General features: G+C 39.5%; 2 protein-coding genes and 3 pseudogenes across 2 annotated transcripts; 3 read left to right on the top strand and 2 right to left on the bottom strand.

Annotated features, from left to right (window-relative positions):
- Positions 1-35,682: 35,682 nt before the first annotated feature.
- LOC130838759 (small glutamine-rich tetratricopeptide repeat-containing protein alpha-like) lies at positions 35,683-36,456 on the top strand (annotated as a pseudogene).
- A 6,375-nt stretch (positions 36,457-42,831) lies between these two features.
- LOC130846148 (proline-rich protein 18-like) lies at positions 42,832-43,532 on the top strand (annotated as a pseudogene).
- Positions 43,533-45,965: 2,433 nt separating this feature from the next.
- Positions 45,966-49,505, bottom strand: LOC130839403 (olfactory receptor 4F4-like). Its single transcript, XM_057713693.1, has 2 exons — positions 49,473-49,505; positions 45,966-46,937 (listed from the first exon to the last, which is right to left on the bottom strand). Exons 1-2 carry the CDS (start codon positions 49,503-49,505, stop codon positions 45,966-45,968), a joined length of 1,005 nt encoding a protein of 334 aa, XP_057569676.1.
- A 1,207-nt stretch (positions 49,506-50,712) lies between these two features.
- Positions 50,713-51,893, top strand: LOC130839344 (centromere protein L-like). Its single transcript, XM_057713592.1, has 3 exons — positions 50,713-51,051; positions 51,101-51,275; positions 51,820-51,893. Exons 1-3 carry the CDS (start codon positions 50,713-50,715, stop codon positions 51,891-51,893), a joined length of 588 nt encoding a protein of 195 aa, XP_057569575.1.
- Positions 51,894-54,469: 2,576 nt separating this feature from the next.
- LOC130839293 (olfactory receptor 4F6-like) lies at positions 54,470-63,948 on the bottom strand (annotated as a pseudogene).
- Positions 63,949-72,089: the final 8,141 nt, after the last annotated feature.

The following is a 72,089-nucleotide window of genomic DNA, read 5'->3' as shown; positions in this document are numbered from 1 at the left end:
GCCTTTTTAGAAGATATATCCTACATTTCCTACTCCTGCAAGAATTTTGTAGAATTGATATCATTTTTTTCTTAAATGTTGCATAACATTTACCAGTGAAGTCACCTGGGTCAAGAGTTTTCTATGTGGGTAGGTTCTCAACTATAAATTCAATTTTTTGGTAGTTTGTGTCTTCTGAGAAATTTATACATTCATTTGTGTTGTCAGATTTGGGGGGATAAGTTGTTCCTAATATTCCCTTATTTTCTAATTACAATATCCATAAGACCTGAAATATTTTTATCCCTCACTCTGGATATTGTTAGTTTGTGTCCTTCCTCTTTTTTATGTCTTCTAAATTGTCTTTCCTCTTTTTATGTTAGCATGGCTAGAGGTTTTTCAACTTTCTTGGTTTTCTCACGTATTCCTTTCATTGATTTTCTCTATTGCTTTGTTTTCTATTTTATTAATTTCTACTTTTATTTTTCATATTTATATTCTCCTTTATTTTTAATTTGCTTTATTTTTCTAGTTTATTTAGGTGGAAGCCATAGTCGTTCATTTGAGACCTTTCATTTTTTCTAATACAGGAATTTAATTGTATTAATTTCCCTCTAAGCACTGCTTTAACTGTTTCACATAAATTTTTATATATCTTGTTTCCTGTCATTCAGTTCAAAATACTTTCTAATTTTCTAAACACGAGTTATAATTTCCTAGGAAAATTTCCAGATATCATTCAGTTATTACTTTTAATTTATTTTTCTTTCAGTCAATAACCTAGTTTGCATGATTTGAATGCTTTTAAATTTATGGAGACTTGTCTTACACAGGTTCCTATCTTTCCTCATATTGAATGCGGAACAACCTGCAGAGCGTGGTCTTTTGGGACAGCTCAGAGCATAGGGAAGGGGGGGACATTCACTTATAGCTGGTGTTTCTCTGTGAGATTGGCAATAAATCCAGAACTGAGATTGTTTACTACAGGAAGGAGGATAGGAAGCAAAGGGAGCCTAATTCTTAGAAATTCAGAGTGCCTTTTGTGGACCCGATTTCTAGCTCACTCATACCAAGTACTAAAATAATGGAACAACTCAGTCTTCTGGCCCAGCTAGTAATAAAGAAAAGGGGTGGCTTTCCTCCATCAGATGGCACTGTTCTGTGATATTGGGAAAAAACACAAGACTGAGACTTTTCCTTCAGGAGAGCAGGCAGGAAATAATGGGAATGTTGTTCCCAACCGTAAAGCACACGCTTCAAGGGACTGGTCTCTATTGGCCTCATACTGAGTACTGCTGGCTTTATGTGCCAGTTGAAACAAATGAATAAATAGCAAAGCAAACCTACAAGGAACATAAAGCATCATGAAACATGATACAATCCAAGGAAGGAAACAAACCTCCAGCAACTCATTTAAAAGAAATGGATATCTGTGAATTACCTGACAAATAATTCAGAATAGTCATCCTAAATAAACTCAGTGAATTGCAAGAGAACAGGATAGACAACTACATGAAATTGGGAAAGCAACATATAAACAAAATGAGAATATCGACACAGAGATAGATATGATAGAAAAAGAACCAAACAGAAACACTGGAGCTGAAGAATACAGTAACTAAACTGAAAAATTCCTTGAGGGGTTTAAGCACAGATTTGATCAAGCAGAAGAAAGAATCAGTAAATTTGGAAATAGGTCATTGGAACTTATTCTGACAGAGAAGCAAAAACTAAAAAAGAATAAAAAGAGTGAAGAAAGCCTAATGGAATAGGAGACTACACCAGAAGAAGCATCATGGGATACCCAGAAGGAGTAGAAAGAAAAAGGGGCAGAGAGAGTATTTCAAGAAATAATGGCTGAAAACTTCCCAAATCTGCAGAAGAAAACGGACATCCAGAATTATGGGACTGAAAGAAATATAAATATGTTAAAAGCAAAAAGATTTACACTAAGGTTTACATTACAAGCATATTGTTAAATCTCAAAGATAAAGAGAGAATTTTGAAGGCAGAATTAGAAACATGACTTATCTCATACAAGGAAGCCCCCATAAGACTGTCAGTGGATATTTCAGCAGAAAACCCCAGGGCTGGATGGCTTCACCAGTCAATTATACTGAACATTTAAAGAAGGATTAATATAAAAAAGAAACAAGAAAAGAAAGAAGGGCATCATAAGCAGAGGATTAAAAAAATGTGGGAGAAATAAAGGTACTAGTAGCTAGAAACATAAACAAGAGAAGGATTAATATCAATCCTTCTCAGACTCTTCCAAAAAATTGAAGAGGGGTAAACACTCCCAGAATTATGAGGGGAGCATTACCCGGGTAATAGAAGGATGGTTCAACACACACAAGTTAATAAATGTGATAGAGCATATTAAGAGAATGAGGATAAAAATCATACGATAACCTTAACCTTACAAAAAAGCATTTGACATAATATCCTTTCATGATAAAAACTCTCAACAAGTTAAGTATAGAAGGAATAAATCTGAACATAATACAGGCCATATATGACATACCCCCAGCTAACATACTCAAAAGTGAGGAGTTGAAAGCTTTTTCTCTGAGATCAGAAACAAAACAAGGATGCCCACCCTCAACTATTCAGCATAGTATTGGATGTACTAGCCAGAGCAATTAGGCAAGAAAAATAAATAAAGTGCATCCAAATCAGAAAGGAAGAAATAAAATTACCTCTATTTGCAGGTGACATATTATATGAGAAAACCCTGAAAACTTCACCAAAAAGCTTTTACAAATAATAAACGAGTTCAGTAAAGTTGTGGGATGGAAAATCAACATACAAAAATCAGTTGCATTTTTTATACAATGAGCCATTCAAAAAATAAATTAAGAAAACAATCCATTTACGATAGCGTCAAAAATATAAAATATTTAGGGACAAATTTAACCAAGGAGATGAAAGATCTGTACACTGAAAGCTATAAGACAATGGTAAAAGAAATTGAAAAAGACACAAATAAATGGGAAGATATCCTATGGTAATGGATCAGAAAACTTAGTATTGCTTAAAATTTCCATATAATGCAAAGTGATCTACAGATTCACTACCACCCATATCAAAATTCCAATAGCATTTTCCACCAAAATAGAACAAACCCAAAAGTTCCTGAATAGAGAAAAACTCTTGAGCATAAAGAACAAAACTGGAGACATTATACTGCCTGATATCAAACTATATTACAAAGCTGTAATAATCAAAACAGTATGGTACTGCCATAAAGAAAAAAGAAAAATAGTCCAACTGAATAGAATAGAGAGTCCAGAAATAAATCCATGCACATATGGTCAACTAATCTTTGATGAAGACACCAAGAATATACAATGGGGAAAGGATGGCCTCTTCAATAAATAGTGCTAGGAAAATTGGATATCACATGCAGAAGAATGAAATTGGATTCTTGTCACACACCACATACAAAAATAAACTCAAAATGAATTAAAGGCTTAGACATAAACTCTGAAACTACTAGAAACTAGTAACTACTAACTTATAGTAGTTAGTAGAAGAAAACATTAGAAAAAAAATTCTTGACATTGGTTTGGGAAATAATTTTTTAAATATGATATCAAAACCACAAGCAGTAAAAGCAAAAAATAGACAAATGAGATTGTATCAGACTAAAAAGTTTCTGCACAGTGAAGGAAACAATCAAGAGATTGGAGATATAACTCATGGAATGGGAAAAAAATATTTGCAAATCACAAGTCTGATAAAGGGTTAGATCCACCCAAATATATAAGGAACACCTACAACTGAACAGAAAGAAAATAAATAACCTATTTTAAAAAGGGCAAAGGAGTTGAATAAACATTTCTCAGAAGAAGACTTAGAAATGGTCAATAGGTATATGAAAATGTGCTCCACATCACTTTTCATTAGCAGAATGCAAATCAAAACTACAGTGAGATATCATTCCATCCTTATTAGAATAGCTACCACAAAGACAAAGGACAACAAATGTTTATGAAAATGTGAAGAAAAGGGAGCCCCTGTACACTATTGGCAGAATGTAAATTGGTCTGCCATCATGGAAAGCAGTACAAAGATTCCCCTAGAAATTACAAATAGAACTACCATATCAGAATCGTGAAGAGATTTCAGCTCTCCCTGTTCATTGCAGCATTATGCATGGTAACCAAGATATAGAAACAACTTCTGTGTTTATTGATGGGTGAATGGATAACAGCAATGTGCTACACATACACACACACACACACACACACACACACACACACACACACAGAGGAATGTTATTCAGCTCTAACAAAGAAGGAAATCATGTTATTTGTGCCAACGTTGATTAACAAGGAGGATATTATGCTAAGTGAAATAAGCCAGGCACAGAAAGACAAATACTGTAGTATTTCACTTATACATGGGATCTAAAATTTTGAACGCATGGAAGCTGAGAGCAAAGCGGTGGTTGCCAGCATCTGGTGGGTAGGGTAAATGGGCAGATGTTGGTCAAAGGGTGCAAAGTTCAAGTTATGTAGGATGAGTAAGTTCTGGAGATGTTATGTGCAGCAGGATGTCTATAGTTAATGACTAAGTTACATTCTGTATAGTACAAGTGAAATTTGCTAAGAGAGTAAGGAGAACTGAAGTGTTCTCACCACACCACAGTGGCAATTCAAGCATGACCGAAACTGGGTCTTGTGTTGTTCTTATTCTACAAGTAACCAAGGCAAAGAACTTTCTGGTGTAGTTTTCAAAATAAGATGGCCCCAAATTTACCCATACATCACTAGAAATAATATTTATTTGGAGGAGTACTTAAATATATAAAAATATATATATAATGTAAATATAAGTACATATATATACATATTTTTAATTTTTTTAATTTTTAAAATTTTCTTTTGCTTGTTACCCTTAAGCAAATTATAGGTGACTGGGAAACTTTGAGATGTGTAGGCTGCCCCCTGGTGGTGATTTATGGATGCTTGATTATTTTAACACTAGAGCTAGAATCTGGTGCCAGCATCATTCAGTGCTATGTAGAGAATGCTTTGTGAAAGAGAGAATGCAACCTCTGTGCGGCTTTTCCTGGTGGGGAAAAAAGTTGGTGGGATGCTAACAATTACAGTTAGTGAAAGAGCTATTATTATTTGATTAGCATATAATCTTTCTTGAATTTGAAGGAAGATGTTTTCAGCTGTGATGATGACAAGTGACAAATACTACTGGTATTTGTGCTGAGACCCCGAGACATTAGGTGTTTTGATGTAAGATGGTAGATGTAAGGGGCAGTTCAACAAAACAAAGAATTCATCCTGCAGTAAATGCCAAAGTACTAGCAAGTCGTGAAGAACCATCTACAAAAAGAAAAAAAGCACCATTTTTTTTCCTTCTCAATCAACTGTTTCAGATGAAACTCCCTAATGGTTTTAGGTGGTTACAGAGAGAAAGTAATGTGGCAGGAGTATGGGTCACGGGCATTCCGATAACTTGCTCGTGAAAGTTGTGTCTTCACAATCTGTTCATTCCTAATTTTGTTTGGATGCTGCTGAGCACATTCAGCTCTCTAGCTTGGTGGGTTGCAATGCCAGGTTCATGATGGGAAGCTCAGGTTGCATAGCACCTTGGTAACACCTGTTCAAGTGTTTAATCTCTATTGAGCCGCAGAAGCAAGCCAAAAATTCTTACTTGAAAATAGACTTAGTATCTATAGAACATGGAATATGTATGCTCCCAAAGTCTTAACAGTCTGGGATTGTGATTTCACCTATAGGGACCTTCCAAATGTAGCATTCAGTGTCCCTATATGCCGCAGATGCTTTACAATATTGCTGGATCAAATGGACCAAGTGTCAGAGCAGCTTTCAAGGCAAGCTGGAACAGTTGTAGAGCCATCTCTGGTTCTAGGCCTTATTCAAAGGTGGAAATCTTTTGGGTTACTTGCTTCTTAGAATGGAATATCATGCCAAAATGAGGTATGTTACCCACAAAATATTAAGTAACACAGAAAAGTGTGCCTATTTCTTAGTGGTATATGCAATGGTACAAAAGTGGCAAATTGTCCACTTTGTATAAAGTATCTTGATCTGCCCCAGACTACCATACATTTAGAAATTTTACTGAAGTATCAGCTCCTCGAATATTTTTGAGATTTCTTTTCCACCCTATGACTTACATGTATATCTTATCAAAGTATCTAGAGTAGTTACTCATTCCTGCTTAGCAAGTCCAATTGGCATCTTAACAATATAATGAACTGTCCTGATGTTCACTGAAATAGAGAAGCAATGAAGTTCCGTGTGGGTTAGATCATGACATAGGACTTGGAATGCTGGTGTACCTTGAACTAGGACAGGGAAGGGTTATTTTGGCTCTGCCTGTTAAAAGCAAACAGCTTATGATGATCTTTGCTAACAGGTACAGAGAAAAAAAAGACCAGATTAATGGCTGCATACTCGGCATCAAGGCAATGAAATGCATCTGGAAAAGAAGCTGCAGTTAAGTCGTCACTTGACTAACAGTCTTTCTCCAAGACACATTTGTCTTCTTCATAGGCAAATAGGTGACTTGAATCAGGATATGGCAGAAATAACCAACTCTGCATCTTTCAAGTCTGTAATGGTGTCATCTCTCAATTTGCTGCAGGAATTTGGTAATGTTTCTAGTTGACTCTTTTGGTGTATAGAGATGATTCTAGTGGCTTATGTTAGGCCACTGGTACAATAATAGCTCCTATCCCCTGGGCTATCAGAGAGCACAGAGATTCTTCCATTTGTTGAGCATGTCTCTCTCAGCTATGAATTCTAGAGCTCCTGAAGTAACCACAGAGTGGGGTGGGAACCACTGGGCCAACTGAGACAGATCCAGCAAAATTTTGTTCACCACTTGATCAGCATCAGGCCCTTCTCTGACTGGTGGACCATAGTAGCATTTCAAGTCTTCAGGAACTAGTGTAAATCCAGATCTACAGTCTAGTAATTCTCTAAAAGTCTGGTTTTCCTTACCCAATGTACAATCATTTTTGTAAATGATCACAAATGTAAAGAAAGCTATGAGAAATATTTACAGTATAGTTTTTCCCCCCATACCAAGATTCTTCTTCAAGGAGACCCAGTCTCCTTTTTATTCAGTGGGCGTTGTTTTTTGTAACTGGCTCGAGTCTGGAAATTTTTGGAGATGCTGTGAATCCCTATTGTACTCATTTAAGTCACATTTATGTTCATCAGACATAGAGATTGTTTGCTCATACAAATCAAGTAAGACTTGAATAGGCTGCTTACCTATTTCAGCTCTAGAGACACCACAGCTAATTATCCAATGCCAAAGGTGGTGTCAGGTCACACGATTTTACTTGCTGCTTTGGTTCTGTTGCCCTTTACAGCCCCCACACTCACTTTATGCCTGGCATTTATAAGTGGTGCCACTTGGCCACGGCCGCCACAGGATCTCATCATCCCCACTGAATTCAGGGACTGAAGTTCAAAGGCTGCACTACCTGTCCTAGCCTACAGCAGATAGCAATCATAGAGCTTTTCCAGAATGCTAGGACTCTTTTCACAAATTTATGTCTTACAACCTTGATAAAGGGAGTGTCCTCTGGATTTGTACAAGAAACAGGGTTGGAGATGAGTGAGCAGCATTGTGATCTCTGTCAGCCTTTGAATACCTTCTTCTACTGTAAACTAAGAAGGTTCTGGCAGATAAGCCTCATCATATATATGCTAGCCTTGGGTCAACTAAACAAAGCAAACTGTTACAGTTTCTTTAATAAATGGTACTGGAAAAACTGGAGAACTACATGTAGAAATATGATATTGTACTCCTATCTTATACCACTTACCAAAATTGACTCAAAATTCATTACAGACTTAAACTATACAATTTCCAGAAGAGAACGTAGAAAAGAAGATTCTTGACATTGGTCTTAGCAGTAGCTTCCTGGATGTGACACCAAAAGTACAAGCAACAAAAGCAAAATTAAATAAATGGGACTGCATCAAACTAAAAACTTCTTTACAGCAAAAGAAAGAAAAACAAGACTAAAAGGTAAGCTATGGAATGGGAGAAAGTATTTGTGATTTATATATCCTAAGAGGTTAATCTCTGAAATATATAAGGAATGCACAGAACTCAGTAGCAAAAACAATCTGATTAAAAATGGGCAAGGATCTAAACAGAAATTTTCCAAAGAAGACACACAGATGGCCAATAAATACATAAAAATGTGTTCAACATCACAAACCAGGGGAAAGCAAATCAAAACCACAATGAGATATTACCTCACATCTATTAGAATAGCTATCATCAAAAAGAGAAGAAATAACAAGTGTTGGTGCGAACGTGGAGGAGAGGGAACATGTGTGTATAGCTGGTGGGAATGTAAATTGGTCCAGCCACTGTGGAAAGCAGAGTGGAGGTTCCTCAAAAACTTAAAACTAGAACTATCACATGATCCAGCAATTCTACTCCTGGGTATTTATCCAAAAGAAATAAAAAAAACTTTAATCTGAAAAGATACATGCACCCCTATGTTTATTGCAGCACTATTTATGATACCCAGGATATTAAAGTAACCTAAGTATCCATTGAGAGATGAATGGATAAAGAAAACATGGCATATACATACACACAGAATGGAATATTATCCAGCCATAACAAGGAAGTCTTGCCATTTGTGACAACTTGGATGGACCTTATAGTTGAAAAAAAGAATGTGTTCTCTAAATTGGATTTGTGTTATCTGGGATTAGTTTTCTGATTAGATTAGATTTAAGAGTATTAGTGATCCTGCTCTCAGCAATAAAGGGGATACTGCTTGTCCTTAGCATACGGTGGCAAAACAGTTACATCAGTTATCACCTGTAGACGCTTGCAGTCAGGTGTGCATAGAACACAAGGCTTTGGTTAACCAAGTCATTGCCCTCACAGAATAGTTTAGTAAAAATCAGGTGTGTAATGAATTTATAGGTGCAGAGTGTCTTGGGGACAGAAAATGCTGAGTTTAAGGCTTTAAATTCCCATCTCAAGACCAAGTAAAGAACCAGAAAGCCTCCGTGACTGCACTAAAATAAACTTATTTTTTGTAACTGCATAGTCGTGTCATCTTAGGGAAGAAAACTCTAATATGTGGGTTGCTAAATTACAAGGAAAATTGGATTCACAACCTCATCCTGCCTCTTATTAAAGTTATGGGGTTGACTGGGAAGCGGTAAAACCTTGAAAATCAAGATGGGGAATATTGGTAGAACCCAATACAACTAGAAAAACGGAATCCCTAAGTTCTCCCAACCTTTCTCTACCAGTAGAAGTGTTTTTATTTACTCAATCTGCAGGGATTTCTTGCTGTTTACCTGAAGAAATTGTAATGACCTCTTCTGAGCTGGTTGCCATAAAGGGAACTACATACATACCTGCCCCAACCTCTTTTACTCCTAGTCCTCATATTCTAGAAAGCTCCAGTGAGCCACAGATGAAGTGGGATTCACGAAAAGATGCAATATACACTAAAAGAATTGCAAGATTTTACATATTTATATCAAGAGAAACCTGGATCGCACGCCCAGGAATGAATCCTAAGGGTGTTGGAACAGGATGAAAGGAATATAATTTTGAATCAGACTATATTTAATGATATTATTGCCCTATGTAATAATTATGTATTCAAAGTGTTAACTCAGATGGCTGGGAGTCACTGTAACAGTTTGCTTTATTTGGTTGACTACAAACTCAGACTCGAAGCTAGCAAAATGAGACCGATCTGCCAAAACCTCCTTAGCTTACTGTAGACGGAGGTACCCAAGGCTTAGGGAGATTACAATGCTGTAATTGTTGATGTGATTTTCCTTCCCTGTTATTTTTATTCAATTATTATTTGCTTTCCTTGTTCTGCAAGGGCTGTCTTTTGGCTTCATGACCAGAAGCAAAAGAATCTTAGGGAAGGAAATGTTAATTTACAGAAAGAGATGTGAACCCCAAGTGACCCATTAGCCACTTCTCTTTAGTTACCCTGGGAAAACCATGATTCTAGGAGGCAATTCCCATGATGGACTGATTTCCGGTTGGGAATACCAGGTCTCTGAAGTTCTACTTGGTCACTACCCAGGCACAGTTAGTGCTGTTGATTAACTGCCTTTACAATAGCAGCAATTTATGTCACTCTTTGCACAGGGGAGAATTATGCAGCAATTGGAAGCTTTCTGAGTAGTTCTGACTCCCTGAAGATGCACCTGCCTTCTGCCCTGCAGCAGGGGAACAAAATTGCCTCTGCTGATCGTGTTTCAGTGTTAAAAATATGCACGCACTCACTGGAGTAGCCTCTGTCGGTGGTAGTTGAACATAGGTCTCCAGACAAAGGTGGCTATAGATTTGGAGGTTTTGTGCTGTCATTCATTCACCATGTTTTGACTTTGATTTTATTTACTATTTTTAAACTGCAGAACAAAACACACTGCAGAAAAATGTAGAAAATGGCACAAGACAAATTTATTGCTTAATCAATTTTTATAAAGTAATTATCACCCAAGTCAGAATATGGAACTCAGCTGTCCCATCTCAGAAATCTTCTCTATGACTCATCCAAATTACAACCACCTTTCCCCTCAAAAGTAATCATAGTTCTCTTCAAGATTCCCTCACATTTTCTGTAGCTTTATCTTTCCAATGTGCATCGCACATTCTATTGTTTGTCCGAACCATTTTTTTTCACTTGATGTGTCTTTCAAATATCTTCTAATACAGAGATTTCCCTCTAATCTTTTTCTCTTCCTTATACTTTATTTATTGAAATACTTGGACTTTCTGGCACTTCACTTCACACGTTCTGAATTTTGCTGATTACAGGCTCTCAGTGCAGTTCAACATCTCCACTGATCTTTGAATTTTATCAAAGTGGCAGCTGGATCCAGAGGTTTGCCCAAACACATTCTTGGTGAAATTATAGGTGATGTTGTTATGACTTTACACTATGTTGTTAGCAGCTGTAATGCTCCATATATATATATATATATATATATATATATATATGTATATATGTGTGAATATATATTTATGTTTGTATATGTGTGTGTGATACACACACACACACACACACACACACGTATATACACACTGTATATGTTGACAGATTGAGAGAGAGAGAGAGAGAGAGAGAGAGGGAGATTATGTTGATAATACTAATTCTTTGTAACCCAGTGGGCTTCTTTTTCCTTTTCCTATTCTGTGTCTCCTTTCATTCTCCCTGTGAGAACCCTGGTTCCTAACAAAATAAATTTATTCATTTGCTTAATCCTACAATGTACACGAAATTGTTTCAGAATTACTATATTCAACTACAATACAAAAGAAAAATAATTGTTAAGGAGACAAATTTTCTTGCAGTTATTTTGTTAATGAATGCTATGTAATCAAATTATTATCTTCAAAAGTTAACTGGAAACAAAAGAAAGGAGCAGTTTAAAAATAAGTTAATTAGATTTGTTCTCATTTTTCTCCTTCAGTTTGGCTGTGCCATTTATTTGAAATATATCTGGGTTCATTTGTTTCTCTTTGCACTCAGTTTTATAGTCTTAACAATTTATCTTTGTCTGATTAATTTTAATTTTTAAATATGTAAAAGACAAACAAGACAAATTCAAAGTCATGGTTTCTTAGAGAAATGTCTCATTCTCTTACATGCCTTCCACCATGTGTCCTCCCACCATTCATAAATAACATCAGTTATCAGATTCTGGTACGTGTTTGCCGCATTTCTTTTTTGAACAAATTAACATATTTTCTTATTTTTCACTGTTTCTTACACAAACTGAGAACTATGCATACTCTTTGGCAGTTTGTATTTTCACATCTGAAATCTTTCCCTTTTGGTTCATAGAGCTCTTCTCAATTTTTTCTAGTTGCGTAATACTCCATTGTGTATATATTTCACAGATCGTAAACCTGCATCTCCAATACTTGCACATTTGTGTATTTCCAATATTTTGCAATCACATTAATACTGTATGTGTATTCCTGTATCTTTGGTGTTGTGTCTCCAGGGTAAATCCTAACAGTGGGATTATTGTGTTAAACACATACATAGTTTTATTAGATTTTGCCAAATTCTCCCCCACAGGGGTGGAACTATTTTGCATTTCCATATGAACCTTACTGTTTCTTGACGAGAGCCTTGGCATTTTTGCCAACCTGATGTGTGAGAAATGATATCTCACTGTGATTTTACTTTGCTATTATCTTATTCTGGGTGAAGTTGAACATTTTTTATATGTTTAAGGGATATATTTTGAGTTTATATCTTTTGCTTTTCTTTTTCAATTGAGGTTAATTTACATAGTGTAAAATCCTTCATTTTAAAGTGAACAATTCAGTGGCATTTCATACATTCATAATGTTTTACAAGCATCCACTCTCTAGTTTCAAAATACTTTCATCTTTCCCCAAAAAAACACATACCATTTAGCAGTTACTCCCCATTCTCTCTTTCTCCCCAGGCCCTGGTAACTACCAATATGCTTTCTGTGTCTATGGATTTACCTATTCTGGATCTTTTATATAAATGGAATCATACAATATACAATCTTTTTCTTCCAGTTTTATTGAGATACAACTGACATACAGCACTGTATAATTTAAGGTGTACAGCATAGTGATTTGACTTACATGCACCATAAAGTGATTATCACAATACGTTTAGTGAACATCCGTCATCTCACGTAGGTGAAAAAGAAAAGAAAAATTAAAAAATATTTTTTCTGTATACTTAAAACTTTGAAGATTTACTCTCTTAACAACTTTTGTATATAACATATAGCTGTGTGACCCATACTAATCATGCTGTATGTTACAACCCTAGTACTTATTTATCTCATAAGTGCAAATTTGTACCTTTTGACTACCTTCATCCAATTATCCTTCCCCCACCCTTGCCCCTGGTACCTACAAATCTAATCTTTTTTGCTATGAGTTTGTTTGTTTTTTGAAGTATAATTGACCTACAACATTGTGTTAGCTTCCATACCATTTTTCTATATTACACATGTATATGTTAGTATGTGATATTTGTTTCTCTCTTTCTGACTCACTTCACTCTGTATGACAGTCTCTAGGTCCATCCACGTCGCTACAAATATCCCAATTTCGAATCTTTTTACAGCTAATATTCCATTGTATATATGTACCACATCTTCTTTATCCATTCATCTGTCAATGGACATTTAGGTTGCTTCCATGACCTAGTTATTGTAAATAGTGTGGCAATGAACATTGGAGTGCATGTGTCTTTTTCAATCATGATGTTCTCTGGGTGTATGCCCAGCAGTGGGATTGCTGGGTCATATGGAAACTATATTTTTAGTTTTGCAAGGAACCTCCATACTGTTCTCCATAGTGGCTGTATCAGTGTACATTCCCACCAGCAATGCAAGAGCATTCCCTTTTCTCCACACCCTCTCCAGCATTTACTGTTTGTAGATTTTCTGATGATGCCCATTCTAACCGGTGTTTGGTCATACCTCATTGTAGTTTTGATTTGCACTTCTCTAATAATTAGTGATGTTGAGCAGCTTTTCATGTGCCTCTTGGCCATCCATATGTCTGCTTTGGAGAAATGACTATTTAGGTCTCCTGCCCATTTTTTGATTGGATTGTTGTTTGTTTGTTTGTATTGAGGTGCTCCTATATTGGGTGCATATATATTTATAATTGTTATTTCCTCTTCTTGGATTGATCCCTTGATCTTTATATAGTGTCCTTTCTTGTCTCTTGTAACATTTGTTATTTTAAAGTCTATTTCACCTGATATGAGTATCACTGCTCCAGCTTTCTTTTGACTTCCATTTGCATGGAATATCTTTGTCCATCCCCTCACTTTCAGTCTGTATGTGTCCCTATGTCTGAAGTGGGTCTCTTGTAGACAGCATATATATGGGTCTTGTTTTTGTATCCATTCAGCCAGTCTGTGTCTTTTGGTTGGAGCATTTAGTCCATTTACGTTCAAGGTAATTATTGAAATGTATGTTCCTATTACCATTTTCTTAATTGTTTTGTTTGCATTTTTGTAGCTCCTTTTCTTCTTTTATGTTTCCTGCTTAGAGAAGTTCCTTTAGCATTTGTTGTAAGCCTGGTTTGGTGGTGCTGAATTCTCTTAGCTATTTCTTGTCTGCAAATCTTTTGATTTCTCCATTGAATCTGAATGAGATCCTTGCTGGCTAGAGTATTCTTGATTTGTAGGTTCTTGCCTTTCATCGCTTTAAATGTATCATGCCACTCCCTTCTGGCTTGCAGAGTTTCTGCTGAGAAATCAGCTGTTAACCTTATGGGAGTTCCCTTGTATGTTATTTGCTGTTTTTCCCTTGTTGTTTCTATTTTTTTTGTTGTTGTTTTGTTTCATTTTGTTCCCTTATTTGCTTTTTAATTTTTTGCTGTCTTTAATTTTTTTCAATTTGACTACTATGTGTCTTGGCATGTTTCTCCTTGGGTTTATCCTGCCTGGGACTCTCTGTGCTTCATGGATGTGGGTGGCTATTTCCTTTCCTATGTTAGGGAAGTTTTCAACTATAATCTCTTCCAATATTTTCTCAGGTCCTTTCTCTCTCTCTTCTCCTTCTGGGACCCCTATAATGCGAATGTTGGTGCATTTAATATTGTCCAAGAGGTCTCTTAGGCTGTCTTCAGTTCTTTTCATTCTTTTTTCTTTATTCTTTTCCACATCAATGATTTTCACCATTCTGTCTTCCAGGTCCCTTATTCGCCCTTCTGCCTCAGTTAATCTGCTATTGGTTCCTTCTAGTGTATTTTTCATTTCAGTTATCGTGTTGCATATCTCTGTTTGTTTGTTCTTTTATTCTTCTAGGTCTTTGGTAAACTTTTCTTGCATCTTTTTGATTTTTGCATCCAGTCTTTTTTCAAAGTCCTGGGTCATCTTCATCATCATTATTCTGAATTATTCTTTTGAAAGGATGCCTATCTCCACTTCATTTATTTGTTTTTCTGGTGTTTTATCTTGTCCCTTCATCTGGTACAAAGTCCTCTGCCTTTTCATTTTCTCTTTCTGTGCCTGTGGTTTTCAGTTCCACAGAATGAAATACTGCTGATACTGCTTGGTACTGGTCTCTGTCCTCTTGTGGAGGAAGCTATCTAACAGGTTCCTGCATTCTTCCTGATGGGAGGGAACGATGGTCGGTAGGGCTGGGTGGGTGGAGCTCAGTAAAACTTTAATCTGCTTGTCTGCCAGTGGGTGGGGCTGTGCTCCCACCCTGTTGGTTGTTTGACCTGAGGCTACCCAGCACTGGAGCTTAGAGGCTCTTTGCTGGGGCTAATGGGGACAGACTCTGGGAGGGCTCATGCCAATGAGCACTTCCCAGAACCCCTGCTGCCAGTGGCCCTGTTCCCATGGTGAGCCACATCTGCCCCCCACCTCTGCAGACAACCCTCCAACACTAGCAGGCATGTCTGGTTCAGTCTTCTATGGGGTCACTGCTCCTTCCCCCTAGGTCCTGGTGTGCACACTACTTTTTTTGTGCCATCCAAAAGCAGAGTCTTTGTTTCCCTCAGTCCTATGGAGGTCCTACAATCAAATCCCACTGGCTTTCAAAGTATGATCATCTGGGGGTTCCTCCTCCTGTTGCCAGACCCCCAGGTTGGGAAGCCTGATGTGGGGCTCAGAACCCTCACTTCAGTGGGTGGTCTTCTGTGGTATAATTTTTCTCCAGTTTGTGAGTCGCCAACCCAGCAGTTATGGGCTTTAATTTTATCATGATTGGACCCCTCTTACTGTCTCATCGCAGCTTACCTTCATCTCTGGATGTGGGGTGTATGTTTTGGTGAGTTCCAGTGTCTTTCTGTTGATGATTGTTCAGCAGTTAGTTGTAATTCTGGTACTCTTGCAAGAGAGAGTGAGTGCACTTCCTCCTACTCTGCCTTCTTGAACCCTATTTATTTCAAAATATTTTTTAATTATTTTAATATATTTCTGGCTGCATTGGGTCTTCACTGCTGTGTCTGGGCTGTCTCTAGTTGTGGCTAGCAAGGGCTACTTTTGTTGCAGTGCGCAGGCTTCTCATTGCTGTGGCTTCTCTTGTTGTACACCATGGGCTGTAGGTGCATGGGCTTCAGTAGTTGTGGCACACAATCTCAGTAGTTGTGGTTTGTGGGCTCTAGAGTGCAGACTCAGTAGTTGTTGCACACAGGCTTAGTTGCTCCACAGTATGTTGGATCTTCCTGGACCAGGGATCAAAACTGTGTCCCCTGCATTGGCAGGCAAATTCTTAACCACTGTACCACCAGGGAAGTCCAGTGCAATTTTAAATGAGATGCTTTTTGCTTCCTCTTTCTGATAGTTCATTATTAGTGTATAGGAAAGCAGAAGATTTCTGTATATTAATCCTGTATCCTGCAAATTTACTGAATTTACTTATTAGATCTAACAACTTTTCAGTGGAGACTTTGAGTTTTCTATATATATATAGTATCATGTTATCTGCGAAGAACGACAGTTTGACTTCTTCCCTTCCAATTAGGATACCTCTTATTTCTTTTACTTTCTGATTGCTGTGGCTAGGACTTCCAATATTGTATTGAATAAAAGTGGTGAAAATGGGTATACTTGCCTTGCTCCTGATCTTAGAGGAAATACTTTCAGTTTTTCATCTTTAAGTATGATGTTGGCTGTAGGCTTGTCATATATGGCCTTTATTATGTTGAGGTGTGTTCCCTCTCTGGACATTTTGTTGAGAGATTGTTATTATAAATGGATGTTGAATTTTATCAAAAGATTTTTCTGCTTCTGTTGGGATAATGATGATTTTTGTTCTTCAGTTTCTTAATGCAGTGCATCACACTAATTTGCAAATGATTCGTTCTTGCATCCATGGAATAAAACCACGTGGTTATGGTATATGATTCTTTTAATTTTTGTAGAATTTAGTTTGGTAATATTTTGCTGAGGATTTTTGCATCTATTTTCATAAGAGATATTGGCTTGTATTTTCTTTTTTATGTTGTCTTCTGTTTTAATATCAGAATGATGCTGGCCTCACAGAATGAGTTCTGAAGCACTCCTTCATATTCAATATTTTGGAATAACTAGAGAAGGATAAGCATTATTTCTTCTTTAAATGTTTCATAGAATTTACCTGTGAAGCCTTCTGGTCCTGGTCTTTTGTTAGCTGAGAGTTTTTTATTATTGAATCAATTTCATTACTGGTAATTGATCTAGTCATGTTTTGTATTTCTTCCTAATTCAGTATTGGAAAGTTGTACATTTCTAGGAATTTTTCAATTTCTTCTAGGTTGTCCATTTTATTGGTATATAATTGTTCATAGTAACCTCTTCTGACCCTTTGTATTTTGTGGTATCAGTTGTAAATTCTCCTCTTTTTTTTTTCTCTTTTTTTCCTTGATTAGTCTAGCTAAAGTTTTGTTTTGCTGAAAGACCTGCTTTCAGCTTCAGGTTCAGAGGATTCATTAGCAAAATAACCAGTCCACACTTTAATAAGCAAGAAATAAGGAAATTTATTATATTAGAAGTAAGTTACAGTATGAGGACAAGCTACACACACACACACACACACACACACACACACACACATCGTCACCATCAATTTGGGAGCAGTTACATCACCATGTAGGTTACTAGTTCAAAAGAACATTTATCACCAAATTGAGAGAACAAGCAACATATAAAGAGATAGAAATGCGTACATCATCAATTTGGGAGAACTTCATTCAGATCCAAGCAATACTGAGAAGTCCCTGGAACAGCAGTCTGGAGTCCCAAGTGGGAAGGTTTTGGGCAGTGTGTCCACCCCTTGGATGAGATTTCAGATTACTGCTCAAAAAGTCCAGCTTTTAGCACCCACCAAACCCCAAGGTGATGATCATCAGTGTACCTGCAAATGTGCAGCTCTGGCTCTTATGTTAAATGCTTGTATTTCCAATTGTAAGTCTCAGAATGTTCGCTGATTCCTGGGAACCAGCCAGGTTCCCAGGGCCCAGGAAGCTTCATGACTTACTCCTGTTATTGGTTCTCAAGACCTGCTGGATTTATTCTCTTCCTTATCTGTTGGTTCTCAAGACTTACTGGACTTACTTCCTTTACGGGTTCTCCAGACCTACTTTTGTGGCTTCTGCTGATCAGCAGTTTGACATGTAACTCTTTTCAGGGTCTCTCTTCAGTCAAAGCCCTATTATTGCCTCTGAAGCCTGAACAAAACTACTTTGATTAACTTTCCCAGTAAGGTTTCCAGTTTTATTTTTTCAAAAAAACTTACTCTTAGCCTCACTGATCTTTTCTATTTTTTTTAGTCTCTTTTTCATTTATTTCCACTCTGATCTTTATCATTTCCTTCCTTCTGCAAACTTTGCATTTTGTTTTGTTTGTTTTGGCTTGGTTTGGTTTTTAGGTTTTAGGTCTTTTAGGTTTAATCTTGGTTTGATTATTTGATGTATTTCTTGTCTCCTGAAGTAGGCTTGTGTTGCTATAAATTTCCCTTGCAGAATGGCTTTTGCTCTGTCCCATACAATTGGGATTGTTGTTTTTCCATTTTTAATTTTCTAGATGTGTTTTCTGATTTTGTCTTTGGTATTTTCACTGACCCATTGGTCATTTAGTAGCATATTGTTTAGCATCCATGTGTTTGTGTTTTTTGCAGTTTTTCACTTGCTCATGATGTCTAGTCTCATAGCACTGTGATCAGAAAGATGCTTGATATGATTTTAATCTTAAATTTACTGAAACTTGTTTTGTGGCCTAGCATGTGGTCTATTCTGGAGAGTGTTCCATATGCCATTGAGAAGAATATGTATTCAGCTGATTTTATATGTACACACACACACACACACATTCCTATAAACATATATAGGAATATTCTCTATATATCTATTAAGTTCACCTGATCAAACTTGTCTTTTAAGGTTAGTGTTTCCTTATTGATTTTCTGTCTGGATAACCTGTCCATTGATGTAAAGGGGGCACTAAAGGCTCTCATAATTATTTTGTTAGTGTCAATTTCTACCTTCATGTTTTTTAATATTTGCTTTATGGGATTTCCTAGGTGGCGCAGTGGTTAAGAATCCACCTGCCAATGCAGGGGATATGGGTTTGAGCCCTGCTCTGGGAAGATTCCACATACCATGGAGCAACTAAGCCCATGCACCACAACTATTGAACCTGAGCTCTAGAGCCTGTGAGCCACAACAATTGAGCCTGTGTGCCACGAATATTGAAGCCCACGTGTCTAGGGCCCATGCTCCGCAACAAGAGAAGCCACTATAATGAGGAGCCCAGGCACCACAATGAAGAGTATTCTCCACTCACAGCAACTAAAGAAAGTCTGTGTGCAGCAGCGAAGACCCAGCACAGCCAATAAATAAATAAAATAAATAAATTTATTTTAAAAAGTTGCTTTATGCAATTAGGTGCCCCTTTATAGGGTGCATATATATACTTATCATTGTTTTTTAACTGGTTAGATTGATCCCCATTTTTATGTAATGTCCTTCTTAGTTTCTTGTTTTAAAGTATTTTGTCTGATTAAGTGTTGCTATCCCATATTTCTTCTCATTTCCATTTGCATGGAATACCTTTTCCATTCCCCCACGTTCAGTTGGTGTGTGCCTTGAGATTTGAAGTGAATCCTTTATAGGCAATATATATGTGTCTTGATTTTTTTATCCATTCAGCCACTATCTTTTGGTTGGAGCATTTAGTATATAAACATTTATTGTAATTATTGATAGGTATATACTTATTGCCATGTTGTTAATTGTTTTCAGATTATTTTTGCAGTTCTTTTATGTTCCTGTCCTTTGCTCTCTTCCCTTGTGCTTTGATGACTATCTTTAATCTCATATTTGGATTCCCTTCTTTTTTTTTTTTTTTTTTTTTAACATGTATATCTATTACAGATTTTTGGCTTGTTTACAAAAAGTTTATATGTAACTTTAATGTAAATGTATATTAGAGTTCCTGACCTCTTAAGTTCAAATGCATTGTAACAACTTGGCAATTTTACTCCCTCTTCTGACATTTAATGTTTTTGATATCATATTTTACATCTTTTTGTTTGATGTGTTCTTTAACTTCTTGTTATGGATAAAAATGATTTTACCAAATTTTTTAACCTTCATACTGCCTGTATAAGGGGTCAATCTACTACCTTTTTTGTATATTTGATTTTACCAATAACATTTTTTCTTTTGTAATTTGCATATTTTTAATCGTGTTCTTTTCCACTTAGAGAAGTCCCTTTAACCTTGTAAAGCTGGTTTAGTGGTGCTGAGCTCTTTTGGCTTTTGCCTGTCTGTAAAACTGTCTTTCCTTCAAATATGAATGATAGCCTTGCTGTGTAGAATGTAAGTTGCAGGTTTTTTCCTTTCATCACTTTAAATATATTCTGCCACTCCCTCCCAAACTGCAAAGTTTCTGCTGAAAAGTAAGCTGACAATCTTATGGAAGTTCTCTTATATTGAATATATAAATAGTTGCTCTTTGTTTTTAATATTCTCCCTTTTACTTTAATGTTTATCATTTTAATTATAATGTGTCTTGGTGTGGTTCTCTTTGGGTTGTTCTTGCTTGGGACTCTCTGGATTTGGATGTCTGTTTGCTTTCCCAGGTTAGGGAAGTTTTCAGCTAATATCAAATAAGTTCCCTGCCCCTTTCTCTCTCTCTCTTCTCCTTCTGGGACCTTTTTAATGCAAATGTTAGTATGCCTGATGTTGTCCCAGAGGTCTTTTAAACTGTCCTCAGTTTTTTAAATTTTTTTTCCTGTTTAGATTGAGTTTTTTTCACTTGTCTGTTATCCAGTTCCATGATCCATTCCTGTTTTATCTAATCTACTGTTGATGCCTTCTAGTGTATTTTTTATTTCAGTTACTCTATTCTTCAGCTCTTTTTGGTTCTTCATATATTCTAATTCTTTGCTTACCTTTTCACTGTGTTTATCCATTCTTCTTCCATTTTCTTTGAGCATCTTATGATCATTACCTTGTAATCTTTATTGGGAGATTGCTTATCTCTACTTCACTTAGTTTTCCTCTGTGGTTTTATCATATTCCTTCATTTGGAACATATTCTTTGTCATCTCATTTTGCCTCAATATGTGTTTATTTGTATATGTTAGGTGGCATCTTGGAGAAGTGCCCATGTGTAGGAGATGTCCTATGGTGCCCATAACACACTCCCCTGTGGTCACCAGAGCCATATGATCTCAGCTATATGTGCTGAGTAGGCCCTACTGCTGTGGTGGGGCTGACTACTGTGGGTGCACTTGTAGGTAGGGCTGGGCCCTGGCCTGGTTGGTGACCAGACCCTGCCTTGTGAAGGGACTGTTGGCTGCTGATGGACAAGGTTGTGTCCTGGCACAATTTGTTGCCTGTCCTAGGGTGTCCTGGGGCTGGTGCTGACATGCTATTGGGCTGGCCCTGGTCCTGATGCTATCAGTCTAGATGGAGGACTCCAAAATGGTGCTTCTTAGCACCAGTGTCCTTGTGATAAAACAAGTGCCCCTAAATGACTGTCACCAGCATCTGTGTTTCTAGGAGGCGTCCCACTGGTTTCCTCCCTCTCTGGGAGGTTTCTCTAAGATCAGCAACTGGGTCTGACTCAGGCTTCTTTTCACTTATTGCTTCTGCTCAGAGCATGTGAGATTTTGCATGTACCCTTTAAGAATGCAGTCCCGGTTTCCCACAGCCCTGTGGCTTTTCCATATGTAAACCCTAATAGCCTTCAAAGCTGGGTGTTCTGGAGTTTCATGTTTGTGGTGTAGGACCCTCCACCCCCAACTGGGAAGTTTGATGTGTGGCCCAGATCTATCATTCCTTGGTAGAACCTCTGCAATTCTGATTATCCTTCCATTGTGGGTTACCTACCTGGGGGTATAGGTCTTAATTCTACTGCCTCTCTGCCCCTCCTACCTTTCTTGCTGTGGTTTAATCTTTATTTAGATGTGGAAAAAACCTTTTCTGCTAGTCTTCAGATCATTCTCATCAATAGCTCTTCTGGAAATTGTTGTAATGCTGGTATGCCTGTGGGAAGAGGTGAACTCAGGGCCTTCCTACTCTGCCATCTTGGCCATCTTCCATCAGTATGTAATCTGTCCTATCTGGCTTCTTTCACTCAGCGTATTTTTGAGGTTCACCCACATGTAGCACTTATTACTACTTTATTCCTTTTTTTATGGTTTAGTAATATTTATTATATAGGTATATCACAATTTGTTTATCTGTTCATCTGCTAACGGATATTTGGATAATTTCTATCTTCTGGCTATTGCTAAGAGTGCTGTTATGGCTGTTATGAACGTGTGTGTGTGTGTGTGTGTGTGTGTGTGTGTGTGTGTGTGAATTTTTGTTTGAGTATCTGTTTTCAATTCTTGTGGGCATATACCTTAGAGTGGAATTGCTAGGTCATATGCTAACTCTATTTTTAACATTTGAGAAACTGTAAAAATGTTTTCCAGAGTAGTTTCACCACTTTATCCTCATGTAGTGTATGAGGGTTCCAGTTTCTCCACATCCTTCATATTTTCCGGCTCTTCATACCTCCCCCCTTTTTTTGCATTATGGCCTCATGGTGGGTACAAAGTGATATCTTGTGGTTTTGATGTGCATTTTCCTAATAAATAATGATGTGAAGCTTCTTTTCATGTGTTTCTTGGCCATTGTATATCTTCTTTGGAGAAATGCCTATTCAAGTTCTTTGTCGATTTTCTAGTTATTTATTTGTCTTTTTTGTTGCTGCATTGTAAGAGTTCTTTATATATTTTGGATACCAGAGCCTTATCAGTGATATAATTTTAAGTATTTCTCCTCCTCTCTATAATTTTGATGAAGTCAAATTTCTTTGCTTTCTTTTTTTTTTTTTTTTTTTTTTTTTGCTTTTGGTGTCATATCTAAGAAATCATAGCCTGAACAAGACTATGACTTATTCCTATATTTTATTCTAAGAGTTTTATGGTTTTATCTCTTATGTTTAAGTCATTGATACAATTTCAATTAAATTTTGTATAGGGTATGAGGTCGGGGTTCAACTTAATTTTTTTTTTTTTTTTGCAGTGGAATATCCAGTTTTCCCAGGATTTTTTGTTTCAGTTATTGTGTGTTTTAGCTCCTTTGTATAATTTTTATATCTTTATTGATATTTTTTTTCTCCCCTTTCATCTTATTTTATTTTATTTTTATTTTTTTTTATTATTTTTTTGGGGGGGGTACACCAGGTTCAATCAACTGTTTTTATACACATATCCCCATATTCCCTCCCTTCCTTGACGCCCCCCCCTCGAGTCCCCCCCACCCACCCTGCCCCAGTCCTCTAAGGCATCTTCCATCCTCGAGTTGGACTCCCTTTGTTATACAACAACTTCCCACTGACTATCTATTTTACAGTTGGTAGTATATATATGTCTGTGCTACTCTCTCGCTTCTTCTCAGTTTCCCCTTCACCCCCCGCACCCTCCCATACCTCGAGTTCTCCAGTCCATTCTCTGTATCTGCATCCTTGTTCTTGTCACTGAGTTCATCAGTACCATTTTTAGATTCCGTATATGTGAGTTAGCATACAATATTTGTCCTTCTCTTTCTGACTTACTTCACTATGTATGACAGATTGTAGTTCTATCCACCTCATTACATATAGCTCCATCTCATCCCTTTTTATAGCTGAGTAATATTCCATTGTATATATATGCCACATCTTCTGTATCCATTCATTTGTTGATGGGCATTTAGGTTGCTTCCATGTCCTGGCTATTGTAAAGAGTGCTGCAATAAACATTACGGTACAAGTTTCTTTTGGGATTATGGTTTTCTTTGGGTATATGCCCAGGAGTGGGATTACTGGATCATATGGTAGTTCTATGTGTAGTTTTTTAAGGAACCTCCAAGTTGTTTTCCATAGTGGCTGTACCAACTTACAGTCCCACCAACAGTGCAGGAGAGTTCCCTTTTCTCCACACCCTCTCCAACATCTGTGGTTTCCAGACTTTGTGATGATGGCCATTCTGATTGGTGTGAGGTGATACCTCATTGTGGCTTTGACTTGCATTTCTCTGATGATGAGTGATGTTGAGCATCTTTTCATGTGTTTGTTGGCCATCTGTATGTCTTCTTTGGAGAAATGTCTATTTAGGTCTTCTGCCCATTTGTGGATTGGGTTATTTGCTTTTTTGGTATGAAGCTGCATGAGCTGCTTGTCTATTTTGGAGGTTAATCCTTTGTCCGTTGTTTCATAGGCAATTATTTTTTCCCATTCTGAGGGTTGCCTTTTAGTCTTGTTTATGGTTTCTTTTGCTGTGCAAAAGCTTTTAAGTTTCATGAGGTCCCATTCATTTATTCTTGATTTTATTTCCATGATTCTAGGAGGTGGGTCAAAAAGGATCTTGCTTTGATGTATGTCAAAAAGTGTTCTGCCTATGTTTTCCTCTAGGAGTTTGATAGTGTCTGGCCTTACATGTAGGTCTTTAATCCATTTGGAGTTTATTTTTGTGTCTGGTGTTAGGAAGTGTTCTAATTTCATTCTTTTACATGTTGCTGTCCAATTTTCCCAGCACCACTTATTGAAGAGGCTGTCTTTTTTCCATTGTATACTCGTGCCTCCTTTGTCAAAGATAAGGTGCCCATATGTGTTTGGGCTTACTTCTGAGTTCTCTATTCTATTCCATTGATCTTCCTTTCTATTTTTGTGCCAGTACCATACTGTCTTGATCACTATGGCCTTGTAGTATAGTTTGAAGTCAGGAAGCCTGATTCCACCAACTCCATTTTTCCTTCTCAAGATTGCTTTGGCTATTCGGGGTCTTTTGCGTTTCCATACAAATCATAAGATTTCTTGCTCTAATTCTGTGGAAAATGCCATTGGTCATTTGATCGGGATTGCATTGAATCTGTAAATTGCTTTGGGTAGTACAGTCATTTTCACGATGTTGATTCTTCCAATCCAGGAACATGGTATGTCCCTCCATCTGTTTGTGTCGTCTTTGATTTCTTTCATCAATGTCTTAAAGTTTTCTGCATACAGATCTTTTGCCTCCTTAGGCAGGTTTATTCCTAGGTATTTTATTCTTTGTGTTGCAATGGTGAATGGGAGAGTTTCCTTAATTTCTCTTTCTGCTCTTCCGTTGTTAGTGTATAGGAATGCAAGAGATTTCTGTGCATTAATTTTGTATCCTGCTACTTTACTAAACTCATCAATGAGTGCTAGCAGTTTTCTGGTAGAGTCTTTAGGGTTTTCTATATATAATATCATGTCATCTGCAAAGAGTGACAATTTTACTTCTTCTTTTCCAATTTGGATTCCTTTTATTTCTTTTTCTTCTCTGATTGCTGTGGCTAACACTTCCAAAACTATGTTGAATAACAGTGGTGAGAGTGGACACCCTTGTCTTGTTCCTGTTCTTAGAGGGAATTCTTCCAGTTTTTCTCCATTGAGAACAATGTTGGCTTTTGGTTTGTCATATATGGCTTTTATTATGTTGAGGTAATTTCCTTCTATGCCCATTTTCTGGAGAGTTTTTATCATAAATGGATGTTGAACTTTGTCAAAAGCTTATTCTGCATCTATTGAAATGATCATATGGTTTTTATCCTTCAATTTGTTGATATGATGTATCACGTTGATTGATTTGCGTATTTTGAAGAATCCTTGCAACCCAGGGATAAACCCCACTTGATCGTGGTGGATGATTTTTTTTAATTTGCTGTTGGAGTCTGTTAGCTAGTATTTTGTTGAGGATTTTTGCATCTATATTCATCAGTGATATTGGTCTGTAGTTTTCTTTTTTTGTGACATCTTTGCCTGGTTTTGGTATCAGGGTGATGGTAGCCTCGTAGAATGAGTTTGGGAGTGCTCCGCCTTCTGCAATATTTTGGAAGAGTTTGAGAAGGATAGGTGTTAACTCTTCTCAAAATGTTTGATAGAATTCGCCTGTGAATCCATCTGGTCCTGGGCTTTTGTGTGTTGGGAGATTTTTAATCACTGCCTCAATTTCCGTACTTGTGATTGGTCTGTTCATGGTTTCTATTTCTTCCTGGTTCAGTCTTGGAAGATTGTATTTTTCTAAGAATGTATCCATTTCTTCCAGGTTATCCAATTGATTGGCATATAGTTGCTTGTAGTAGTCTCTCATGATGTTTTGTATTTCTGAGGTGTCCGTTGTGACTTCTCCTTTTTCATTTCTAATTCTGTTGATTTGCATCTTCTCCCTGTTTTTCTTGATGAGTCTGGCTAATGGTTTATCAATTTTGTTAATCTTCTCAAAGAACCAGCTTTTAGTTTCATTTATTTTTCTTATGGTTTCTTTCCTTTTTTTTTTCATTTATTTCTGCTCTGATCTTTATGATTTCTTTCCTTCTGCTCCCTTTGGGGTTTCTTTGTTCTTCTTTCTCTAGTTGTTTGAGGTGTAAGGTTAGGTTGTTTATTCGATCATTTTCTTGTTTCTTAAGGTAGGACTGTATTGCTATAAACTTCCCTCTTAGAACTGCTTTTGCTGCATCCCATAGGTTTTGGGTTGTTGTGTTTTCGTTGTCATTTGTTTCTAGATATTTTTTGATTTCCTCTTTGATTTCTTTAGTGATTTCTTGGTTGTTTAAGAGTGAATTGTTTAGCCTCCATGTGTTTGTATTTTTTGCGGTTTTTTTCCTGTAATTGATATCTAGTCTCATGGCGTTGTGGTCTGAGAAGATGCTTGATATGATTTCAATTTTCTTGAATTTGCTGAGGTTTGATTTGTGACCCAAGATGTGATCTATCCTGGAAAATGTTCCGTGTGCACTTGAGAAGAAAGTGTAGTCTGTCGTTTTTGGATGGAATGTCCTATAAATATCAATGAAGTCGAGATGGTCTAATGTGTCATTTAAAGCTTGTGTGTCTTTATTTATTTTCTGTTTGGATGATCTGTCCATTGATGTAAGTGGGGTGTTCAAGTCTCCCACTATTATTGTGTTACTGTCGATGTCCCCTTTTATAGCTGTTAGCATTTGCCTTATGTATTGAGGTGCTCCTATATTGGAGGGATAGATATTTACCATTGTGATATGTTCTTCTTGGATGGATCCCTTGATCATTATGTAGTGCCCTTCCTTGTCTCTTTTAATAGTCTTTACTTTCAAGTCTAATTTGTCTGATATGAGTATTGCTACTCCAGCTTTCTTTTGACTTCCATTTGCATGGAATATCTTTTTCCATCCCTTCACTTTCAGTCTATATGTATCCCTTGGTCTGAAGTGGGTTTCTTGTAGGCAGCATATATATGGGTCTTGTTTTTGTATCCATTCAGCCAGTCTGTGTCTTTTGGTTGGCGCATTTAATCCATTTACATTTAAAGTGATTATTGACATGTGTGTTCCAATTACCATTTTCTTCATTGTTTTGGGTTTGTATTTGTAGTTGTTTTCCTTTTCTTGTGTGTCCTACTTAGAGACGTTCCTTTAGCACTTGTTGTAAGGCTGCTTTGGTGGTGCTGAATTCTCTTAACTTTTGCTTGTCTGGAAAGTTTTTGATTTCTCCCTCAAATCTGAATGAGATTCTTGCTGGGTAGAGTATTCTTGGCTGTAGGTTTCTCTCTTTCAGGACTTTCAGTATATCCTGCCATTCCCTTCTGGCCTGCAGAGTTTCTGTAGAAAGGTCAGCTGTTATCCTGGTGGGTTTTCCCTTATATGTTGTTTGTTGCTTTTCTCTTGCTGCTTTTAATATTTTTTCTTTGTGTTTAATTGTCATTAGTTTGATTAATATGTGTCTTGGTGTATTTCTCCTTGGGTTTATTCTGTATGGGACTCTCTGTGCTTCTTGGACTTGGTGAATTATTTCCTTTCCCATGTTGGGGAAGTTTTCCACTATAACCTCTTCAAATATTTTCTCAGACCCTTTCTTGTTTTCTTCTTCTTCTGGGATGCCTATAATTCGAATGTTGGTACGTTTAAGGTTATCACTGAGGTCTCTGAGGCTGTCTTCTAGTCTTTTTATTTTTTTTTCTTTTTCCTGCTCTGTGGCATTTATTTCTCCCATTCTATCTTCCAACTCACTTATTCATTCTTCTGCCTCAGTCATTCTGCTGGTTATAGCATCTAGAGTATTTTTAATTTCAGTTATTTTGTTATCCATTGCTGTTTGTTTTTCTGAGTTCTTATGAACTGTTTCTTGTACTTTCTCTATTTTGTTATTGAGATTTTGTATCATTTTTACTATCATTACTCTAAATTCTTTTTCAGGCATTTTTCCTATTTCCTCCTCATTTATTTAGTCTTGTGGGTTTTTTTCCTGCTCCTTTGCCTGCATGGGGTTTCTTTGTTTCCTCATGGTTGTCCAAGCTTTTGGGGTTGCTTGTCCTGGTGATAGAGGTGTTTATAGAAGACTGTCCAAGCCTCAGACTAATGTCCAAGTATTGGATTAAACGAATATTCAGTCTAGGAAACACATACATGTATAAGACATTCAATTATTGAATCCATTAGGACATAAGGCTCTAGAAAGACCTGACAGAACCCCAGTGTGCTATCAGATATTCAAAGAGAAACCCAGCAGAAATTGACAACTGAAACAGAACAAATCAGAGACAAAAGCAAAAGCAAACAAACAACAAATAACACCCTACACATACAAACATCAATCCAGGGAGATTTTGTAAGCTAGGATCAAATATAGAAATGAGCTGGAGTACTACCAGAGAGAATGGAGATTCTCAGAATGTAATTAGACAACTGTACTAAGAACTAAGATAAAGACAAAAGCCTAATATTAATACCAAGGCAGTGCATCATCTGGAGAATAGAGCAAGGAGTCTGAGCAGACCGATAGTGTTGCTTATAAGTATGTTAAAATAAAATACACTTAAAATGGCTGGAAGAAAGGGGAACAGAAGAGCATAATGTGGTTGGAAATATGCAAAGGAAAAGAAAGGAATAGAAGTGTATAAAAGAAAGGGATGAAAGGAAAGTATGAAAGATATTTTGTCCGTACTACCAAAAACTTAGCTAGATATAGAAGTATATAAAAAGGCAAAAAAATAAATAAATAAATAAAAATAAATAAATAAATAAATAAAAAATATCCTTAAAAAATTATGTTGTAAAACTTGTAGATCCCTTAGGGCTAAGATCGTATTTAATAAATCAAAAAAAAAAAAAAGAGAGAGAGAGAGAGAGAGAAAGAAAAAAAGAAAAAAAATCCAGAACTGATCCCAGAATGGACCAGTTCAATAGGTATTGATACTACTATTTCTGTTTCCTTAGCGTCTCAGCTGTAAGTGTCCTTCTCCTTGCCTTGGGTTTTTTTTTTTTTTGCGTTATTCTGTGACCAGCAGAGGTTCCTTTATTGTTCGTCTGTAAGCCTCGGTGTGTGGGGAGGGAGAGGGTACAATAGTGGCTCCTTCTCCTGGGAGTGAGTGAGCAGTGGCGCACTGTTGTTTCAGTCAGGCTTGGAGGTGCCTGTTGCAGAGGGCGCTGGTGGCTCAGGTGTACACAGAAAGTCTTAGAGTTGGGCCTCTCTCGGGGTTTTTTCTTTTTGATGCTGGTTTTTTTTTTTTTCTCTCGGCAGCCTCCCTGCTGCTGGCGTTGCAAGGAGTTTTAATCTAGCCCCGCCTGAGCGCCTGAGGGTGCTTGTTATCCCTGAGCGCCTTAGGTGGCCGCAGGGCGTCTCTCCACTGCCTGTTGCAGAGGCACCGAAAGAGAGGGAGAGGCTATGCGCACGGCTCCTCCCCCCCGCCTGGGAGCCTGCAGCCTCCAGCCGCCATCATGGCCAGGCAGCTCTCAGGGACCGGCACTCCTCTCCGCGGACCTCCTCCCTCCTGTCCTCTCGGTCCGTCACCCTACCGGCAACAATGTTTCTCACCCTGAACCAGCTCTCCGGTTCCCACGCTCCCGCTCCTGGACCCTCCGTTCAGCCGCGGATCGATGTCTGGGTCCGGGAACGCTGAGCTGCGCTGTGGACCCTCCGTATGTTTCTCACTCCCTCCCGTCTGCCACAGCTCCGCCACTTCACCCTCTTTGAGCCCTCGTAGATGCCTCCCTACCGGCTATGTCGGGCTCCCCGCAGCCCTCTCTGGTGTCCGAGGCCGTCTGCTGGTGTTCAGCTGCTTCTCTGTGGGAATGACTGCGTCCTTCTGTGCATTCCCGATGCATCTGTTGAGAGGGATGCACTCCACGTCTCTCTACTTCGCCGCCATCTTTTTTATTGATATTCTTGATTTATTCATCTATTGTTCTCTTGGTTTTCTTTGAGCTGATTTAAAACAGTTTGTCTAAAGTCAATCTAGTAAGTCCAATGTCTGTGCTTTCTCAGGGATAGTTTCTGTTTATTTCTTCATGCATGTGACATACTTTCTTTTTTATTTGTAGGCGTCTTAATTTTTTTTTTAACTATACCTTTTGAATATTATAATTTAGTAACTCTGGAAATCACATTCTTTCCCTCCTCAAGGTTTATTTTTGTTAATTTCGGTGGGATGCAGCTGGGGTTGTTTGGGGTTTTTTGTGGTTGTTTAGTGACTTCTAGACTATTTTTGTAACTTCTTTATTTGTTATGTTTGTTCTCTGAAGTCTCTATACCTTTAGCATGTGTTCAGCTAATGATATTTTGACCACTAAGAGCCAAGAAACAGTTAGAAAGACAAAGGAAAATAAGCAGAGGAAGAAAGATAAAACAAACAAATGCTTCCAGTCTTTGCTGGTTGATTGTGTGCTGAGGCACTCTTTCAACATCTAGCTCTGCCTTACCCTTCACTTTCTGTTTGCGTGAGAAAGCAGCCAAAGCTGAAAGCTTAGGGTCTTCTCAAGCATTTTCTGAGTGTGTGTTTTGCCTTGACATGTATTGATGTGTGGGTTTCTAAATTCCCCAATATCAATGTCTGGTTTTGTATACCTACATTTCCAAAAAAAATCCAGCTCCTAGTTTTTCCTCCCAGGTTTTCAGGGATGGATTCAATTGTCCCAGATGGCTGTGGGTTTTTCATTTGCCTTACAATGTTTTTGAACAATGCTTGCCCCTCTTCTACCTTGAGTGATCTCTGAGTTAGGGGAAACAAAGTTAAAAGCCTTACATAGTTCTTTCAGGTGGCCCTCAGACAGGTTAGAGCAAAGAAACACAAGGACTGGGATCTCACACAGGAAAGGGCCATCATCTTCACAACTGATGCTGAGCTAGAAAGGGGTATGATGAAAGGGCAAGTACAAATGCCACAAAACTACCCTGTCACTTTTAAGTTACCTTTTTCTTGATTCAGTGTTTACTTGTTTGCTATAAGCTTCTGACTATTTTCCAGACTTCTGAAAAAGTTGATTCTGATAGTTTTTGCTTGACTTTTCAGTGTTTCTGCAGAGTAATAGGTCCATGGAGCTGCCTATTCTGCCATTTACTCTGATGTCACCCTTGTTTATGTCTCCTCTTCCTCCTTCAATTTTAACAGTTCTTTGTGTATTTCATAATATTAGTTCATTATCTGATATATAGTAAATATTTACTCCCAATTTGTATTCTGAATTTGCATTTCTTTTTAAAAAATATTTTGGGTTATAGAGTTTGTTATTATTTTAATTTATCACTAAAAAAATCTCATCTGTTTCTAGTGTCATAGTTAGAAAAATTTCCCTTACACTCAGGATTTTTAGGAATTCACTCATATTTTGTACCTATATTTGTGTATCCTCATGTTTCACATTTGTATCTCAGATCTATTGGTAGTTACTTCTCATGTGTCATACCAGAAAGGAGGTCAAATTCACTAATATTACCTACAGAATTTTAACCGCAGTATTCATGAGTAATATTGGCCTGTAATGTTTGTTCTTGTATTATTTTTATTTAATTAGGGTACAATTTTACACTGTTTCATGAAAAACAAATTGGAAGTAATTTTCATTTTTCAATTCTTTGGAACAATTTGTTTTTAGTGAAACTGATTTCCAAATGTTTTGTACAGTTATCTGTGAAACCATTTAAACCTGGTGTGTGTGTATATGTGTGTGTGTGTGTGTGTGTATTTTATAATTCCTTGATAAATATCTGTATTATTTCTGTGGAAATTAGTGTTTTAAGTGTTATATTTCTACTGCAGTCAGTAGTAGTTAAATGAATTTTCCAAGAATATTATCCATTTCATACAGCTTTCAAGTTTGTTTACTCAGATGTGAACATTGTTTTTAGTGATTTTTTGTTGATTATTAATCATTATTTTCACTTATTATTTATCTACTTTTGTGCTTTATTTCTTCTTATCCTTTATTAAACTATCTAATGGATTGTCTAATTTGCAGATTTTTTTAAAAAACAAGATTTTTGATTTACTGATTTGATGTACATTTTTGTTTAATTTACTAATTTTTACTTTTATTTTGTTTTTTCCTTGTTTACTCTTTTTTTAAAATTTGAGATGGCAATTTAATTCACTTCTTTGATTCTTTTGTTTTTAATCAATGTATGTGTATATGACTCTGGATTTTTCTCTGATCACTGCTTTAACTATATCTCATTTATCTTGGTATGTACTGCTTTATCATCAGTATTTAGGAAATTAATTTGTTTTTTCTCTGTATTTCCACTTTCATCCTAGTATTGATTAAGTGCAAGTTTCTAAATTTCAGGATTATTCATCTTTTGTTTCTCAATTTTATTTTCAACTTCTAGTTTCACTGCATTGTTGTAAAGACCCCAGGACTTGATTATTTTCAGTGGTAAATTCTACCCAAAATTTAGAGAATTAATGCCAACCTTTCTAAAACTCGTCCCAAAAAATTGAAGAAGAGGGAATGAATACTCCCAAACTTATTTTATAAAGCCAGAATTACCCCGCTACCAAAGCCAGATAAGGACACTACAAGAAAATAAAACTACAGGCCAATATTATTGAAGAATATAGATGCAAAAAACTCTCAACAAAATATCAGCTGACTGAAATCAACAGCACATGAAACTGAAAAGCTTATGCATAACAAGGGAAACAGTCAAAGACTGAAAGGCATCTGTAGAAAAGGAGAAAATATTTTCATAGCATAAGTCTGATAAGGGGTTAAAATCCAAAATACATACAAATTCATTCAACTCAATAGCTAAAAACAAAACAAAACAATTTTTTAAAAAACTGATTAACATTGGGCAAAGGACCTGAATAGACATTTCTCCAAAGCAGACCTACAAATGGCCAGCAAGTACATGATAGTGAAGAAAGGGTGAAGGATGTGAGGAAAAGGGGATCCTGTTACACTGCTGGGGGGTATGCAAGTTGGCGTAGAGAGTATAGAAAACAGCATGGAAGTTTCCCCCAAATTAAAACTTTACCTACCATATGACCCAGCAATTCTTCTGGATATTTATCCACAGGAATTAAAATCAGGATCTTTAAGAGAGAACTGCACTTTTATTTTCACTGCAGCATTATTCACAGTAGCCAAGACACATAAACAATCTAAATGTCTATCAGTGAATGAATGGATCAAGAAAATGAGGTATGAACATAAATGGAATGTTATTCAGCCCCAAAGAAGAAAGAACATTTTGTCAGCTGTGATTATAGGCGTCGCAGTAAGTCAGTCTGAATGCAAAGCATTCACTGTAGCACACAATCTACGAAAAGCGGCACAATTTGTTTTATTTTGTTTTTTGGATCTTTTTTCTGTCTGTTTCTGTTTGTTTGTTTTTAGGAGGAGAGGAAAGATTTTCTGGAGCAGTTTTGAAAGACAAAAAGCATTGCTATTCTCTCCTCTCCACCATGCCTTCCCAGGTGCTGTTTTTGTTCTTTTTTCTGTTGTTGTTGGTGTGTCTCATTTAGTAACCAAAATCTGATGCACTACCCCTATCAGTCTTCTCCTTTTTTTATCCAGACCTTTCGTCCAGGAGGATAGTACACAAGAATGACAAAATGTTTACATGAAAACGTTTTTATATAAGTTAACCAGAAAAATTCATTATGTTTACAAATTCATTAGCATAAAACAGTATTTAAAAGATTTCAGAATGGGTTTACTTAACATCCCATGTTTCGTTGCTTCATAGTCATTCTAATCTTCCATTTTTTAATACTTCCTCTCTTTAGAAAGATGATATGTCTTCCACGCCTTTGGCATCTTTTGCTTGGAGTCTCTTAATTTTCTCTTCTTTCTCTCTTCACCCATAACTTGCAGTGATGATGGATGTATCACTCGTATCTCAATTGAAATTTGTTTCTTGTCTACTCACAGATAACTTGAGATTTATGATATTCTCTCTCTCCTAGAAATGACAAGGCAAAGTAGTTAATTGTGATGAAGTCCAACTTTATTATTATTTTTTTGTAGCTTGTGCATTTGGTATCACACCTAAGAAGGTCTTGCGTAATCCAAGGTCATAAAGATTTATTCCTAGTGTTTTTTTACCAGTGTTTCATAGTTTTAGTTCTTATATTTATGCCTATGACCCACTGGGAGTTAATTTTGTGTATTGTATAGGGGAAAGGGTCCAACTTTACTCTTTTGCAGCAACGACTTACCTTAAGAAGAGTTTTATGTTAGTTTGTTAAGTGACTTATAGTAAGAGTTATGCTTAACCAGTATAGCATGTCTCAAAATCAACGTCTAAGATTTTAATTATGAGTAATGAAAATGTAGCTTGTATTAAATGATAATTTCCACTGATATCAACTATTAAGTTTGGACAAAAAATAAAAAGCAACTATTTGAAGACAATGGAAAGTAACTCAAATCTGGCAGAAACTAGATAGGAGTCAGCCCCTGAGAGAAGGCTGTATATAGTTTTTGTCTTAGGGAAATCCCTTATTTATACAGCATATAGTAACTAAAAGTCAAGGAGAAAATTGAATTCTTAAAGGCCTGTAGAACCAGAGGATGGAGTTTGGGGACTGCAAGAGGGACCAAAAGATGAGAAGAGAAATTCAATAAATGAGGGACCCTCAGTAATGGTAGTCTCAAATTTTGTTTATAACCTCTCAAATCTTTGGCTCTCCCATAAACTGCAGATAAATGTGCAGCTGAGATTACTAGTGAAAAGTAAAAGCTGATAGGCTGAGATGTTGAGCAGTTTGAGCAAGGCAGACAGAATTTGGAACATAAGCCCAGCCACACTGAGTGCATGCTAGAACAAGAATCAGTTCTCTCCAGAGGAAGATAATGGAATCTATACTCTGTACAATGCTGTTATAAATATACTCAAAGACTTAAAGAACAATAGAGTCGAAATGAATAAAAAGATGAGAAATAGCAGAGAAGTGAAAAACATAAGAAAGAACCTAATGGAAATTCTAGACTAGCTACATGGCCAACTGAATATTGGTAAAAGTAAGTTAAAATCAAGATAGAGCAATGGAAATTATCTTGTCTGAATAAGTGAAGAAGAAGATTAAAAGATATGAAGTGAGCCTAAGCGGACTTTGGAACAATATCAAGCAGTCTAACATAAGTGTAAATAGAGTCTCTGAATAAAAGGAAGGAGAATGGAGAAAAAAAATTGCTCGGTTAATGCCTTAAAATCTCCCAAATTTGGTACAAATCAAATGACTTACATATCCAAACAACTCAGTGAAATCCAAGTGGGGATATACATATATAAAGAAAACAACATCTCAGCATCTAATAGTCAAACTACTGAAGACCAAAGATAAAGAGAATTCTGAAAAGGAGCAAGAGAAAAATAACTCATTACTTGTGTCACACAAATCATAAGAATGATGATTGATATCTCATTAGAAAAATATTCGGCTGCCTAAAAGATCCTGAAGCTCCAGGCCTGTCTCCTCCTGTCTCAGGATGGATGACAAGAAGCGCCTGGCCTACGCCATCATCCGGTTCCTGCAGGACCAGCTCCGGGTCGGGGTGGGGGGAGGGGGGAGCTCTCGCTGAACACCCAGGAGAGCTTGGAAGTCACCATCCAGTGCCTGGAGACTGCTTTTGGGGTGATGGTGGAGGACAGCGACCTCGCGCTCCCCCAGACTCTCCTGGAAATATTTGCAGCGGCTGCGCGGGCAAGGAGATGCCCTCGGATCTGAGGAGCCCCCAGCGAACCCCGCCTTCGGAGGAGGACTCGGTGGAGGCATCTGCATAGACACTTCCTACAGCGAGGCCTCCGGCAGGATGCGCCTGGCGCTGTCCAGCCTGAACAAGCACATGGAGGCCGTGGCCTGCTACAGGAAGGCCCTGGAGCTGGACCCCAACAGGAGACCTACACGTCCAACCTCAAGGTGGCGGAGCTACGGCTGAGAGAGGCGCCCAGCCCAAGGGGGAGGCGTTGTCAGCTTCGACATCGCGGGCCTGCTCAACAACCCCAGCTTTATGAGCAGGGCATCAAACCTCATGAGCAACCCCCATGTTCAACAGCTCGCGTCTGGCATGATTTCCAGCGGCCACAACCCCTTGGGGACTCCCGGCACCAGCCCCTCGCAGAACGACCTGGCCAGCCTCATCCAGGCGGGCCAGCGGTTCGCTCAGCAGATGCAGCAGCAGAACCCACAGTTGACAGAACAGCTCCGAAGTCAGATCCGGAGTCGGACCCCCAGTGCCAGCAACGACGACCAGCAGGAATGACCGCCCCGCTCCCCAGTGCCATCGGGTCCTTCCCGGCCCACTGGAAGCCTTCTCGCATTTTTCCGTCTCCTCCCATTGGCCCGCCCACGAGAGAAAAAGAAATTGGACCTGCATGTTGAGGGATTTTTATTATTTTCCTGTTTTTGCCTCCGCCCTCCCCTCCTTTTTTGTGCTCTGTCACGGCCCTCAGACCCTTCTGGAAACAGAGCCCCAAGCTGTGAGCGCAGACCAGCACCACCTCCCCCCAGCCCCTGAAACCCCACTTACTACAGTGTTTCCTAGAGGATGGTGGGGTGGGCGGGGTACTCCGGTGAGAAGCGCCCCTGAGGATGCCACGCCCCCAGCACCTCCCGCAGCCCCGCCCCCGCCGTCTGTCTTCAGGGGCCGCCCAGCCCCACGAAGCCGCTTTCTGAGCCGGCCTTGGCCGCCCCGGCCGCCCCCCGCTCGGACGAGCTCCCCGCCAGCCGGCCCGGCCCTCGGACCCGGGTTCTTGCACGAGGAGCTGCGGCTGCAGGTTCCCGGGGGGCGGACCCTCCCGGCGCCCCGTCTCCCTGCGCCCGGCGGGGCGGAGCGGGCAGCCTGGGGGGCGGGACCGTGTCCGGGACTCTCTTCCAGGCGCGCGTGTGGATGGACGCGGGGCTGCTCTCCACGCCCTCTTCCCAGGGCTCGCGACCGCCCGCCCGCGAGGGGTGCCCGCACCGCCTCCGGCCCGGCCGCGGGTCCCGGCCGCCGCCCTCCCGCGCCCAGGGCGTCCCGCTGGCCCGGCGCCTCTGCGGCCTCGGCGGGCCCTCCTCCCCTGGGGGCGGGCGCTGCAGGGGCCCCGGGGCCCCCCGCCTGGGCCTGAGACCGCCGGGCAGCCCCCGTGGGCGTCCCGGCGGCCCGGGGCGGGGAGGAGAGGCCGGTGGGCGGCGGGGCGGCTGGGGGCGCCCTGGGCTGTGGGGCCGCTGCGAGGGGACCCCGCGCCACGTGTGCAGGTGACTAGGAGGGGGTCGCCGCCAGCCCCCCGCGGTCTGGCACACGTCTGGGGACACGTGTCCTAACTCCTGCGTGCTGGCCGTGGTGACAAGCGTCACATAATGTGTGGGGAATAGACATCGTGACCTCAAAAAAAAAAAAAAAAAAAAAGGCCAAAAGGTAATAGAATGGCAACTTCAAAATGGTGACAAGAAAAAAAAAGCTGTCACCATAATTGTATGTCTTCCAATAATATCTTTTATAAATAAAGGTGAAGTTGGTTATTCTCAGATATGAGAAAATGTCACTGCCAGCAAGACTTCTCTATAATAGATACTAAAGGAATTTAACAAAAATTATTTTGGCCGTGCCATGTGGGATCTTAGTTCCCTGACCAGGGATCAAACCCATGCCCCGCCCCCCACCCCGCACTGGAAGCACATAGGCTTAACCACTGGACCACCAGGGAGGTCCCTAAAGGAAAGTTTTTAGGTTAAAAGGAAAGGATATGAAATGGAAACTATGTCTTTAGAAGGGAATGAAGCACATCAGAAATGGTAAATATGTGACTGGTTAATTTCTTTAAATGATATCTCAGTATTTAAAGCGAAAATCATAACGTCCTATTGTGGGGTTTATAATGTATGTAGATGTAATAAATGTGACAGAACTATTATAATTGGGTATTTTAACAGACATCTTTCAGTAATCGATATAAGTAAACAAAATTCAGAAAAACATAGATGATTTGAACAGTGACATTTATCACCTTGACCTAGTTGGCAATTATACTATACTCAACAGGAGCAGAACACTCCTGTGAGAGCACAGGTAATGTTCACTAAGGTCATAAAGAGAATCTAAAAACACCTTCAAGATTTGCACCTTAACACAGTTTGTTCCCTGATCACAACGTAATTAAATCAGAATGGTTTCTGTATGTAATGGTTTCTGTAATATATGTATAGAAAAGCCCAAGTATATTAAAATTAAGCATCATATTTCTGAATATTTTCCGGGAAGAACTTACAAGGGAGAGTGGAAAGTATTTTGAACTTAATTATAATAAAATTACAAAGTAAAATTTGTTATGCAACTAAAGCATTACTTAGAAATTTAGTGTTGTGATTAGAAAAGAAAAAAGAAATATTATAGATAAATCAATGAAATAGAAAATACACAAAATACATTAAATTTATGTATGAGTCTGGGTTCTTCAGAGAAACAGACCAATAGGGATGTGTGTGTGTGGTGTATTTATTTTAAGGAACTGGCTCATATAATCGTGGCAAATGCAAAATCTAGCAGACTGGAGACCCAAGGAAGGGTTGATGTTGCAATTTGAGTCCAAAGTAGTCTGGTGGCAGAATGCTGTGTTCCTCAGGAGGTGTCAGTATTTTTCTGTTAAGGCCTTCAACTGACTGGATAAACCAACCCACATTATATAGGGTAGCCTGCTTTGCTCAAAATCTATTGATTTAACTGTTACTCTCATCTAAAAACTACTTTCACAGCAAGATCTAGACTGGTGTTTGAGCACATATCTAGGTCCTGTGGCCTAGCCAAGCTGCAAATTAACCATCACAATTAACTGAGTCAAAAATTGAATTTTGACGCTGTGGTTAGAAAAGATCTCCTTATTTCCATCCTGTAGACAATTCATACTTACACACACAAATACCATTAAAACAATTGTTTCAGTTTGAATTGCATTTTTAGAGATTGCTATTTTAAGTTAATTTAATTTTAAATTATGTAAAATCATTTACATGATTTCAAAGTCAAAACTGCAAAATATTCAGAAATGTCTAGCTTTTATTCCTGTCTCTTACCCAGTTTCCTTCTTCCTCAAGAAAACATTTAAATATTTTATTTAAAATACATAAGTGTTTATAAAATATATATTTATAATTACACATACATATAAAGCTAATATGTGCATCTCTATTTTAACACAAAAATTAGCATACCAGAGACATTCTTCTTCACCTTACTGTTTTCACTTAACATGCCATATAGGTTCCTCCAGAACAGTATTTAGAGATATTTCCCACATTTTTATAGTTGCTTAATATTTCATTGCATATAATTTATGCACATAATTTATGCAATCCTTACTGATTGCCATTTGGGTATTTTCTGTTCTTTTTCTGTTAAAGGCAATACTTCAACAAGTAACCTGGTGCATTGGTTATTCTGTATTTTCTTCCATGTATCCTTAGGGTAGAATTAGGGTTGCTGGGTCAAAAGTTAGTAGCATGGTAATATTTGGAGATGTTATCTTGCCAAGATGTTACACTGTTTTGTATTCTCATCAATAATGCATATGAGTGTCCCTTTTCTGTACAGTTTAACCAATAGGCTGTAATATTAAATATTGATGTCAGATATTTGATGTCATATAGGCCAAAAGTGATATTTCAGCTTTGTTTTACTCTGCATATATCTTTTTTTTTTTAAAGCTCTTTATTGGAATATAATTGCTTTACACTGTTTTGCCAGTTTTTGAGTTACACCAAAGTGAACCAGCTGTATCCATACATATATCCCCAAATCCCTTCCCTCCCGCAACTCCCTCCCTCTCTATCCCAGCCCTCCAAACCATCACCCACCATGGAGTTGATCTCCCTATGTTATTACTCTGCATATATCTTAATGTGGAAGACTGAACTTTTTTCACGTATTTAAGGTTTCTTTTTATCTCCTTATATATGAACTGTAAATTCATATATTTTGCCAATTTTTCTATGTCTGTGTTTTCTTAAGTTCTTTTTTTTATTTTTTTATTTTTTTTCTTTCGATCTTTATTGGAGTATAATACCTTTACACTGTTGTGCCAGCTTCTGCTGTACAACAAAGCAAGTCAGCTGCATTTATACATATATCCCCATATCCCCTCCTTCTTGAGCCTCCCTCCCACTCTCCCTATCCCATCCCTCTAGGTCTTCACCAATCATAGCGTTGATCTCCCTGTGTTATGCAGTTGCTTCCCACTAGCTGTTTTACATTTGGTAGTGTATAAATGTCACTACTACTCTCTCACTTTGTCCCAGCTTCTCCTATCCCTCTTCCCGTGTCCTCAAAGGAAGTTCTTTTAAAACTATAGCTCTGTTTTTTGTGATGTGAGTTGTAAATACTTTCCTCTAGAATCTCACGTATCTTTTTTACTTTTCTCAGTTTTATCATGCATTTAAATATTAATTTTATGTAGTTAATATTATCTATTTATCATATTCATAGATTGTGAAGATATTAACTTATGTTTTCTTACAATAGTTGTATAGTTTAAAAATTATTTATTCTTTAGTTTATGTAGAAATTGTCCTGGAACACGGCAGGAGGAATAGATGCACTATATCTTTCCCATATGGCTATCCAGTTATTCCACCATCACATTAACAGGTCCTTTCTCCACTGACTTGAGATATTATCTCATATACTAATTTTCTTATGTGTTCTTAACTTATTTATGGAGTTTCTATTCTTTTTTTTTTCCCTAAAGTAAACATAATTTTGACTGTCATCATTTGATCTCCTTTCTCTATTACTTCCAGTCACACCTTAAAAACCATATTCCTTTCTTACTTAGAATATTTAATCTTCAGTTTTAGCCTGGTTCAGTGATTCTTTCTGGGGAGAGGAGTTATTTATCAGAATCATGTACCAAGCTTTCTGTCAACCTGTATTTCCCTCTACTTCTATCTTAAATCTTTGGTGTGTCTTCTCAGGATGGTGCAGTATATGTACATGAGAACATGCCTGCACATGAGTACACACGCTTCCCCCTCACAACAGCAATGCCCCCAAAGGTCATCTGTTGATATGGGAATGTGTCCTAGCCCTCAAGGATGCTGGGAGGAAGTGAAGGTTGAGAACTTTTGGTTTGCTCACATATAGGATTTATATGACAGTGATAATAGTACTTAATAGTTATTGAGTCCTGAAAATATGCCATAAAGTGTGATATTTATCTGATTTATATCTGGTGTCTTATTATCCCTCATAATAATCATATAATTATGTCGCTTTTGGAAACTGAAGCTTAGGAAAGTTAAACAGTGTGCTCAAAGTCATGATTAGTAAGGGGCAGGTAGAGTTGAACCCATCTCTTTTCGACATCAAAGCCTGTGCTTGTAAAAGCTAACCATAAAAACTGAGAATGGACTTGAGGACACAGGGTTGCGGGGACAGCGAAGGGGAAGCTAGGACGAAGTCAGAGAGTAGCATAGACATTTACTACCAAATGTAAAATAGATAGCTAGTGGGAAGTTGCTGTATAACAAAGGGAGATCAACGCCATGATGGGTGATGCTTTAGAGGGCCAGGACAGGGAGGGCAGGAGGGAGTCACGGGAGGGAGGGGATATGGGGATATATGTATAAATACAGCTGATTCACTTTGGTGTACCTCAAAAACTGGTACAAGAGTGTAAAGCAATTATATTCCAATCAAAAGCTTAACAGCAACAACAAAAAAACTGACATGGATGGATCCAAATGTTAACTGTGTGCCAACATGCCGCTGAGAGACTTGAATTTCTCTAAATACTTTTTACTATGTATGGGCTGTTGTTGTATCCCACACATGACACAGGCCTACAGGACAAATGCTATGTGGGCGGCCGCGTGCTTCCCGTCCTTCTTGGTGATACACTTATGGATTATGGGTTGTTACAATGATAGTCGTGAAACTGTTATAATGGGAGGATTTTCTTTTTTAAACCTCCTAAAAGTTGACATATGCGTCCTTATCATTCAGCATGTGTTGGAGGTGGGTGTGTGGCAGTTGCTTTTTGATGTTTTTAGGGAACATGAGCTAAATAGAAATTTTTTAAAAATCCTAAGTCAACCTAGTTTCTATCCTTCCCTCTTCTACCCTCAGGACCATTCAGGAAGGCACAGGAGTGTACAAATATTAGCATATTTATGCCTTTCATTGTTATGGGAATTCGTGAGATCATATTTTCAAAGTCAGATATTAACTTTGCATCTGTATTAAAAATATAACAATTGGGAGGTTGTTAAAGAATAAATTGAGGCTGTGTATGTGAATGTTCTTTGATAGTTGATAAAGAATATGAAATGGTGGGGAGGCCCAGTGGGTCGTGACACGCGCCAGGCGCCGCGGCTCCTCGCCCCGCCGCGTCCTGGGCCTCCGCGCGCGGCTCCTCCTCCCGCCGGCGCGTCTGATTCGGCGTGGACCCGGCGGCCGGTGCTGGCCCGGCCGAGGCGGGCGCGGAGCCGCGAGTCCGGGCAGAGCCCAGGGCCCCGGAAGGAAGGAAGGGAGGGAGCGAGCGAGCGAGCAAAGAGGAAGGAGGGGTGCCTTGGCGTGAAGCCCGGGGCGCGGGCGCGAGGACGTGAGGATGCCCGAGATGCCGCGGCCGGTCCGAGGGCGCTGACGAGCCGCTGGCGCGGCCGCACCATGCCCTTCCCGCCCGCGCCCGCCCCCCGGGGGCCCCCGCCTGCGCCCCGCCCGGGCCCTCGCCGCCCGCCGCGGAGAAGAAGAGACGCCCCACCCCCCCCGAGCGACCCCTCGGGCTGCTGTCCAGCTCCTGGCCCTCCGCCACCCCGAAGCGGCCGCCGGCCCGCAGCGCCGCGCCCCGCCCGCGACCCCGAGCGCGCCCCGGCCCGTTGGCTCCGCAGACGGCGCCGCGGGGACCGCGGGGGGCTCGGGGGCCGGGCCCGACGCCGCCCTGTGCTTCTCCCTGAGCCTCACGCCCGAGGCCGTCCTGGTCGTCCAGCGGCGCCGCCTGGAGAAGCAGCTGCAGGCGCGGCCCCGTCGGGCGGCCCCCGCGCCCCCCCGCCGACGCCCGGCGCCCGCTCGCCCCCGGTTCCCGGCCCGGGCCTCGGGCCTCGGGCCTCGGCCGCCGCCCGCCCTTGCCCGGCGGCCTGCAGGGCCCCGACCCCGGCCCGAGGCCCGCCGACCCGCGCCCGCTGCTCAAGCTGTCGCTGCTCAAGGAGCGGCGCAAGCACGACGACGTGGAGTACGAGGAGGAGGCCGCGGCGGCCGACGAGGGCCCGGTGCGCCAGTGCACCGAGTGCCTGCGCAGCGTGGAGTCGGCGGCCGCCGCGCGCTACCGGTCGGGGCCCCGGGACGCGCTGCCGCACCTGAGCTCGCTGTGACCGCGCCGCGGAGATCCGGGCTCGCCGACGCGCGCGCACCGCCCGGAGCCGCGGGGCCCACGCGGGACGCGGCCCGCCTGGTGCTCGCCCTGCCCCGCGCCCGGGCCTGCCCCCACGGCTCTGCCTTCTGCACCTGCTGGCCTCTTCCGCGCCCGCGGGTGTCCTCGGGGCTCGCGGTGGGGGGTGAGCGGGGGTGGAGATGCCTCTCCGCCCCCGCCCCTGAGGTTCGCGTAGGTCCGGAGCCCCTCTGCCTGGAGCCGGGCCCTGTCTGCGGGTGTCGCCCTGCGGGTGCAGCGTGCCTGGTGCCCTGGTCCGAGCAGCGGGTGACAGCCAGGTGCTGGGGCACCGGTAGGGTGGCCGTCTGGTGCAGAGCTGGACGCGGTGCTGCATGTACGACCTTGTTTCGCCTGAGTAGGAAAGACGTCTCCGGGACTTGGAAAGTCTGGGGACTCCAGTGAACCGAACTTCCCAGCGGGATGGGGGCGGGAAGTGACCACCAGGAAGGTCTGCCTGGTGAGTGGGTGCTGTGATGGGCGCTCTGCGGTCACAACACTGACTCATGGGGGCTTGCGAGCCCACGCACACACTTACACACTCACACACTCACACGTGCTTCCCTTCATGCACACGACTCCTCTCACACTCCCGTACTTGTGCTCTCGTGGACACTTGTACACCTCACATTCGTGCTTGTGCGTGCACATGTGCTGACACATCCTCACACTCACACTGGGTCACATGTGTGTTCCCGCCCACAGTGCTGTCTCCACTCGCACCTCACACACACACACACACAGACTTTCTGCAGCGTGGCTGCGGGCATTGTTTTCAGTGTCTGGGTAAGGTGTGAGCAGAGCAAGGCTCAGCTTCTGGAACATGCGTCCTCTGCATCTGAAGAGCGGCTCACAGATGTCTTTTGTGCTGCAGAAAGGAAGCGTAGCCAGAAGGAGAGGGCACAGTGCAGAGAGCTGGACCCGGACGCCAGTCAAGGGGTGCCGGCCAGAGAGCCACTTGTGTAGGGAGACGGTGGGCGTGCAGGACAGTTGTGTGCTTTCAGTATTTTTAATCACTGTTGAAAAGCAGTGACACGGTGGCTTTGTACAGTTGTATATGGTGGTTTGAAAAAGGAACTTTTTATTATTTGAGTAAAGAGTAAGACTCCTCTGCCTTTTAGGAGTCATCCTCTTCCCCACTAACTCGAGGCTGATTTCTAGAACGTTCCTCCATGCCCCTGAGTCTGTTTAACTCGAAGGTAGAGAAGGCGGAAGATGTTATAATCAGATGAAGCTGGTTATAGAAGAGTGTAATGTATTACCTCAATTTCTGACTTTTCTAAAAGTTAACTAGTTTAATGTTTATCTCATTAGACTTTAATGCGTCAAGTCTTGATTATATTTTACATTGAAGCCTTACATTTTTAAAAAACAATTTTGTATTTTTCTTGTGGAGAACTTTGCTCTAATCGCTCTCGTGCCAGGCACAAATCTAGATAGACATGAAGGATCTCATTTTGTGCAAGCTAGATCAGCCACCAGATGAGATGCAAAACCAAACCCCCCACCCCCCCAATAGCTTGCCTCCTGTTTAAATGCACAGAGCTAGAGTGTCTTCTATTTTAAATGAGTGTATAATACCAGAGGGGCAAACTCAGCACTCCTGCGAAGGTGACATTAAGACACGTGTCCCCTGAATGCTGCGGCTGCCCCCGGTGGAGTCTGCAGAGTTGGGTCCTGGGGGAGGAACGAAAGCTCATTCTGGATGCCACCAGCAGGTTGAGAGTGAACTGTGAGTTCAAGGTGGGCAAGGTCGAACTTGGTCTCATTTGCACTTAGTGTAAATACCAGTGATTGAGAGACCCAGGGTCCTGCCCATCGTGACAATAACAGCATTTTAAAGACTTTCCTAAAGGAATTGATGTTTGCGGAGCGTCTTTTTGCATCGTCCGTGTGTGTCTCGGTCCTGCTGCTGGTCATGCGTGGTCTCTGGGTCCCTGTCTCCTCCTTTGTCTGTTTCCCTCTCCTCACCCTCCCCCACTCCTCCCGGCTCCCAGCCCCTTCTTGCTCTTAACTGGCCACAGTAAGACACCACGCACTTTTTCTCCTTTGCCGTGTGGGGCAGAGTTGTGTGCCTTGTTTTTCACTTTAAAAGCAGATGCGTGGAATGTTTATGTTGCTCTGGTTGACGACCCTCGATAGAAAATGAGAAAGGGTCTACACGTGACACATGATGTCTGTTCATGTCGTAACTGACGTTTTGAGGATATTTTCTAAGTCACTGTGCTGCAGTTTCTTAATGCTTAAATAAAAGAGAAGTTTGATGCCTGTAAAAGAAAATATGAAATGGAAAGTATAATTTTCATGAGATTTACTAAGTAATTTACCAACTTTACTGTATACTGTCATTATTGCAGATTAATCTCACTGTTATTGAGATTTACGACTTTATCCTAGAATTCATATTCCATTTTCTCAGCCGTCTCATTGCAGTTTTCATGTCTTTGTTCCTCAGTGTGTATATAGTTGGGTTCAAGAGAGGAGTGACCACAGAACAAAAGACAACAAGGAATTTATCTAATGACTTGACGGAGAATGGCCAGGCATAAATGAAGATATATGGTCCAAAGAACAAAAGAACTACTGTGATATGAGCAGTCAAAGTAGACAGAGCCTTGGATGACCTCTCTGAAGGGAGACACTGGATGGTTACTAAGATGACAGTGTGTGAGACAATTAGGAGAACGAAAGAACACACAGGGAGCTCTCCACTGTTAGCAATGACCATGATATCCAGCCTATAGGTGTCTGTGCAGGCAAGTCTGATGACCTTGGGAAGGTCACAGTAAAAGCTGTCTACCTCATTGGGGCCGCAGAAAGGTAAGTTCTCAGCAAAGGCCAACTGGCTGGCTGAGTGGAGGAAGCCAGTTCCCCATGCAGCAGCCACAATGCCAACACACACACTGTCACACATAATTGTAGCGTAGTGAAGGGATTGACAGATCGCCACATATCTGTCAAAGGCCGTGGCCATAAGGATCGCCAACTCACTCCCACCAAAGAAGTGAAGGAGAAATACCTGAGCCAGGTAGCCCTTGAACGAGATGACCTTGCATTTCCTGAAAAAGTCAGGAATCACCTTGGGGGCTGTGACTGAAGTCAGACACAGATCAATGAGGGAGAGGTTGGCCAGCAGGAAGCATGTGGGGGTGTGAAGGTGGGAGTCAGAAGCTACAGTGATGACAATAAGAAGGTTTCCAAACACAGTTCCTACATCGAATACAAAAAAGAACACAAATAGGAAAATCCGGAGTTCCTGAGAATTAGAGAGTCCCAGAGAAAAGAACTCAGTCACTATGGAGTGATTTGTTTCACTTATTGATTCATTCCAGGAAATAGCCTCTGTAGTTACCTTGGAGAAGGGAGTGAAAAAAAGTCAGAAATATCATATTCAAACTCAAAGCCTCATTGTGGGCCATTCTGCTCACGCTCATAATGACAGTCTGAGGGTTGTTATATAAAGGCTTTCAAAATGCACTTGATCTAAACTCACAATTTTATCCCACATTCCTCCCCTGGATGTGCTTTGTAGTCCGTTATCCAAGCCTTAGTGTTTCCACTTATATTAGGCTTATTCCTAACAAAACACCTTTGTTCACGTTACCCTCTCTGCCGGATTAAATCTACAGCATCGCCCTGCATTTTTGTCCTTTTGCCCTGAACTCCGACACAGTTCATATTCATATTCTGTGGACTGTATCTTAGCTCTTAAATACATACAAAATTGTATGGCCATCACATTTACAAAGGCTTTTTATGACAGGCATTTTTGAGAAGGTATTTTTAATGGCCTAGTAGTCCACCACAGTAGTTTTGTGTACAGTTATTGGAAACCTCTCTATCAAACTAAAACAAATCCTCACAATTTCAGTTGTAGCGCATGGGTTTTGTATGTATCTGTGGACCTTGAATTCATCTTCTTTTGGACTTACTTTGCCATTTTTGTAAACATGAATGCTAATTATATTCCATCTATGGTTATTATATTGCAAATGAAGTAGTAAATCTAAAGTATTTTGTACAGTTTTTTATTTGGTAATTACACAATAGATTTAGATGATTATCAGCAGTAACATTTATCACCTTCTGATTCACAGAAAAACTCTGGCTCCCCAATAATCATTTAAAAGTTTACTTGTATTCTAAAAGTAATGATCATAGCAAGATTTTAGTTTCCCTATCTTTTGAATGAGTGCATTGGATCAAAATTTTTCTAAATCCCCACTAATTTAATACTCTGATGACTGAGGGAGGAACACAATTCCAAAATAATTTTCATAATCTCTCAGAAGCTTAGATAGCAACATGAAAACTAAGACAGATGTAGAGATTCAGCCTTACAGGAAGTTTACATTTATGAGGATTCTAAAAGAGAAGTTAGGAGTTATAAGAACTTATAGAGGATAGAATTTATACTTAATACTTGGTAACACGAAAATGTTTAGAAGAAAGGGTTAAGCCAAAATAAAATTAAAGATGAAAAATAGAATAGTAAAATAACTCAAAAAGTAAGGTTTAAAAAAATCAGGGAAAGAGGTTAAAAGAAAGAGAATGAAAAAAAGTGAGGGGGCTTCCCTAGCGGTTGAGTGGTGAGGACTCTGTGCTTCCACTGCAGGGTGCAGGGCTTAAATCCCTGGTCGGGATCCCACATGCTGCGAGGTGCGGCAAAAAACAAACAAATAAATAAATATTAAAATAAAATAAAAGAGTGAGGAAAATGTTTGCTGGGAGAAAATGTGAAGGAATCTTTAATAGAAAATGAAATTGAAAGAGGATTCTGGAATGCCTACTATGGGGGTTGGTGTTTTATTATTTAGACAGTGAAGAACTATTGAAGAATTATGAGCAATTGTTTAATAAATTTCTAACACATGGTTAGTAGTTAACAATAGCCGTTGTAAAAGATAGTAATAACAGGACGTGTCAACACGATGTGGGATATGAAAATGATGAGGCCAGTGTTTTTACTCTGTGTAATTGTGAGCACTGTGACAGCTTTAATTCTGATAAAAATTATAATAAGAATTAATATAGCAACAGGTAATATATAGATCACTTTTAGGAGCAGAAATAACTTTGGAGGGTGTAAAGGATGCTGATAATAACATGTGGAGGTATTGCTGAGGTAACTTTGTAAGTTGCTGTCTCCTGGGTAAGATCCTGAAAAGTGGTTGTTGAGCGTAAGTTGAGAAAGCCATTTCACTTGTGTGTTGGGGAGAGAAAATAAGTATTCTGCTCAGAAGTTTTTCAGTCAGCGAAGTAGGAAGTGGAACGGTAGCCTGAAGGAGAAGGACAGCCATGAGAATACTTGTCAGATGAGCTGTAGGAGTTAACAGGCAGGTAGGATGTAAAAGAGAGGAGTGGAAATTGACGGGTATCAGGGAGACATGCAGGCATAGAGTATTACTCAGCAAATTTCTTGGGGGAGCAGTAGTATTTTTTTCACTACTTAATTAGTTATTCCATGGCCCTTGGAAATTACATGTATTCTCTTCATTATCCATCCCTTAGCCCTATCCACTAAGACTCTGTATTACTGTTTTTAAAGTCCTATAAATATTTAGCAATTCTAACTTTATTTCCAAATATAAAGAAAAGTCTAATAGTAAAATAAGTCATAAATACTCATTTTAGTACCCTTCTGCTCAGCACAGCAATAAATATAATCACACTCATCATTGACAATACAGAGGATGGGATTCCTATTGTGAGATCATTTCTGACATGACTGGTTGCTTGGGATGTTTCTTTAGAATCAAGGAATGTGATTTAGAATTGACCTTGGAGATTTAGTGATGTGAAACCATTTCGTTTTACTGAGAGAGAAGGACAAACTCAATAGTTATGCCACTATAGATTTTATAACAAGGATAATGGTTTACCAAACGTTCTCATTCGCAGCAAAAAGGTTTTCTACCATGGTAGCAAGTAAGGATTCAGATATGCTATTCTTCAGCAAAAGGAATTTCTTTTTCACTTAGTTAAGACATCTGATTTCCTAAAGCTACTGGGTAGAGAGGGATACTATGGAATCCTCAGTTACAGTTACAGGGGACCCTTTCAAAGCTCATCTCTGACCGTTCGAAAATGAGTTAAAAAATTTTAGAAGAATTGTATCGCTTCTAAGTTAAACATTAGGTTAGGCTTATTGAAGAAGTTCTCCAGAATCTTACACATTGGTTGCAGCAACCACGAAGGGCCAGAACAATTGAACCAGGAAATCGTCCTCCGTGCACACTAGATTAAGCTTACAAAGTCAACCATTAGACTGTTCTGTTTGCCTTAAACATCTTTTACCCCTCTCTAAAGAAAAACACCTTACGTCTTTAAACATTTCACTGAAATTGAAGTCAGGAGACTTGGGGGCTCTAGCAGATATTCCCTGTGTGAACTCGGGCATGTCATTCAAAATGTCTGGGCTTTAGTTTCCTGTTTTAAAAATCAAGTCATTGGCCGCCTCCCCACCCGCAGGCCCCGCCGGCCGCGCCGCGGGCTCTCCCGGTGCCCGAGGACGGGCACGGCGCCCCAGGAGACGCGTTGAGCCAGGGTCGGCCCGCGGGCGGCACCACGGCCCTGAAGCGAGCGCTGCGGGCGGCGCGCGGGGCAACCCGGACGTGCTGAGGCCGCTGCGTGCCGCCCGCCCGCCGGCGCCCTCGCAGGGGGACCCGCTGGACGCGCTGCCGGGGCCCCACGCGGCCGGGGCCGGCAGGCTGCGGCTCCTGCGCTTCCCGGGGGAGGAGGCCGGCCTGCACGCCCGGCCTGCGCGCAACAGCGCCTCGCCGGCCCCCTCTCCTGCCTGCAGGGGCGGCTCTCGCAGGGCGGCTGCGGAGTGCGGGACTCAAGACAGTTCTGGTGCCACCGTCCTACACCCAGCTGCCCGCTTCGGCCACCCTGAGGGGGTGACCTGGCTGCTGCGTCACGGCGGTGGGGACCGCACCGTGGCCACAGACACAGGCGCCCTGCCTGGTCACTATGCCGCCCCCAAGGATACTTCCCCTCCCTGAGGCTCTGGTCAGGAGCCACCCTGAGGGAGTGAATGCCCAAACCAGGATCGGTGCCACGCCCCCGTACCTGGCGTGCCCGGAGGGCCACCTGGAGGTGACACAGTACCTGGGCAGGAGTGCTGCATGGGCCCGCACCTGAGCGCCCAGGACAGCATGAGCCCTCTGCACGCCGCCTTGCAGATGGGCCTCAGCCCGGTCATCGTGAGGCTGACCGTGGAGTCTTACCATGCACCAGAAGCGACTCCTAGGCAGAGTGCATCCTCAAGGCTTAAAGATTACTTTATAGGTGCCACCCCTCTGCAAAAACGATTAGAATCAGTCAGGAAGCCGACTTCATTTATGCCAACTCCGCCTCCAAGGAAAATTCCCCAGTGTTCACAACTGCCGGAAGATGCTGATCCTCCAAAGTTTGCATTCCTTCTGCATAAACAGCGGACTTTATATAGTTTAACTCCCTTGTATAAATTCTCCTATACTAAAAAAAAAAAAAAAAAAAAAAAAAAAAAAAAAAAAATTCTCCTATACTAATTTCAAACAGTATTCTAAACTTCTGAATGCATTTATTGCTGCTGAAAAGCAAAAAGGACTTGCTGTGGAAGTGGGAGAGGACTTCAGCATCAAAGTGATTTTCTCTACCCTCCTGGGAATGAAAGGAACACAGAGAGACGCTGAGGCATTTCTTATCCAGATTCTGTCAAAATCTCAATTGCTGTCTGAGCACAGAGAAGGTAGAGTGTTGTGGACTGGTTGATTCTTCTGTATATTTGGAGACAGTCTTCTGGAGACTGTTTCAGATGATTTCACCTGTCTACCCTTTTTCCTTGCAAATGGTGCAGAGACTAACACAGCCATAATTGGAACCTGGTTTCAGAAAACTTTTGGCCGTTATTTCCCTCCCTTAGCAATCAATGCATTTAATCTTTCCTGGATGGCTGCTATGTGGACTGCATGCAAAATGGGCCATTATATGGCTACTACTGAATTTATTTGGTCTGTACCCTGTAGCCCTCAAAGTCTGGATATTTCTTAGGCCATACATCCAGAAGATGCAAAACCTATGTGGGACAGTGTTCACAACACACCTGGGGAAGTTACCCAGGAGGAAGTTGACTTATTCATGGACTGCCTGTATTCACATTTCCATAGGCATTTCAAAATTCATTTATCAGCCACAAGATTGGTTCGTTGTTTCAACATCTGTAGCTTCAGCACACACTGATGGAAAAATAAAGATTTTGTGTCATAAATACCTTATTGGAGTGTTGGCATATTTGACAGAACTGGCAATTTTTCAAATTGACTGAGGCCTTGTGGGGACTATAAGTTATGGATTATATACCTTTTTCTCATTGATTATCTGCCTAATTGCTATACTGAGAGGGACTGCAGGAGAAATGGGAATCTGTGCATCGGTTTTCCTCACAGTGTCTTGGTGTTACCCAGATGAAAGCCAAGAAGATCTAGAAGAACAAAGACGGTGGTAGTGGATGAACTGCAGCCAGGTGCTCGTGTAACAGTCATGGTCGTTTCGGATGTCAGTCTCTAGAATATGCCGAGTTCTTAATTTGCTGGCCATCTTTCTAAAAAATATATAATGTTTATTATGTCAAACTTTTTAGAATTCAAATGAAATACCTCTTATACTGAATATTTCTGATTTGCATCTTTAAAACCTTTAATCTCTAATTTTAAGCATTTTAGACTTGCATTCAGAGAGAATTTCTGTCTTCTACAGACGTTTTCCTAGCATCATTTTGCTGTAGAGAATTTGCAATTAAAATCTTCTCCAAAGGAAACTGAAGTTACATTTTTTAAGCCAGTGATATGCTTCTGTTTTTAATATTGTTTAATTCTTATTGCAATGTTGAATTAGATATTCACTTTTAAAATGAAAAAAAATTTATTGGATCAAAAGCTCTCAAAAAATTCCCACAAGTCTAAGAGTCAGAGTTGTACCTTTATGTGAAAGAAAAGCCTAAAACTAGGTTTCGTTGGGATTCCAGGAAGGAAGGAAATAACTGGGTAAGAGAACACTGGATTTGGAGAAATATGGGGAAAAGGACCCTCAAACAGAGAGAAAAGAATAGATTAGCCCAGAAGATTCAGGAGAAGAACTTACAACACTTGTATAATACTAAGTTGTATAACACAACAAGGGCTACCCTTGCTAATATTATTCATAGAAATTCTTCTAAGTATTTAAACCAAATTCTTGATTTTTCCATTTTTCCCGAAAATAACATGCAATTGAATTCTGCAGAATGGGTTATTACTAATAACAGCATCTCATTGTCAATAAAAATGCTACAATTTGGTTAGTTCCGCTAATATATTTCACTTTCACTTTCCACCTACCTCCTTCATAACTGGACTACGGCAATTTTCAGAGCAAAGAAGTGTTCAGATTTTCCTTTTATTTGCACTTTCTCATGAAGTATAAAATTTCCAAGAGAATAAAATCTATATAAACTGTCCTACTAGTAAATGACTTGCTTAATTAAGAGCCATTTGTGAAAGTGACCAGAGGCAGATGAAAAGATCTGAAAATAGCCATCCAGAACTTTGGGTGCGGAGACTAACTCTTACAGACTCACAAGCTTTCCCTTGAGGAAATAACACTAAAGCTTCTTGAGTTAAGGGCTATTGTCACAGTTTCTTGGCTCACTTTGGCATGTTTATGACTTCACTGAATCTAAAGGTAAAATTTTAAAGAATCATAGTAAAACAAATAAGATAAAATTATGAAATTAAAATCCAGACATGTTAATAGACAATAAACAATAATGCTTTAGATTTTATAGAAAGGGGATAGCTTAGAATTTGTGGAGAAAATATAGCAAAAATACTTTGACCAAAAATAAGAAAGCCTCACTTTTTATCATATATCATTTTTTTATTAAGTAGCTTTAATTACCCTACAGAGTTTAAAACTAATCTGAGTTATCACAATTAATGTTCTTTAAATCAGTCATAGAAAGACATCCCAAGTGGTCTCTCAGCTGTACTCCTTGACTACCAAACATTCCAGATTTTACTTGAAAGATGTCAATTATCTTCTTTGTTGTAAGTGCCCTAACTTAAGAAGGAACACATTAAATAAGCTAAGATCTAGATGGAGTACCCTCCTCTAGGAAATAAGTCCCTTCAAATACTTTTAGAATCGTAGATACTTTTTTAGAAAGAATCAAGAAATACTTTGAACAAAAACATTGGAAAAAAATTGGAAAACAGGCAAACTTTGTGTAATACAAAGTACCAGAGTCTATTTCTAAAACAAGATTGTACAAAGTACATTAATAGTGAAAGCCTGAAAACAATTGTGTTTTAACATAGTGTCAAAGTGTTAATCTTCCTATTTATATAACTTAAAGTACAATTATGATAATTGTTTCTTCCTCAATTCTAATGTCTACTGGTTTACATAAACCCATATTTTATCCATTGGATCCACATAATTTCCATAAGAAATATTCATTAATTTCCAGTGAAGCTTATTATCAGGTGGAAGATACTGATGAAGGTAAATTTTATATATATATATATATATGTAAATACATGTGTATTTATATATAGGTATAAAATATCCACATGAAAATTGAATGTAACCATTGGTGTTAACTACAGTTTAGGTTTGTAGGTTAGATAGAAATATGTAACACTTTATTTTTTATGATTAACAAAAATTGCTGCAACTCTATGTAAATGAAACTATTTGATTCAACACCTTTTTTATAGACTTCTCAATTTTAAAAGGCAATAATGAAAAGGTACAGATTCTATAGTGTTCATGGCGATCACAAGGGCCTTGAGAGTCCATGACATTCGTCTTGTGCTCTTATCAATGAAATCTGTTATGTCATTTCCCAGAACTTCCAACCTGTCAACTTAGCCTTCTCATTGCCACCTTCATATCTCTGTTCCCTAAAGTATATATGGCAGGATCTAAGACAGGGGTGACGGCAAAGTCCACAATGGCAAAAAAGGTATCCAGTGACTTAGTAGGGAAAGGCCATACATAAAGAAACATGCATGGAAGGAAAAAGAAAAACACGACAGTGATGTGAGCTGACAGAGTGAAGAAGGCTTTGGGTAAATCCTTTGAAGAATTTGTCGGACAGTGACCAGAATAAAAGTGTATGATACAAATAAGAGAAAGAAGGTGCCCACAGATATGAAGCCACTGTGGGCAGTGACCACAAATTCTAGTCCATAAGTATCCATGCATGCAAGTTTAATAACCTGAGGAAAATCACAATAAAAGCTCCCCACATTATTAGGTCCACAGAAAGGTAAATTTATGACAAAAGCAAACTGAGTCACAGCGTGAGTCACTCCAATTATCCAAGCAGCCACTACCAAAAGCATGCACATTTTGGGATTCATAATAGTTAGATAATGGAGAGGCTTGCAGATTGCTGTGTACCTGTCACAGGCCATGGCTATGAGCAGCACCATCTCTACTCCTCCTGTGACGTGGACGAAGAACATTTGCATCATGCAGTTGTGGAAGGAAATGATTTTACAAGCACTGAAAAGATCGGAGATCATCCTAGGAACTGTGGTAGATGAAAGGCCCAGGTCAATGAGTGATACGTTGGCTAGCAGAATATATATGGGGGTGTGTACGTGAGAGTCAAAAATCACTGTGAACACGATGAAGAGGTTTCCGAAGATAATCCCGAAATAGAATATAGAGAAGAAGAAAAAAAGTAAAAACTGCATTCCCAAGCATTGTGTAAGTCCCAGTAACACAAAGTCAGTTACCACTGAGCCATTACCTTGGTCCACTGAATCATAAAGAAGGGAAGACTGTCAAGTAACCTGAAACAAAAGAAAGGAGGAATCAACTTAGAAGTACCGAAAATGTGGTGTTAAATGTTGATCATTTAAAATTGGTCCTTTTACTTGATAGATAAAAGAGTACTTACAAAATAATGGGAACCCAGGGTATAAAACATTGAGTACAGCAAAGCTGCACTCAGAGTCAGTCTATTGCTTTAAATGCTCCCATTTATTTAAGTATGTGAAGTAATTAGACAACTTATAGAGTTAGCAAAGAATGCACAACATAAACACAAGGAATTCAAGTGAAGGAAAATAATAAAAATTAAAAACAAAAAATAAATGAATCCCAGAAAATTGGAAGAGTGTATATGAGCATATTAAATGTTTTTTTTTAAAAGACAACCTTTTAAAAATATAATTAAGAATAACAGGAGTAGAATCAAGATGGCAGAGTAGGAGGATGTGCACTCACGCCCTCTTGCAAGAGCACCAGAATTACAACTAACTGCTGAACAACCATCGACAGAAAGACACTGGAACTCAGCAAAAAAAACCCACCCCACATCCAGAGACAAAGAAGAAGCCGCAATGAGATGGTAAGAGGGGCGCAACTGCATTACAATCAAATCCCATAAATGCTGGGTGGGTGACTCACAAGCTAGAGAACAATTATACCACAGAAGTCCTGAGGATTCTGAGCCCCACATCAGGCTTCCTAACTTGGGAGTCCACCAACGGGAGGAGGAATCCCCAGAGAATCAGACCCTGAAAGCCAGCAGGATTTGATTGTAGGACCTCCACAGGACTGGGGGAAATGGAGACTCCAGTCTCAGAGGGGACACAAAAAGGTGTGCGCACCAGGACCTAGGGGGAAGGAGCAGTGACCCCATAGGAGACTGAACCAGACCAACTTGCTGGTGTTGGAGGGTTGCCTGCAGTTGTGGCTCACTGAGGAGACAGGGGCACTGGCAGCAGGGGTTCTGAGAAGTGCTCATTGGTGTGAGCCCTTCCAGAGTCCACCATTAGCTCCACCAAAGAGCCTGTAAGCGACAGTGCTGGGTCGCCTCAGGACAAAGGACTGCCAGGGTGGGAACACATCCCCACTCATTGGCAGACAAGCAGATTAAAGTGTCACTGAGATCCACCCACCAAATCAGATTAAAGTTTTACTGAGCTCCTCCCACCCAGCCCAACCCACCATCAGTCCCTCCCATCAGGAAGCACCCACCAGCCTCCTAGACAGCTTCCTCCACAAGAGGGCAGACAGCAGAATCAAGCAGTATCAACAGTATTTCATCTTGTGGAACTGAAAATCACAGCCACAGAATGACAGGGAAAATAAAAAGGTGAAAGACTTTGTACCAGATGAAGGGACAAGATAAAAGACCAGAAAAACAACTAAATGAAGAGGAGATAGGCACTCTTCTGGAAAAAGAATTCAGAATAATGATGGGGAAGATGATCCAGGACTTTGAAAAAAGGTTGCATGCAAAGATCAAAAAGTGGCAAGAAAAGTTTACCAAAGACCTAGAAGAATGAATGAACAAACAAACAGAGATATGCAACACAATAACTGAAATGAAAAATACACTAGAAGGAACCAATAGCAGATTAACTGAGGCAGAAGGGCGAATAAGGGACCTGGGAGACAGAATGGTGATAATCACTGATGTGGAAAAGAATAAAGAAAAAAGAATGAAAAGAACTGAAGACAGCCTAAGAGACTTCTGGGACAACATTAAATGCACCAACATTCGCATTATAGGGGTCCCAGAAGGAGAAGAGAGAGAGAAAGGACCGGAGAAAATACTGCAAGACATTATAGTGGAAAACTTCCCTAACATGGGAAAGGAAATAGCTACCCAAGCCCAGGAAGCGCAGAGAGTCCCAGGCAGGATAAACCCAAGGAGAAACATGCCAAGACATATAGTAGTCCAACTGACAGAAATTAAAGATAGAGAAAATTTATTAAAAGCAACAAGGGAAACATGACAAATAACATACATGGGAACTCCCATAAGGTTAACAGCTGATTTCTCAGCAGGAACTCTGCAAGCCAGAAGGGAGTGGCACAATATATTTCAAGTGATGAAAGGGAAGAACCTACAACCAAGAATACTCTACCAAGCAAGGATCTCATTCAGATTTGATGGAGAAATCAAAAGCTTTACAGACAAGTAACAGCTAAGAGAGTTCAGAACCATCAAACCAGCCCTACAGCAAATGCTAAAGGAACTTCTCTAAGCGGGAAACACAAGAGAAGAAAAGGACCTACAGAAACAAAAACAAAACAATTAAGAAAATGGTAGTAGGAACATACATATCCATAATCACCTTGAACGTAAATGGACTACATGTACCAACCAAAAGACACAGACTGGCTGAATGGATACAAAAACAAGACCCACATATATGCTGTCTACAAGAGACCCACTTCAGACCCAGCGACACATACAGACTGAAAGTGAGGGGATGGAAAAAGGTATTCCATGCAAATGGAAATCAAAGGAAAGCTGGAGTAGTGATACTCATATCAGATAAAATAGACTTTAAAATAAAAAATGTTACAAGAAACAAGAAAGGACACTACATAAAGATTGAGGGATCAATCCAAGAAGAAGAAATAACAATTATAAATATATATGCACCCAGTGTAAGAGCACCTCAATACATAAGGCAGATGCTAACAACTATGAAAGAGGAAATTGACAGTAACACAATCATAGTGGGGGACTTTAACACCCCACTTACACCAATGGACAGATCATCCACACAGAAAATTAACAAGGAAACACAAGCTTTAAATGACACAAGAAATCAGCTGGATTTAATAGATACCTATAGGACATTACATCCAAAAACAGCAGATTACACATTCTTCTCAAGGGCACATGGAACATTCTCCAGGATAAATCACATTTTGGGTCATAAATCAAGCCTTGGTAAATTCAAGAAAATTGAAATCATATCAAGCATCTTTTCTGACCACAACACTAGGAGAATAGAAATCAATTACAGGAAAAAAAAACTGTAAAAAACACAAATACATGGAGGCTAAACAATATGCTACTAAATAACCAACAGATCACTGAAGAAATCAAAGAGGAAAACAAAAAATACCTAGAGACAAATGACAATGAAAACACAATGATCCAAAATCTATGGGATGCAGCAAAGGCAGTTCTAAGAGGGAAGCTTTTAGCGATACAATCCTACCTCAAGAAACAAGAAAAATCCCAAATAAACAATCTAACCTTACACCTAAAGAAACTAGAGAAAGAAGAGCAAACAAAACCCAAAGTTAGGAGAAGGAGAGAAATCATAAGGATCAGAGCAGAAATAAATGAAATAGAGACAAAGAAAACAATAGCGAAAATCAATGACACTAAAAGCGGGTTCTTTGAGAAGATAAATAAAATCGATAAACCTCTAGCAAGACTCATCAAGAAAAAGAGGGAGAGGACTCAAATCAATAAAATTAGAAATGAAACAAGAGAAGTTACAACGGACACTGCAGAAATAAAAAGCATCATAAGAGATTACTACAAGCAACTATATGCCAATAAAATGGACAACCTGGATGAAATGGACAGATTCTTAGAAAAGTATAACCTTCCAAGACTGAATCAGGAATAAGTAGAAAATATGAACAGACCAATCACAAGGAATGAAATTGAAACTGTGATTAAAAATCTCCCAACAAACAAAAGTCCAGGACCAGATGGATTCACAGGTGAATTTTATCAAACATTTAGAGCGGAGCTAGCACCCATCCTTCTCAAACGCTTCCAAAACATTGCAGAGGAAGGAACACTCCCAAACTCATTTTATGAAGCCACCATCACCCTGATACCAAAACCAGACAAAGCTACTGCAAAAAAAGAAAACTACAGACCAATATCACTGATGAATTTACATGCAAAAATCCTCAACAAAATACTAGCCAACAGAATTCAACAACACATTCAAAGGATCATCCACCATGATCAAGTGGGGTTTATCCCTGGAATGCAAGGATTCTTCAATATATGCAAATCAATCAATGTGATACACCACATTAACAAATTGAAGGATAAAAACCACATGATCATCTCAATAGATGCAGAAAAAGCTTTTGCCAAATTCAACACCCACTGATGATAAAAACTCTCCAGAAGGTGGGCATAGAGGGAACCCACCTCAACATAATAAAGGCCATATATGACAAACCCAGAGCAAACATCATTCTCAATGGTGAAAAACTGAAAGCATTCCCTCTAAGATCAGGAACAAGACAAGGATGTCCACTCTCGCCACTACTATTCAACATAGTTTTGGAAGTCCTTGCCACAGCAATCAGAGAAGAAAAAGAAATAAAAGGAATCCAAATTGGAAAAGAAGATGTAAAACTGTCACTGTTTGCAGATGACATGATGCTATACATAGAAAATCCTAAAGACGCCACCAGAAAACTACTCGAGCTAATCAATGAATTTGGTAAAGTTGCAGGATACAAAATTAACACACAGAAATCTCTTGCATTTCTATACACCAACAATGAAAGATCAGAAAGAGAAATTAAGGAAACAATCCCATCCACCATTGCAACAAAAAGAATTAAATACCTAGGAATAAACCTAACCAAGGAGGTAAAAAAAAACCTGTACTCAGAAAACTATAAGACACTAATGAAAGAAATCAAAGAAGACACAAACAGATGGAGGGACAGACCATGTTCTTGGATTGGAAGAATCAACATTGTGAAAATGACTATACTACCCAAAGCAATTTACAGATTCAATGCAAACCCAATCAAATTACCAATGGCATTCTTCACAGAACTAGAACAAGAAATTTTACAATTTGTATGAAAATGCAAAAGACCCTGAATAGCCAAAGCAATCTTGAGAAGGAAAGACAGAGTCGGGGGAAACAGGCTTCCTGACTTCAGGCTATACTACAAGGCTACAGTGAACAAGACAGTGTGGTACTGGCACAAAAACAGAAATATAGATCAATGGAACAGGATAGAAAGCCCAGAGATAAACTATGGTCAAGTAATCTATGACAAAGGAGGCAAGGATATACAATAGAGAAAAGGCAGCCTCTTCAATAAGTGGTGCTGGGAAAACTGGACAGCTACGTGTAAAAGAATGAAATTAGAACACTTCCTAACACCATACACAAAAATAAACTCAAAGTAGATAAAAGACCTAAATGTAAGGCCAGACACTATAAAACTCCTAGAGGAAAACATAGGAAGAACACTCTTCGAAGTAAATCACAGCAAGATCTTTTTTGATCCACCCCCTAGAAGAATGGAAATAAAAACAAAAATAAATAAGTGGGACCTAATGAAGCTTCAAAGCTTCTGCACAGCAAAGGAAACTATAAGCAAGACAAAAAGACGACCCTCAGAATGGGAAAAAATATTTGCAAACGAATCAACAGACAAAGGATTAATCTCCAAAATATATAAACAGTTCATCCAGCTCAATATCAAAAAAACAAACAACCCAATCAAAAAATGGGCAGAAGATATAAATAGGCATTTCTCCAAAGAAGACATATGGATGACCAAGAGGCACATGAAAAGCTGCTCAACATCACGAATTATTAGAGAAATGCAAATCAAAACGACAATGAGGTATCACCTCCCACCGGTTAGAATGGGCATCATCAGAAAATCTACAAACAGTAAATGCTGGAGAGGGTGTGGAGAAAAGGGAACGCTCTTGCTTTGCTGGTGGGAATGTACATTGATACAGCCACCATGGAGAACAGTATGGAGGTTCCTTGCCAAACTAAAAATAGAACTACCATATGACCCAGCAATCCCACTACTGGGCATATACCCAGAGAACACCATCATTCAAAAAGACACATGCACTTCAATGCTCATTGCAGCACTATTTACAATAGCCAGGACATGGAAGCAACCTAAATGTCCATCAACAGAGGAATGGATAAAGAAGATGTGGTACATACATACACTGGAATATTACTCAGCTGTAAAAAGCAATGAAACTGGGACATTTTTAGAGACATGGATGGACCTAGAGACTGTCATACAGAGTGAAGTGAGCCAGAAAGAGAAAAACAAATATTGTATATTAACACATACATGTGGACTATAGACAAATGGTACAAATCAACTGGTTTGCAAGGCAGAAATAGAGACACAGATGTAGAGAACAAACATATGGACACGAAGTGGGGCAAGCAGGGGGGGTTGGGGGCGGGAATGAATTGGGAGATTGGGATACCAAATTGTACACTCTAAATACAGGCAGTTTATTGTAAAAAATAAAATAATTTAAAAAGAGAATAATAAAATTATAAAAGTTAGAAATGAGTATGGAAATGCATAATAACAGTTAAGATACCTCTGAAGGCTATTTCCTGCATGTACTTAAAAACCATCTACCCCAAACCATTACGTGAATCCTATGTCAATTTGAAATACTATAGAGAGACAAGAAGGTTGATATCTTCATAATATAAAAAAGTTCAAACCATTTAATAAAACCTCTGAGACCTAACAGATAAATGGACAAATGATATGAAAAGAGAATTCAGAAATGTAAATTACATATCTATCTGTGTGTATATATATTTCTTCCTCAGAAATCAAATCAAATAAAATGTATTACTATTATTTGTCTAAGTTAGAAAAAAGTTTTACAATTATTATTATCAAGCCAACAAAGACTCATTGAAATAGGCACCTTCATACACTGCTGATAGAAATAGACTGTTTTAAAATTAAAGAAAATATTTTGAAATCATGTGTCAAATATCTAGAATCCGTACCACTTGCTGCAATAATACTCCTTATGGAATTCTATTTGTACAGAAAAAAGGATTTTTTGCACAAAAATGTTTATCATACTTACAGCTGGTAAAATTTTGAACAATTTAAATGTTAAACATTAGGTTTAATTCTGTTATAATATATGTTTGTGAGGTAAATATTACTGTTATTAAAATAAACATTAATAGAAATTTATAATAGCAATAGGAGTAATTTTACTTATAATATAAATTGCAAGAAAAGTAAACAGAATGCATAGTACAGTAGTTGATTTTGATTTTCTTAGAGCTTCAAAAATCCTTTAGATTTTGAAATATCTTTCAGTATGCATAGTATATTTATATTAGATTTTTTGAGAAAAACATCAAAGAGCATGGAGAGTTAAAGGAATGGCTTATTAAGAATGTTTGAAAACAAAGATTGACCTGTAATTATTAGAAGACTAACTGGGGAAGAAAAGGACTCTAGTTCTTCTTTCATCCAATTAGATAGTTTCATAATTTGTCAGAATTGATTTACAAGTATAGTGTCCTGACAGAGCTGGGGTTTTATTGTGGCAATAGGAAAGGTTTGATTCATTTCCTATTTCCACAATATATTATTGTTTTTATTACCTCTTGATTAATTTTTATACCTTCTTCTACCTTCTCTCACCTAGATGTTCTCTTAAATATCCTTCCTAGCATTTTCTCTGAAAACCACGTTTAACCATTTTCAAGTTATTCATTCTACTGTCATTAGATTTCTCATCCATATTTAAATCACCCAGGTCTCAGGGACTTAAGGACAAAGGATTTGGGAAGGGAAACTGAAGCTGGGGAGCATTATAGGGTTAAGAAAGTTATCCCCGGAAGATTTCATGGCAATACCCACTATTCTGCTGGGCAGAAGGTGTTTGGTAGCTTCCTGATCTCACTATCCAATTCAGTGTCTTTAGAGAAATAAAGTTGAAGCTGAAGAATCATGTTGACTGCTTACAATCAAATGTTTTCTCCTATAAAACTAAAATAAGACATATAAACACAATACGTCAGGACTTATCATGAAATTGGGTATTTCATTTTATAAAAACAATTAAAGTCTCTAAAGTAATTTGTCAGATTTGGAAACTTCCATTACTATTAGGTTAGTACTGCTGGAATAGTGTTTGTCTCGGAGTATGTGATAATTAAGCTTTTGAAAGAGGAAAATCGCAAACTATATGAACCTATTAGCCTGAGCACTAAAACCTTCCATTTGTAAAATGTAATTTAATTTGTTTATAATATTTAGTCATTCTAAAAGGGATAATTATAATACAAAACATGGAACTAAGAGTGTGATCAGTGTGGTGAAGTCAGTCAGTAGTGTGTCTAAGGAACGGGCAGGAAAGAAGACCTAAAGAAAGAAGAAGAAGGAAGATGGATTAGAAAGGGAGTAGGAGAATAAAAGGGAGGCAGGGGAGGGAACAATCAGAATCCTAAAGGACAAATAAAGAGGATAAAATGATGATTAAAAGAGGCACTGGTGAAACGTTGTACATCTTTGCTGATGTTGCCTGTTATGATTTAAATCAATACACATCAATAGGGTATGAATACCTAAGAGTGTAGACGTTATTTGGCTTTTCCTTCCTGAAAGACTATTTTCTTTTGCATTGGGTATAGCTCTTCCCAATCCCCTTTCCTATTCTTCAAACAACCTGGCCAGTCCTTGACCAGTTCTCTTTCAGAACTTACAGCCACCAGCTCCTCGGTACCATCCCCTGGCACAAGGCCAGAATCTTTTTTGAATCTGATCATAGCGTCTCAGCCAAGGCATTGACTGGAGCCTTCAAATTCAGAGGAAAGTAATAGTGAAGAGAGGGGAGCACACCGGAATCCTGGAGGATGAGGACTGAGATTTCCTTCTTTTTTAAAATGGAATTTGGTCCTCAAATAGGGTGGGAATAGGTGAGTCCAGATGTCTGTTTTACACAATGGAAAATGAAGTTTAAAATGAGTTGCAAAGCACAAAAGTCAGAAACATATGTATCTTGAAAAAATCTCCACATTAAGGAGATAAAATATCAAAGAGCGTGCGTGTGTACGTGGAATTAATTTTACAAGACAATGCAATTCAATGATTGAAATTTGATCACTGGAGAGAGATGGTGTATTATGAAAAGACAAAAATATGTCAGCAAGGAGAAAACTTCTGGCACAGTATTCTACAGAGGAGCAGAAATTGAAGGGGGTTGAGGGGGAGAGGGAGAGGGAAGCAAACATGACAGGGGCAGGGGCAGTTTTGTAATTTAAAAGCATCTTTCCTACTTGCCCGTTTAGTCACAGGATGCATATATTTAGGAGAAGAGAAGTTCAGAGAGCTTACTCTTCACCTCTGTAAACAATCACTCCTACCCCCCTTAAAGACAAAGCTATATGTAAGATACTCCGTACTGGGAAAGAAGCTATTAGTTGCACAGGAGAGTGACCCACCGCTGCTGCAGAGACAGCCAGTACCCAGCCCAGCATCAGTTTCTCTGGGGCACTAAATCCTTGTGTCACACACACAGGTTTCCTCAAGAGAGAAATATGGAAAGAATTGGATGAAACAGAGGCACAGAGGGAAGCTTTTGATGTAATATACCAGAGTGTATTCCCTGTTTAGGGTGGGTGACCTTTGGCTATGAATTGGTTGGAGTGACTGAGATGAGGGTGTGAAAATAGTTCTGAGCTGACAGAATATTCATAGGACCATGAATGAAACTTGAAGAGATAAATCTAAACTCTTAATATGTAAATATAATTCTTACAATTCATAACAGGAGAATAAATTAATCATTTTCCTGTTTTTAATTATAGAAGATGTTTACCTGTGACTGTCTAACTGTGCTCCTAAACTTTGGAATGCTGGGGATGAAGGTCTGCTTGAATGCTCTTGAATTTAATTTTTCCTGAGTTGACCAGATACAAGTAAATTTTGTATCTTATTGGATCCATTTCTTAAGAGTTCGTGGGAAAACAGATAGAAACATAAAGAGAAAAAATGTAGGGAGTGATTCTGAGTTGTCTGTAGCAGGAGCATGTTTACCTGAGAAGGAGATCATCATTCAGAGCACCTGTAACAAGTCATCCAGACAAGCTTAGTAGATTTCTCTGAAGAAGCCTGGCTTTATCTGTGATGTGTACATACAAAAAAATCTGACTTCCAGGTTATCATAGAGGCCTCAAGGTGTCACGGCTCTATATTTGTTGTATTTGTTTTAGAGGTGTATTTCATTTTCTTCTGTTCAGAAACAAGGGAAAACAATATTCTCTAGAATAGCTGCAGAATGATGGCTCGTATCAAATTAATTTTTGTAAAATAGTGACATTCCAAATTGATGGAAAATGTCTCCTGTTTCCCTCTCCTTACCCCCACGCAGGGCTTGTCTGCAGCACTGTGAGCAGTACAGAGTTCCATAAATCTTTCTACCATGCTCATATACTCCTGTCCTGATGTGCCTTTGTTCTAAGTGGAGACTAGGGTACCAGGCAAAACAGCATATTAAGATGAATGAGGAAGAATACAGGCAGAAATCAAGTGCTAGGAAGTTGGCCAGCTAGGCACAGAGCATCTCCTGGGGCTGTTTGAGGGCTGTCTCCTGGGGCAGGCATCATGAGTGTGCTTGGCAGTGGAGGGGGCCCCTGTGCCAACAGAAGAGCAGGAGTTGTTAATGTAGAGGTCATGAGCCCTGGGAGTATCAGAGAGGACTGAGAGCAATGACTACAGGCTGCCTGAGCTGAGATTGGCTCAAGATTTGAATCAGCCAAGCCTTCAAAAGAACTCACCAGTAGATTCCCTCTTGCAAGAGCACCAGAATTACAACTAACTGCTGAACAATCACCGACAGAAAGACACTGGAACTCACCAAAAAAGACACCCCACATCCAGAGACAAAGGAGAAGCTGCAATGAGATGGTAGGAGGGGCGCAATCGTGTTAAAATCAAATCCCATAAATGCTGGGTGGGCGACTCACAAACTGGAGAACAGTTATATCACAGAAGTCCACCCACTAAAGTGAGGGTTCTGAGCCCCATGTCAGGCTTCCCAACCTGGGGGGCCGGCAATGGGAGGAGGAATCCCCAGAGAATCAGACTTTGAAAGCCAGCGGGATTTGATTGTAGGACCTCCACAGGACTGGGGGAAACAGAGACTCCACTCTTGGAGTTTGTGGATTCCTGTGGGTGGAAAACTCTTTATGCAGGACTGCACAAGCCACAACAAATGCTGACTGATGCAGGTTTTTTCAGGTAGTTTAGACTAAGTTATGTTGCAGTAACAAACAACCTCAATACAAGTGGCTTATAACAAGTTTATTGTTTTCTCTGTTGTATTGAGGTATAATTGACAGATAAATATTGTGTATATTTAAGGTGTACAGCTTGATGCTTTGATATATGTCTGCATTATGTATAGCAAATAATTACAATCAACCTAATTAATGAATCCACCGTTTGACACAGTTATCTTTTTTTTTTCTGTGAGAACACTTTTGATTTACCTTCTTAGCAAATTTCAAGTACAAAGTCCTTGAAACTGAACTTGCTTGAATATTAGATCTCCAGAACTTATTCACCTTGGTATGTGAAACTTTGTCCCTTTTGACCCATTTCACCCTCCCCCATCCCCTGGCAACTGCAATTCTACTCTTTGCTTCCATGAATTTGACTATTTTAGATTTCTCATGTATGATACCATATAGCTTTTTGCTTTTTTGTTTTTTTATAAATTTATTTATTTATTTATTGGCTGTGTTGGGTCTTTGTTGCTGCACACGGGCTTTCTCTAGTTGCTGAGAGTGGGGGCTACTCTTCATTGTGGTGCGCAGGCTCCTCATTGTAGTGGCTTCTCTTGTGGAGCACGGGCTCTAGGTTCGTGGACTTCAATAGTTGCAGCACACGGCCTCAATAGTTGCAGCTCATGGGCTTTAGTGCACAGGCTCAATAGTTGTGGTGCACAGGCTTAGTTGCTCCGTGGCACGTGGAATCTTCCCAGAGCAGGGCTCAAACCCATGTCCCCTGCATTGGCAGGTAGATTCTTAACCACTGCGCCACCTAGGAAGTCTGCATTTTGCTTTTTATCGTTGCTGTTTCACTTATCTCCAGGTTTAACCACATTGTTGCAGATGGCAGGATTTCCTTCCCTTTTCTTAAGGCTGAATAGTATTTGGGGGGGGGGTGAGGCGTGTGTGTGCACACGTGCATATCACATTGTTTTTATTCATTCATCTATCACCAGACATTTAGGCTGTTTCCATATTTTGGTTAATGTGAGTAATGCTGCAGTGAACATGGGAAGGCAGATATCTCTTCAAGATACTGATTTCATTTCCTTTGCACATATATGAAGAAGTGGGATTGCTATATGAAAACGTAGTTCTATTTTTAATTTTTTGTGAACCTCAACACTGTTTTCCCATAATGGCGGGCACAGTTTTATTTTTATGTAGTTTCTTAAGTCCCTTAAATTGAAAATCTCTCCAGACCTGTGTGTATAGAACTATTTAATTTTTATAGCTTCATAGTATTTCATTGCATATGTGCTACAATGCGATTAATACCTTCTCTATTGATTGACATGTATTAACAACATTCTATTACATGTATATGTGTGTACGTATGTGTAAATAAATACATGTTATATAAATATAGATGGCACATAGACATAATATTTGCTCTTGGGCTCTTATGTCAAGAAATAGATCTATACATTTTAAATTCTAATAAAGATTGTCAGTTGATAATTCCATCAACGATGTGTAAGAGTAGCTTTCATGTTGAAATCTTGATAATACTGGGAATCCTTTTTCATTCTAAAATGTCTCTTCTCTTTCTCTTTCATTCGTTTTCCCTGTCAATTGACACAACAGAAAACTGTGGATTTCCTTGGCACTGCTGCTGATGAGGCTGAGCCAATAGGTTTATTGGCCACTTGCACCAGTTGTTTTCATTGTTCTTATTGTCAGTTCCTGTGCATGTATCCCTGTCCCCCCACTTTTTCACGTTTGACCTCCCTGTGGAGGTAATATATTAACCTTTCTATCAAATATAATGCTTTGTTTGACTGATGCCACTATTTTCCCCTTCTTATTGAACTGTAACAAATGAAGAGTGTGTATTAAGGAATAAATTTTTAACATTTAGAAAGTCAAGAAAAGAGAAAAACAGGGGGAAAAAATGACCTGGTTTTCTTACCACCAAGAAAAAAATCTATTAGTACTTTTTCTTTGCTGACCTTTTTTTTTTTTTTTGGTCTTTGAAACATTTTTTATTTATTTTGTACAATTGGGAACATACTGAATACACGTTTTTTATATACCAGAATATGTATGTTTTAAAATCTACATATTGTATGATCAAAGCTTTTAGACAGAGACTTGATTCTAGCTTTTTTAAAATGTCACAGCCACTGCAGTTAACTTTGGTCACTGTCCCATTCTCCCTTGCTCACCCCTGCTCTATGTTTTTCTCAGTGATTGGCTCTAAAATTCTCCATCCAGTGCCCTTGTGTCAGGGCCTCCTAGCACCACCCCTGAGGTGGCTACAGTACCCGCTCCATGACCATCACCCTCACAATGTCCTTCCTGACTGGCCTGGCTGCCTTCAAGTCTGTTCTCAACTATAGCAGGTTCAAGGTTCTCCAACCTTCTTATGCTGCTTTCTTGTTGAGGCTGTGCAGGATTGCGCCCAAGGGAGAGGCCAGGCACAGTGTGGAGTGCCACAGGGAGGAGGTTGTTAGAGGTGTGGGGCCTGGAGGAAAGCTTGGTGGTGGCACGGCAAATGGGGGACTCACAGTATTCAAGTCAGGTGTGGAACAAGCATCACTCTTGGATTGTTTGTTTAAGGATAAAGTAGTGTAGAAAATCAGGTATGGGAAAACTAGTTACATATCAGGTTGAATTCGATACAACTGATATTTGACCATCTTTGAACTACTGAAAGAAGGAATTCATATAGCCCCCAAATTAACACATGCATAAAAGCCCAGAGATGAACAATTTATTGATAAGAATGAAATATAAACCTGTTTCTACTTTTTCCCTAGACGTGTGAGTTTTAAAAAGGGTTTTCTTATACATTTTTTCTTGGAAACATTTCCTTTTTCAAATGTTTAGTATTCACTTATTTTATAGCCCTGATTTTTATAAACATATGAGGAATAATGCTTTCTCCAGGAGAAAGAACTATCAATATTTTAATTCTCTAATTTTTCTTTTTATACGCAATGTATAATAGGTGCCCCTTATAGCTTAATTTTTAGCTTATCCACTTTTATCGCACTAACAAATATTGTTTTTTAAAGATCTTTATTGAATATAGTAGCTTTACACAGTTGTGCCAATTACTGAGGAACACCGAAGTAAATCAATTGTATTTATACATATATCCGCATAACCCCATCCTCCCGCGACTCCCTCACACCCTCCCTATCCTGGCCCTCTAAGTCATCACCCATCATCCAGTTTATCTTCTTCTGATATGCAGGAACTTCCCACGAGCTACCTATTTTACATTTGGTAGTGTATATATGTCAATGCTACTGTCTCACTTCGTCCCAGCTTCCTCTTTGCACCCACCCGCACCCCCCCATCAGCGTGTCCTCAAGTCTGTTCGCAACATCTGCATCTTTATTCTTGCCCTATCACTGGGTTCATCAGTACCATTTTTTATTTCTTTTTTTTTTTTTAGATTTCATATATAAGAGTTAGCATACAGTATTTGTTTTTCTCTTTCTGGCTTACTTCACTCTGTATGACAGTCTCTAGGTCTACCCACCTCATTACAAATAACTAATTTTCATTCCTTTTTATGGCTTAGTAATATTCCATTATATATATGTGCCACATCTTCTTGATCCATTCATCTGTTGATGGGCATTTAGGTTGCTTACACGTCCTGGCTATTGTAAACAGTGCTGCAATGAATATTATGGTACAGGTTTCTTTTTAGATTATGATTTTCTCTGGGAATACGGCCAGTAGTGGGATTGGTGGGTCATATGCTAGTTCCATTTTTAGATTTTTAAGGAATCTCCAAGCTGTTTTCCATAGTGGCTGTACCAACTTACATTCCCACCAACAGGGCAGGAGGGTTCCCTTTTCTCCATACACTCTCCAGCATTTATTGTTTCCAGATTTTGTGATGATGGCCATTCTGATCGGTGTGAGGTGATACCTCACTGTGGTTTTGACTTGCATTTCTCTAATGATTAGTGATGTTGAGCAGCTTTCCATGTGTTTGTTAGCCATCTGCATGTCTTCTTTGGAGAAACGCCTATTTAGGTCTTCCGCCCATTTGTGGATTGGGTTATATACTCTTTTAGTATCAAGCTGCATGAGCTGCTTGTATATTCTGGAGATTAATCCTTTGTCTGCTGCTTCATGGCAAATATTTTCTCCCAGCCTGAGGGCTGTCTTCTTGACTTGTTTATGGTTTCTTTCGCTGTGCAAAAGCTTTTAAGTTTCATTAGGTCCCATTTGTTTGTTCTTGATTTTATTTCCATGATTCTAGGAGGTGGGTCAAAAAGGATCTTGCTTGGATTTCTGTCATAGAGTGTTCTGCCTATGTTTTCCTCTAGGAGTTTTATAGTGTCTGGCCTTACATTTAGGTCTTTAATCCATTGAGTTTATTCTTGTGTATGGTGTTAGGAAGTATTCTAATTTCATTCTTTTACATGTAGCTGTCCAATTTTCCCAGCACCACTTATTGAAGAGGCTGTCTTTTTCCCATTGTATATTCTTGCCTCCTTTGTCAAAGATAAGGTGTCCATATTTGCGTGGGTTTACCTCTGGGTTCTCTATTCTGCTCCATTGATCTACATTTCTGTTTTTGTGCCAATACCATACTGTCTTGATCACTGTAGCCTTGTGGTATAGTTGGAAGTCAGGAAGCCTAATTCCACCAACTCTGTCTTTCCTTCTCAAGATTGCTTTGACTATTCAGGGTCTTTTGCATGTTCATACAAATTGTAAGATTTCTTGCTCTAGTTCTGTGAAAAATGCTGTTGGTAACTTGATAGGCATTGCGTTGAATCTGTAAATTGTTTTGAGTAGGATAGTCATTTTCACAATGTTGATTTTTCCAATCCAAGAACATGGTATGTCCCTCCATCTGTTTGTATTGTCTTTGATTTCTTTCATCAGTGTTTTATAGTTTTCTGCATACAGGCCATTTGCCTCCTTAGGCAGGTTTCTTCCTAGGCATTTTATTCTTTTTGTTGCAGTGGTAAATGGGAGTGTTTCCTTAATTTCTCTTTCTGCTCTTTTGTTGTTAGTGTATAGGAATGCAAGAGATTTCTGTGCATTAATTTTGTATCCTGATACTTTTCCAAATTCATCGATTAGTGTTAGCAGTTTTCTGGTAGCATCTTTAGAGTTTCCTATGTATAATATCATGTCATCTGCAAAGAGTGGCATTTTATTTCTTTTCCAATTTGGATTGCTCTTATTTCATTTTCTTCTCTGATTGCTGTGGCTAAAACTTCCAAAACTATGTTAAATAATAGTGGTGAGAATGGTCACCCTTGTCTTGTTCCTGTTCTTAGATGGAATGCTTCCAGTTTTTCACCATTGAGAATGATGTAGGCTGTTGGATTGTCATATACGGCTTTTATTATGTTGAGGTAATTTCCTTCTATGCCCATTTTCTGGAGAGTTTTTATCATAAATGGATGTTGAATTTTGTCAAAAGCTTTTTCTGCATCTGTTGAGATGATCATATGGTCTTTATCCTTCGGCTTGTGAATATGATGTAACACATTGATTGATTTGTGAATACTGAAGAATCCTTGCATCCCAGGGATAAACCCCACTTGATCATGGTGTATGATCCTTTTAATGTGCTGTTGGATTCTGTTAGCTAGTATTTTGTTGAGGATTTTTGCATCTATAATTCATCAGTGATATTGGCCTGTAATTAT

Source organism: Hippopotamus amphibius, chromosome 1, assembly GCF_030028045.1.
Source record: "Hippopotamus amphibius kiboko isolate mHipAmp2 chromosome 1, mHipAmp2.hap2, whole genome shotgun sequence".
Taxonomy (NCBI): Eukaryota; Metazoa; Chordata; class Mammalia; order Artiodactyla; family Hippopotamidae; genus Hippopotamus; species Hippopotamus amphibius.
Note: the sequence above shows the minus strand (reverse complement) of the source record. Positions and strands in the feature narration are given on the sequence as shown.

Coding starts and splice junctions, on each gene's coding strand:
- LOC130839403 (XM_057713693.1), bottom strand. CDS start 49,505: ATGGTAGAAAACCTTTTTGCTGCGAATGAGAAC. Junction 46,938..49,472: donor TTTTTGCTGCGAATGAGAAC/GTTTGGTAAACC, acceptor CCCTTCTCCAAG/GTAACTACAGAGGCTATTTC.
- LOC130839344 (XM_057713592.1), top strand. CDS start 50,713: ATGGGCCCGCACCTGAGCGCCCAGGACAGCATGAGCCCTCTGCACGCC. Junction 51,052..51,100: donor ATAGTTTAACTCCCTTGTAT/AAATTCTCCTAT, acceptor AAAAAAAAAAAA/AAATTCTCCTATACTAATTT. Junction 51,276..51,819: donor CGCTGAGGCATTTCTTATCC/AGATTCTGTCAA, acceptor ATGGAAAAATAA/AGATTTTGTGTCATAAATAC.